The following is a 64,266-nucleotide window of genomic DNA, read 5'->3' as shown; positions in this document are numbered from 1 at the left end:
TGTGGAGGCACAGTCAGCTTCCATCGCCACAGTAACACAGCATTTGACCCGTGATGTATCCAGATGCTGAAATGCACCGTCTACAGAAATAACTTTTCAGCTCTCCCCCACTTTTTCAATGAGCTGTTTTGCTAGATCCATTCATTTGGGAAACAAAATGCAGGTGTTTGCTGTGAAAGCCAAGTGTCAAGAGACCAAAGGTCTGAAGGGTGGAGGAAGAGACACAAAACAGCCAGGAAACAACAGCCTTTCAAGTTTTCTATCTACTACTTGGCATCTTGTTCAGTCAATTTAAGAAAATTCCTTTCTGGTCTTAATTTGTGGGTGCTATGAAAGCTGTGGATAATATCCTAACATTGCGGTCGCACTTCTCTCAGGCAGCTGTTAGTGTAAATCTCAAGCAGTTTTGGAAACAACCCTCCAGGTCAAAATGTCTTCCAGCAGTACAGTGTTTAACAAAACTGCTGCTGGGACAGGATATCGCATCAACCCATCTTAGCCTCATAGGTCCATGTTCCAGTCTGTCTTCTCCTCCTCCAGCCCTCCTCTCATAAATCTACTCTGCCTGGTGGAAGAGAGAGCTTAGTGGTCCATCAATACACCGTACTAACAATCAATGTTCTGCGTTTTCTCAGGTCTTAAATATGTGCCTGTATTGCTGCACAGCTAAAAAACAGACACCCATGGTGCGAGGAGGGGAATAGTGTGGTTTATTCCTGTCACGAGGGGGATATTGTATTGTTTCACAGCTTATGGAATATGCATCAGTCTCACAGGAAGCCCTTTGGAAGGAGTTTCACAATAGGATCTGGTTTCAAGAGCTGAAATTTCACCTGAAAATATGGAATTTGCAGAGATGGAAAGCCTACTGTGATTTCCTCTGTGCATTGTCAAAGCACATCCTGGGGTAATGAAACATTTGTGTATTAAAGTATGTGTTTGAAGCAATGAAAAGAGGTCCGACGTTTCCTGTGTCCACATGTTCTTTCACGGGTGGATGCAAGTGGCCGTGAGAGTGATCAATCCTCATCCCAGAGGTGCCAGGGCTACGGAGCAGTGCCCAAACCTGAGTGAGGGGAGCAGACAGAGGTGTGCTGTGGGCTAATGTCTCGCCCTTGAAGTACAGTGCAGGGCTGCTGTTGGTTATGGTTCACTGCTCGTTGCAGAAAGCAGACATACTTTCCCAGGGACAAAGCTAGATTCCTGCACATGTGGCCGAGAGCCTCAGGCTTCTTCAGACCTCACTGCTGGAGTCTGTTTTCAGAAAAAGTCATTTTTCATCACGAGTATAATTTCTTCCAGCTTTTCTGACTGCGTCACTTTCAGACATTAAAAACATCACAGAACTTCACAAAATAGGCTCCTCTGACTTACAACAAATTCAACTTTCGGTGAGGGCTAAATTTAATATATAAAATAAAGTCGTTTAACAGCAGAGAAAGGCTTCTTTGAGCTCTGAAAATGAGAAACAGCTCGTCAGTAGAAACAGTTTGGCTCTGGCACCTCTCCTTATTCACCTTTAAAAGGAGAGTTTGGAAGCAAACCTGGAGAGTGCCAGATGAAGTCAGTGAATTCTGCAGCTGGCTCAAGAATAATCCACCCTGGGAAGTGTAGGTTGTGCCACTGTCTGAGAACTGAGCGAGCAGATGAAGTTTGGGTGTACTGCACAAAGGGCCAAACACATCCATCTATAATGGCAAGATGGGTGCACAAATAGAATGAATTCCCTACTCAGGGCAAAATAAAAGTGAAAAGGGATTTTCAATATATATATATTATTTATTTATTTATTTTCCCCAGAGAATCTACCTATTTTCTCCTGATGGATTTATTTTTTTAAATAAAGAAGAATAAAAAGCCCTTATGTGGAAAGACAGTCAGAGATTTTGAAACACTGGGATTTTGTTAAATGCAGAGCAAAGAACGTGAACTGGGAGTAGAAGCCCAGTCTTCACACAAGTGAACAAACCAACCAACCTTCCAAAGGTTTCATTAAGTCAAGGAACAGCTAAGGTGGGAAGAAACGTCTGGCTGTTCAACCCCCTGTGCAAGGCATTTCCTGTTAGAGCACATTGCTCTCTGCCTTGTGCAATCAAACACTGAGTATTTACTAGGCTGGAGACCCCACAGTCTCCCCATCCAGTCCAACTGTCTGCCTACCACCAATATTTCCCTACTAAATTGTGTCTGTTAGTGTCACTTCTACATGTTTCTGAGCACCTCCAGGGATGATGATCCCATCACCTCCATGGGCACATTATTCCAGAGCCTGACCACTCTTCTGGAGAACACATTTTTCCTAATATCCAACTTGAGTCTCCCATGGCACAACTTGAGGCCATCACCTCACATCCTGTCAGTGGAAGAATAGACTGTGCCTGCTCTTGGGCTCTAGGGGAATCTCCAGGGGAGGCAGATCCCCACACCAGGAGATCAGGGGAGCACAGACTCTCAGGGGTAGAAGTACTGAAAGTGTCAAGAGTCCAAGTGCCCACAGTTCTGTAGCAGGACACAGGGCATCCCCAGTGCACCCTGGTGCAGTGGTCCCAATTCTCAGTGCTCTGTTGCTTCTCCTCGGGCCATGATCCCTGACTTCAGCAAACTGAAACCAGCCCAGTACCCTCTGCCTTCCCTCACATGCCCTGTGCTCCATCTCCAATCATTCCAAGGACCTCCTGTGGTCACCAAAGAGAATACATATCTTGATTTTTGCTTCTTCTTTTAATTACCCTCCTGTGTTGTAACTTTTTGTGAAGAAGCCACTGAATCACAAAAGGAAGTGATCCTGGAGAAGGTGCAAAGGTGTGAACAACTGCTGCAGAGAACTCTGTGAGCACCATGTCACAAGGCAGGTAATTTGGACAGAGGACAGCTTGCTTTGCTGTAGAAAATGAGTTCAGCTTTTGAGCAGACACATCTTCTATATCCCACAGCCCTCAGAAGGAAACTTCTTTAAGAAAACTACAGAAACGCACCTTTTCTTGGCTTGAAGAAGTCCAGAGCCTTTCTGTGAATTTCAGAGGTGCCTTCACCAGGGCCTCAGTTTTCACACAACTGTTCCATTACCTAAACTAAATGACATTTAAAATGCCTTGGCCACGGAGTCAGCGGCACGTACAAGGACGTTCAAGCATGTTTTTGGTTTATTAGTTCTGTTACAGACACTCGAGCAGATGAATGTAAGAAGAGAAACTGGCTTTATAGTAAGGAGAAAGAGACCTACAGCAGTGACAAATTAATTTCCATCCTGTCATGACTCATGAGACAGTGCTACAGTAACATCAACAAAACGTCAGTTAAAGCGGTAGTAATTATTTCCATTGCTAATACTGACTCTGACTTAACAACATTTACAGGCTTTGTTACACTGTCATAAAATAAACACCAATATAGAAACAAACCAGATTATCCACTTGTGAAAGAATGGACTTTTTTCCTTCCTATGCCCACGACAGAATCATGCCTTGTGGAGGAAATCGGGGAGGAAGGCAGATCTGAAAGCAGCTAATGAAAAACCCCATTGAGGACTTGTGCAAGGTTTTTGGCAGCAGCATCATGTCTAGTGTCAAAAGATTGTGGCCTTGTTCTGCAGGCAGAGGTGGAAGGAGCAGAAACACCAGCAAGGCCTGCCCAGTCCTGATCAGTGCAGTGAATTTCTTCAGATGGACATTTGTGCCTTCATCATGGCAGACTGGCAGGGAGGAATTATAGAATCATTAAGTTTGGAAAAAACCTCTAAGATCATCTAGTCCAGGCATCCACCTACTACCAATGTTGCCCACTAAATCATGTTCCTTAGTATCACATCTGCACATTTCTCATATAACTCCAGGGACAGTGTCTTCATAGCCTCTCTGGACAGACCATTCTAGCACCTGACCACTGACAATTAAACTGGCAGTTAATTAAACCAGTACTGACCCTTGGGGAACACCACTTGTGACCAGTCACCAGATGAATTTATCTCCATTTAACATCACATTCTGGGCCCAGTGCTCCAGCCAGTTCTTTACCCAACAAAGAGTGTACCTGTCCAAGAGTGTACCTGGGACCAAGCTTCAGAGTTCCCTATGAAATATCTTAAAGAAGCTCACCCTTTATTCCTTTGGAATTCTATGTCCTGCTCTCTGGGAGTATAATGGATTTGGAGGCTTTTCCTCCCAAAGCGATCTTATTGCACAATTTAACTTCTTGCTTACTTTTGACTTGGTGGCAACCTCCGAAACTTGTCCTCAGACTTCCTTGAAATGGTATGTGGTTCAATAACTTGCAGTTCCCCAGTGCACTGGTTCACGCACTGCTTATACCTCTATCTCTAGAAATGAAGATACCATCAACCACAAAAATGTCCTGCTGAATGAGGCAGGATGCACCATTTCAGATGTGTGCCTGAAGTGCTGCCTTATTGCGGTGCTCAGAGTGAGTCACTTCAGTGCTGAACTTCAGTTCACACTTGCTGCTGGCGGGGGTTTAAGTTTTGAAACCAAACCACAAGGCATGTTGCATTTTGTACCAAGTAAGGGTATTATTCTTATCAACAAATGGACACCACACCACAGAATCCCATTCTTGTTGCATTTCTTCAAACCAAAACCCCACTGCAGATGTCTGAGTAGTTCAATTTCAGCTAGATTTGAACCACCATGAATCAGACCATAATTAAATCAAAGGGCCATTATCCATGGCCGACTCCTAAGAATTATCAGTACATTGAATCTAACAGAGGCTTAGTGTGCCAAAAATCCCCTGGGAATTAGTTCCAGACTGCATTTTTCTTTTTAAGGCCTTACTTATTTTTCCTGGTGTTTGGGAGAGTTTAACTTGGCAGTGCTCAATGGTCCCTATTATCTGACTTGCAAAAAGTAATAGCTTTTAGATCAGATCACACACTTCACACAGTATTAAAGGAAGATTATCTGAAGACTTGACTAGAATCCAGCTGAGGAGGCAATCAAATGAGGAGACTTTCCTTACGTTTTTCTTCACTGCCAGTTCCATGTGTGAGGATGTACAGGACCAATATTCAGCGTATAGAAATACATATGCAGAAAAAGATTCTCTAAATTACTTTCTCTTGTAATTCAAAGTCTTTAGACATTAATGCATATCTCTGCAAAAGAAGTGGAGCAGATCTTCATAATCCATTTACAAATTGCATTTTTTAATAACATTTCTTTTTGAATATGCTGATAATGAATGTAAGACGCATCTCTAGAATGTCTTAGCATTTGTTTTAGAACTATCCACAGATATCCCCCATTGCCCAAGTGCCAGGGTTTGCTTACTGTGAGTACTACTTTGTATGCAGAATAGAACTTCTAATCCTGGGCAGCACTGCTGGTCTTTGTGCCCTTGTGGCTACACTTCTTGTGGGAAGGCTGGCCCCCAGAAAATCCAACAGGAGGAACAAGCCTTCCATGTTGGCTTCCTGTTCAACAGCTATCTCCATCAGGGTTAAAATCTACTCAGTGCTGCTCCATCATGTGATGGGCACTCACCATGACCTTTGGCTCTGCTGTCTCACAGATACTGCGAACCATTAGAGAGATGCTCTCACACCTTGAAAGGCAGCAGACAGAGGATTCTGGGGTGATTTCTAGTTCCCTGCTTTCTGTCCAGCACTAAAATATAGATAAGCTATGAGTTAACTAATGAATGGATAAGCTGTTATTTTGGCAAAACTTAGTCACTGCTTCCTTGGCTGCACGGGCACTTCTCTGCCAGTGCCAACCGGCTGACACAGATACTTACAGATTAATGACTCCATAACTGAACAAGGGTTTATAGAGTGTTACTGTGCTCATTGGTTGTAATAGAAGGGGAGGATCAGACTGCCAGCAGAAGGATGGCTAGAAAGGCACTACGAATATTGTTGCTTTTGATCTAATGAACTTTCCATTGACCTCAGGTGCCCTTGATTGGCCTTTGCTTTCTCATTCTGAGATGCCTGTGTTATACTTTCTGACTTGTAGGTAGGGAAGTGGTGGAGCCACCCTCACTGGAGGTGTTTGAGAAGTGTGTGGACGTGGCACTGAGGTAAATGAGTTATGGGCATGGTGAGAATTTGTTGGTGGTTGGACTTGCTGATCCCAGTGGTGGTTCTGTCAAGCAAAGGAAGACTCTTCATCTCTTGCTGAATTTTGGCTGAAAACAGATTAAACTGCTCTTTTGACAGTAGTGTTCAACATGAACTTCTGACCTTTCCCTGTGTAGGCAGCATTGGAAATGTGAGGTGTGAAACCAGCCGGTGGGAAGGCCTAGGTAAAAGTGCTTGCATGGCAGGGAGGATATTTTGTCACACAACAAGCAGGTTGCATACCCTGTTGTGGTCAGTAGCCAGATCAAATCTTGCTCAGCCAGACATCTCCTACCACTGACCCACCTATTAGCACTTCCCTCCTTGGTCTGTGGGTTGGACTGGATGATCCTTATGACTCCTTTCCAACTTGGGATATTTTATGATTCTATGAGACTCCGATCTGCTAAATGCTTTCATTTTGTGGTGCACATTTCTACTCCTTCTAACACTCCTGGCCAACTGCATGTCTTTTAGGACTCATTACTTCCCCTTTCCCATCTCCTGTAGCTGGAGAAAGAGCTGATAGACATAAGGTCTTGTCTGGAACAACTGAAGGGCCTCAAATCTTTTATCAGGCTTTATGGGAACTTGGGTTGGGCAAAGCCTGTGTCCTTGAAGCTCATGTGAGGGTGAGGAGAGTCTAGATGTTACCACAGTTGCTCAGATACCAGCCACACAGGAGAGACTGTGTAAGTTTGTGCTTTGACAGGCAGAGAGCAGCAGATGGTGATGGCTTCAGCACAGAGTGCCGTATTGGCAGCACCTCTGCTTCTAAAGACAAAACATGATGAGGAAGGACTGAGTCCCCTTTCTTAGCAAATGAATATGGTACTCCATCTTCTGTAACAGAGCCATGGCCAGATGCAGCACAGCTTGGCAAAGGAATTGTAATGAAATGCACTTGCTGGAAATGCTGGCGTACACATTCTGAAAAACATGCAGTGAGTTGTCCAGAAAAAAAGATGAGATGTGTGGTAATTAACTAAGAATCACTGAATGGAAGGTCCGTCAGATGATTACAGCTACATGTGCTGCAGAAAAAAAAAAGATGTGGGGAACAGGACAGTCAGGGTAAATCAGTGCTTCTCAAATACAGAAGTGTTGTCAAATATGGAATAATCCTCAGCCAAATATGGGAATTTCTTTTCCCCATGCAAAATGCACAGTGACATCTTAAAGAACCAGGAATTTGTCCTGTGTGCACTGCCTGCTGTCTCAGTGGTGCCCTGAGGCTCCCATGCTGTCCCCCAACCCTGAAAGCAGACTGGTGAGATGGGCTCCCATTTGTGGTGGGGGGCCTGGGCTAAGGCAGGGGGCAGTGAAAGGTCCAGGAGCAGAGACTTCTTGTTTTAGAACCTCACCTTTTTATGTCACCCCTAAAAGCCAAATTGTTAGAAAATTATAAAGTATCAAACGTCGTCTTACATATGAGTGTCATCAGAATGTGATACATTGGGGATAAGAGTGAGAGGAAGCAGATGCGTGTCTTGAAGTACAGTGAGACTCCTTCCCAAGTAAAGCTTGATAAAACTCAGAAGGCCCTTTGAAACACTGCACTTTGCTGTGCTGGTTAATTTGTCACTGCAGAATTCAACTCCTCTGAGTTTTTTTTTTCCCCATTCAGAGACTTTTTCCATTGACTAGAACTGGGTTGTAATGTGCCAGGCATTTCTGATGGTCAGCATCATCCCAAGACTGCAGCCTGGAACAAGGATGGCTGTGAATCCCTCCACTGGAGCAGTCTAATCTTGGATGTGGGCTGCTTAGCCAGGTCCCAGACCTACTGCCAGCACTACACAAGTTAGATTCTGCTCCAGTATTTCCAGCCATTGGGATTTTATCACATAATCTAAAGTTCCTCTTAATGCTTCAGCCCCTAGAGCAGTACAATTATGTAAGAATCTCTTCTTTTATTACAAAATAAAGTTCATTTTCCAGTTTTTCCAGTACAACTCAGAAATGTGATCCTTAACAATGTAGTCAATATAAAGTTGCTAGCACCTCCCCCCCAGCCATCATATTTAAGCCAGCTATAACTTTTTAAAGACCTGACTCATGATTTTTGAATGCCTGAGGGACACAGTAGTGTATTTTCAAAAGCGCAACTCTTGTTCAACTTTTGAGCTCAATTTTTTATTTCCTTGCTCTGACAGCATTGCCTAATTCAGGGATTTTTCTTTCCCTGAGTGTTTTGAATGCTGTAGCTCTGTCATTTCTTTCTGACATTCCAGGAGCAAGCCCCTGGGGAGCTCTGTCATGCATCTGCTATTGGAGGTGCTGTAATAAATGTCCTACTGCAGGTTTACAGTTTCAAAATCCTCCTCATCTGCATGTAGAAAAAAAGAAAGAAAGAAAATAAAAGAGAGAAAAACGTGGCTAGATATATCATTTCTGGCACCATTTCCTTGGTGAAACTTTGTTTAAGATACAAATTCCACCAGCAATGGGAAGGATCTTTCTTATTCCGGCATATATGGACTGTGGAGCACCCATGTGCATGCCTTGACTCTGCACAGTTGTCTCATGTGCTCTTCTAAATGCACAGCCAATTCATCCATTGGCTGGTGCAGCAAGTTCTCTCATCATGGTGGGAATGTGTTCTGCTTACTCAGGGGTGGCTCCTGGGATTAAAAACATGCCCTGTTTTCTGACTCTTGAGCAGTGTTGGCAGGTGATGTTGCAATGGTCCGTGCAGTGCTTTTCCCTGCAAAGGGGAGAGCTGAACAGAATGACGACAAGAGAAGTGTGACACCTTGAATTAATACCCTAAGCTCCAGGCTACCAGTGCAGCACATAGCACGGGGTGAACATGGCAAGGCCTCCCTTCTGCTGGCACTGATAGCCACAGTCCCCAGTGCGAGGGTGGGCTGGGAAGCAAAGCAGTGTGGGTGGTTGCCTAATAACTGCCAGTCCTAGCTGGGCATGGAATCACAGAACCATTTGAGTTGGAAGGGACTCCTAGAGGTCATCTAGTCCAACTCCCCTGCAATGAACAGGGACACCAACAGATCCATCAGGTGCTCAGAGCTGGGTCCAACCCAGTCTTGAATGTCTCCAGGGTTGCAGCATCCACCACTTCTCTGGGCAGCCTGTGCCACTGCCTCACCACCCCTGGCATAAAAACCCTTCCCTTTATATCCAATCTAAATTTCCCCTCTTTTCTTTTGAAACTGTTTTCCCTTGTCCTACCACAACAGAATTTGCTTAAGAGTTTGTCCCCTTCTTTCTCCCTTTTGGACAGTGTTTTGGGGTTTACCATGGTCTTTGCTGTGGTTGAGAAGTGACTGCCTTGTCTGGGGGACAGGTTCAGTAGTGGGGATGTGGCCTGGTCCCTACCTATTTACTTCAGTGATGTTTGCTATTGCATACTGGTGAATAGCAATGACATCTTGCCACACCTGGGAGAATAACTTGTCACGAAAGATTCAGATTTTCAGTAGAAACTTCAAATTGCAGAATCTGTCTCCTGGTATGGTTTGGTTATACATCCAAGAGGATGCATCCACTAGAGCTGCCTTTTAGTTGCTACACCACTTCTGTGATGTAAGTCTTATGGAGGTTTAATTTAGAATGCCTCGTTGGGGTAAGACACTTCTTGTTCAGCTGGGAGAGCCAAATGGCATACAGACCATAGCAGCTGCATGGAGGGCTTCTGATGTGCAGATAAGACAAGCAGCTGAAGTCTCAGTGATGCTATTCGAGTGTGAAACACAGACCCAGTTCTACAGCAAGGGCAAACTGGCACAGCTCCACTATTGCCAAGGGAATCATAACAATTTACACCAGCTGGAAGTCTGCAGACATTCTATGGAAATCCGAGCCCATCCTTCCTTTTCTGCTTTGCATCCTCTTGACACCAGTAGGAATCTGTCTCCCAGTGTTGGGAAAAGTGGGATTTCCAGTGGGGAGGGGAAAATCAAGCCCCAGTGTATGTCTGCTGCAGTCAGAGAAGACACCTTGGAGATTACTTTGGCCCAGTGCACTCATGCACTATCACTATTATGGAAGAAAAGGCAACTATTATGAAAACTCTCCAGCCAAAGCTTGCTGTGGGAGCTGACATTTGCAAATGACTGATCTCAGTCTGATTTGGGGATCAGAGCTTGGTAGCTCTTATCAAGTGTAATGGCTAAAACAGAGCAGAGCTTTGGTTGCTGCAGCAGAGATGTTCAAGCATCCTACCATTCCTAGAACATCTATTTTGCAAAATCTTTGTGAGTTTCCACCTATCTCCTTGTGACCACCTGTCTTCAGCAAATCTGCTGCTGGTAGGGCCAAGTGGTGCAGGGTGTGAACATGCTGAAGTGTTCTCCAGAAAGCTTCTTTCTAGATGGGTAGAGGAGGTGGAAGGGAGGAAGGATGCATGTATGTCAAGGGACAGCATATAAGTGATGCACCAGAGCATCTGCTGTGGCTCTCAGGGTAGTTCTGAGGCCACCTTCTGAGTCTCAGCATCTTGTGGTATTATCCAGGGTGGCTTCCATGCTCTAAGGTTTGTGAGCTGAAGTATTCTATGACTGTCCTTTCACAACATAAAGAAAAGTCTTTCCTTTGATGCCCTTTCACTTATAGATTGAATGCTGCATGAAAAACAATTAGAAACAAAACAATTTCATGTTAGATTTTGGTGCAACCTCTTGCTCCCCATCTCTGTTATCTCCAGTCCAGCTGTACTGCTGGTCCACCATTCATTAGTTGTTCATGTATCTTCAACATCAGAAGGACAATGTGCTGACCAAGCTCTTGGGCTGCAAGGCCAGGTCCACAGACCATAAACCCTTGCTTCAGACAGGGTTGCTGGTGATACGTTCACAACAGGAAGGAAAGGGAACCTCAGGTCAAATTCACAAGTTAAAATCACTAATTGAGTTTTCATCAGTGCTTTGAACCGGATCTTATCAGAGAATGATAGAATGGCTTGGACTGGAAATGACCTTAAAGATCATCTGGTTCCAACACCCTGCCATGGGCAGAGTTGCCACCCACCAGATCAGGCTGCTCAGGGCCCCAGTCAGTCTGGCCTTGGGCACCTCCAAGGATGAGATAACCACAACTTCTATGGGCAGCCTGTGCCAGGGCCTCACCATCCTCTGAGTGAAGATTTTTTTCCTTTATCTACTCTGTATCTCCCTTCTTTTAGCCATACCGCCTTGTCCTACCACTACAATCCCTGATATAGCATCCCACCACAGATATCTTATAGGCCCCTTTAGATACTGAAAGACCATAATAAAGCCTCCCTAGACCCTTCTCTTCTCTAGGCTCTAGCTCCAGCTCCCTCAGCCTGTCTTCCTAGTAGAGGTGCTCCAGTCCTTTGACCACCCTCATGGCCTTTTTCTGCGCCCACTCTGGTCCTAGCTCCATATCTTCTTTGTACTGGGGGCTCCAGGCTTGGATGGAGTATTCTAGCTGGGGCCTCACCAGTACATAGTAGAGGGCAACAAGATACTGTTAGCCTTATGGGCTGCAAGTGCACACCGCTGGCTCATGTTGAATTTCTCATCAACGAGCACCTTCAAGTTCTTCTCCACAGAGCTGCTCTCAGTCCATTCTCTGCCCAGCTTATATGCCCTGTGTATTTTAGGAACAAACCAATTCCTATGGAAAAATACTGACCAATATTTATAAATGTGGTTCAGGACAGCATGACATCGCATGGATGCTCGTAAATGTCACCTGCATTGCAGAGCCTGCAGAAATTTCCTCTCAGTGTCTAGTCTTCCCTAGGCTTGCCAGGCATGAGCCAAATCACATACTTAACCCTAATGTGTGTCTTCCCTGGGCCATCCCCTCTGCAAACACCCTCTGTGCCCCACAGTCTGGGCTACAGGGCTGCAAAAGCTTTAGGTAGTTGTGCAAGCATGTTTCTGCTGCTGGTACACAGTGAATCCCTGTGGTTCCTCCAGGAAGCAGGAATACCCATCATCTGTGGGAAACAGTGCATTGCTAAGGACATTTTCCTGGGGCCTGTGTCTCTGGTTCTACTCCAGTCATTCAGGTGGATATCACAATGGCAGTGACTGCTGTTCAATAGGCTGAATGCGTTGGATGCGACTTTCAGCTAAAAAAGTGCCATTTGCCCAATGGGACATATCCAAACATGTTGTCCTGTGATTGTGGTGCTTTCAAACAATAATTATCAGTTCTTAGATGACAGCCAGTGAGACTGTGGTCATAGATAGACATGGCGTTAATACAAACCACTGCAGCCATATATGCCACGTTGGGTAGAGTTCACAGTGAGACTTGGTCTCCACATTTCAAGTCTCTTTCTCATAGAACTGAATGGGATGTCACCAAGGATTACTGCTTCAAATGAGCAGCAGGTGAACTGAGAAATGAAGATCACAGGCAACCTTCTGCTCTCAGTTACACTCCATTGACGTCAGTGAGGTTGCCTGGGGTTAACTTGGAACAGAATTTAGTGCCTTGTATTTAATACACATAGCTGAACCCCCCAAAATACTGTACACTGTACACAAGCTACTGCATAGGAACAGATCTTTCTGACACCTAAATGCTTCCTCAAGTAACACCTGTGTCTCATAGCACTTCCTAGATCCTGTCCTGCCCCAGAAACATGCTGCTGCCTTTCTGAGATGCCATAGGAATGGGTGAGTAGGTATCTGCAGGGCTCTGAGTACAAATCTTGTGGATAATCTTATCTCCGTTATGCCCTGAAGTCTTCCACTCAAAGCACTAGATGCCGTGTGTTTGACACCAAACTGGATTTTCCTCTTGGCATGTCTGCAACATCCTGCTTCCTTTCTTTGACTTCTTTGCAGTCCAAAATAACAAGCAAGAACAAGTCATAACAGTCCAACAGTGAAGACCCTTTTTCAATCTGACACACAAGGCATAATTGTGCTCTTCCTTGGTTTCAGTTTTAGTTGCTTTAAAGAGGAGGAAATTGAGCACTGACCCTTCAGCCTGCACTCCCTTGATGGTGTTCTGAGTTTGCAAGGCTGACACTAGAGGCTGGGGAACATCATCAAACACTTGATGTTGTGATGGTGAATGAGACACTGCAGATAGAGCCCCATTGGGTAAGATGATGACACTGCAGTCTATGATAACAGGTAAGATGGACAGTGGTGGAATAATCTTTTGTTCTTTATAGTCAATTGTTCCTGTAAAATTTCATTATTTCACTCTGTTCACCAGTTACAATGTCTGAGAAAGAATTTCCTCACCCTCTATGCCTTACACATTGGTTCACAGCTAGCTGCATCACAATGTGTCTTCCCCTTTCATTACTGTTTTTACACTATGTCTCTGCAGTAATCACACTGCATTATGCTTCATAATTTCACCCCACTGCAATACAGGAGACCAGATTAGATCAGCTTTGGTCAGTGTGAGCAGATCCTTTGAGCTGAAATATTCCAGAAAAAAATGAGTAGTATGACTACAGCAAGAAATGAATGGGTATCTTAGACTTGCCAATACACCCAAAATATGAAGAGAAGGAAGAGGGAATTCGGGCATCAGAACTCAGTAAGTGTAGAAATACTGGGAGGAGATCAGAGACTTGTTCAGACGGCTGAGAGTAAGGTCCAAGCCAAGTGCTCCTGAAAAACTGCAACTGATGTGAGTGAGGTTTGGTTAGGACTGTGTTTCTTAGAGGACTTTTAAAAACAGTCATTCATTCTGATTATTCAGAGGAAAAAAAAGAAAAATGGTGCAGGAGTGAAAAACTGATCCGTGTGCCCTACTTGTAAGATACAATACTGCAGGTGGCAGAAGTACACCTGGTTTATTTACTTCCCAATTAGGCTTTGTTGCATGCTGCAAAATCTGTATCTAACCAGAGAGGCCTCCAACCATGACCCACCCTGCAGGCCTGATTTACAAGGCAGTGCCTTCAAAGAAACAGCATTTTGTTTACTTCCCCATGAAGAACACACCTTCACCATGCAGAAAAACACTGGTACCAGGCTTCAGCTCCCACCCCTCTCTGTATCCCAGCAGTTGTTTTTGATCTACTCTGACAGCAGTACTACTTGTGATAGCCTCTGCCCTTGTTGATTCAGGTTTTCCATCAAGACCAAGGCTCTGTCTTGCCTTGTGGTGACAGTGTGGTGATGCTGATCACAGAGTAGCACTATAATCATTGCTCTGCCAGAGCATGGAATCATAGAATCATAGGGTCATAGAATCCTTCGGGAATGGTGATTCAGTCTTGACCACTCGTTTGGAGAATAAATTCTTCCTAATATCCAACCTGAACCTCCTCTATTGCAACATAAGTCCATTCCCTCCAGTCCTATCACTGTTACCCAGGAGAAGAGACCAACATCCAACGCGCCACAGCCTCCTTTCAGGAATTTGTAGAGAGTGATAAGGTCTCCCTCAAGCCTCCTTTTCTCCAGAATGAACAACCCCACTTCCCTCAGCTGCTCCTCATAAGACTTGTGCTCCAGATCATTTGCAGCTTTGTTGTCCTTCTCTGGACATGCTCCAGAGACTCAGCTTATTTCTTATAGTGAACAGTAGAGGAAAAACAGAGTCCACAGCATGGAAGCTTGCATCTGTGCACAGATATATCCAGTTATTCATTTTAGGGTCAAACCCATTACCCATTTGTTGCCCCTATTTCAACAAAGTGAACATCTGCTTTCAGGTATTTTCCTTTGCACTGTACTGCTTACTGCTTATATACTAAACTATCAAAGAGCTACTTATTTCTTCATCATGTGCACTGATGGCCCCTGTGTTCACTCATTCAGGTGGCCACAAGTGTAACTCATGACTTTGCATTGAAATGAAGACTGGATAGATCTGGGTCTTGCACTTTGGTCACAGCAGCCCCAGGCAACGCTACAGGCTTGGGGCTGAGTGGTTGGCAGACTGTGTAGAGGAAACAGACCTGGAGGTATTGGTTGATGATCAGCTAAACATGAGCCAGCAGTGTGCCCAGGTGGCCAAGAAGGCCAACAACATCCTGGTTTGTATCAGAAATGTTGTTGCCAGCAGGAGCTAGGAAGCAATTGTCCCTCTGTACTCAGCTCTGGTGAGACTGCATCTCCAGTACTGTCTTCAGTTTTGGTCCCTCACTGCCCTGAAGAGTGTCCAGAGAAGGGCAACAAAGCTGGTGAGGGGTCTGGAGCACAAGTCTTATGAGGAGCGGCTGAGGGAGCTGGGATTGCTCAGTCTGAAGAAGAGGAGGCTCAGGGGAGACCTTATTGCTCTCTATGACTACCTGAAGGGAGGATGTGGTGAGCTGGGGGTTGGCCTCTTCTCTCATGTAACTCATGATTGGACTAGAGGGAATGGCTTCAGGCTGTGCCAGGGGAGATTCAGGCTGAATGTTAAGAAATATTTCTCCTAAAGAGTGGTCAGGCAGTGGAATGGGCTGCCCAGGGAAGTGGTGCAGTCCCTGACCCTGGAGGTGTTCAAAGAACATTTAGATGTGTTGAGGGACATTGTTTAGTGAGAACCATTGGTGATAGGTGGATGGTTGGACTGGATGATCTTGTAGGTCTTTTCCAACCTTGGTGAGTCTGTGATTTAGTAATATGTGTTATTAAAAATAACCCTGAAAAAAGTTGCAAAGAGAAAAATGATTTAGTGCTCCAACACACCTTATCTTTGCACAGTGGACTTCATGCGTGGTCTTCCCTTTGCAGTGCAGAAAGCTTGGCTGATGAAAGCACAGCTTGGATAGCAGCTCCAGCAAGGCAAGGATTGCTTCTTGTTATAATCTGTTGAAAGCCTCATTTTAGTAGAGACCTGGAGGCACAGCTACAAACAGCAACAATAATTAGCTTTAAACTGTGTGAATCTCAGTGAAACTGGTGAGGCATTGGAATGGTCTGCCCAGGGAGGTGGTGGAGTCACTGTCTCTGGAGGTGTCTGAGAAATATGTAGGTATGGCACTGAGGAACATGGTTAGTGGGCATGGTGCTGTTTGGTTTGTGGTTGAACTTGGTGATCGTAGAGGTCTTTTCCAATCAAAATGACTCTATGAATCTCAGCTTTGTTGGGAAAAAAGTGACAACAAAACATCACACGGATAATTGCTAGATGTAAAAAGTTAAGGAGCATTTACTCAGGGAAGCTAAGCCTGAAAACAGCTAGGAATCAAAGGAAATTTTGTGTTCCCATTGTTCTCTTACTTTTGATTTCATTCCATACAGTCCCATGTCAGACTTATTTCCCCTTTGTGGAAAGATGAGTCTTCTTCCCATGATGGACAAAGATGGTCAGCAGCAGTTTGCAGTTATGTGTTGCCATCAGCCATCGCACATGTACAGCTGGAGAACAAAGCAACCCCACCTGGCACAGCGATATTGTCTCTGCTCATGGTTACAATGTAAATTTATTTATTTTTTTCTTTTTTTTCTTTTTTTTCTTTTTTCCCAGTTAGGGCAGCTTAGCTTACTGCAGTCTTTTGTAAAATCTTAGAAAGCAGAGGAACTGAGGGGCTGTCAGCAATGCAATCATCCTGAAAATGCTGCAGGACTATTTATATTTAACTGCCATTGCAGCCATTGTCATATCTAAATGCTCTGATCAGCCAATAAAAGGGAAAGGCCAATTCTTGGACTTCTGTAGGGTGGTGCTTCTTCAAAATTGTGACACAGCCCAGACAGGAATCCAGTGATGTAGAAGTCTTTGGTCAATTTGCTCCTTGAAGAGAATTTTACTCTTGTGGACCAAGTTGTATTTCTGTGGAGTAGATCAATTGGATGTGATTGGACTTAAACAAAGCAAAATAAATATTTGTAAGTTCAGCCATAAGTCAGGATTTCTCTGTTCCCTGGTAAGACTTTTGTTGTTTCGTTGTTGCCTTGTTGTTTTGCTTTGTTGTTGCTAGCTCCAGAATTCCTGGAAGAACTTTAACATATGTTCACTGAGTGTTTTTGCTTTTATCCATGTACAGAGAATGCTTGTCAGGGGGCCTTTACTTCCAGTCAGCCCAAACTCACATTGCCATTATCATGTTGTGCTGAACCTCTGGGAAAGTCACAGTCCTAGCCACATCCAGCCTTGCTCCACTGCCTGCTCAGAGCGACCACCACTTGTATGTGCACATTCTTTGCAGAAATGACTGCTAATAGGCTGCTGAGATGGAAAGGCTCAGCAAATAAAGGAAATTCCAGAGATCTCCATGTACCTTGTATTGTGATATGTTATGACCGCACATTCCCTTTCCTCAAATGAGGCCTTTTAGTACTTTGCAGAGCCAAACTCACATCCGCTCTGCTGATAACATGATGAAAAGTATCTGGAGTCATGTTCCCAGGGCATCACCATCAATCCAGTTCTCCCAAGCTAAGTATTCATTGTTTCCCCTTTTCCTCACACAGATGTTGCCCCCACACGGGGAGGACTGATTGCAAAAGCTGTTCGTATAAATATTTACAAAGGAAAAGCATGAACCAAAAAGGACTTGACATTTTTGAGAAAGATCATATGATGCAGGCTGGTGGGTTAGGAGGCGGCAGACCGAGTGAGGAGCTGCCCTCAAGCCCGATGCTCTTCTGGAGCTCTGAAGAAAGCTCTGACTGTCAGTCTGCTGCTTTAAGAAGAAACCAGTGGGATTCTAAGGCATTTCTGAGGGATTAAAAATGATAGCACCCAATGTGTATATTTCATCTGTGCCCAAATCCCCTGGGCAGCTGCTGCTGATGAAGTGAAGCACTCCCTCCCTCCTGCTGTGAACATGCCTACTCTCTTCTGCCTGTTTCAGCACAAGACTCTGCTTTCTTTGTGCTGCAGCAGGTTCCAAACATCAATGACAGCCTTGGCAGAGCAGTTTCAGCTCCCCAGTGCCAGCCTCCTGCTGCAGCAAAGATATCTGTTAAAAAAAGTAATGCCACCAGCAGGGAACAGGTGGTATGTTGCAGCGAATCACAGAAGGTTGTAATAAGACAGAGGCAGAATGTGCAAGAGGGAGGGGAGGAAGAAATGAAAAAGAGCAGAACAAAGCTGAAGGGAAGCCCTGTGGAAAGAAGTTTTTCCTCCACTGCTTTTACACAGCACAGAGTGAAATGTTTTGCTGCTTTCCCAGCTCTGGGATCGGGTACGGCCTTGCGACGCACTCGCCCATTGTCCTCCCCACTGTTTGCTTAGAAGGAATTCAGGAGGGATTTGCTTTCTCTTGTTTCACAAGCCCCACGTTTTCACACTGCCCGAAGAGGATACGCACCAGCTGGCCATGTCCATCACTGCTGCTGGGACGTGAAATTCCTGATTATACTTAGAGCTGCAGAGCCTGCTCCGTCATTAGCAGGGCAGCTCGACGTGCAGCAGCAGGGACCAGGGCCGTGCTGGCCTGGCCCAGTGGTGTCAGGCACTCTTCGGACCAGAGATGAGAGACCTGCTGGTGGTGCCCCTGGGGCACATCCTCACCCTTGCTGCCCTCAGCCTGGCTGAGACACTTCAGAAAGGTTTGCTGGAAAGGCTCTGCTTGAACCGGGTGTTTCATAAAGGGGAAGGCATCTCTAGCAACAGTGGGGAGGACAGCAAGACTGGCATTAGCAATTGCATGAAAATCTACTGCTTTTGAGTCTGTCTGTTGAGTAGATGCTTGGTTGCTGTTGTGAGGGATGGTGAGAATAGGTAGTATCTAGGAGGAGGGGTAGCAGTGAATCTGGTTGCATTGGGAAGAGGAAGGCTTTGGGTTCAGCCTGGGTGGGATGGACATGTCCTGTCACAGAGCTTGCTGCTGAGCACAGGGCCAGCACTGTTGTACCTGTGGGGATACACGGCTTAAAGACAGCACTCTGAGATCTGCGTAGCATGTATATGTGGCTACAAATGTCCAACATGTCTGCTACGTGAAGTAGAGAGTCGCTGCCTTGACTTCCTCTCTTGCATGCGTGCATACATTCAGCAAATGCATGAACTGAAAAATTATCTGCTCATAAAAGTCCCCTATGTGCCAACATAAATACTGGTGTTCAGGATTTACCATCCAGTAAAGCTATGGACAAGGGGCTTTATTCCACAGCGATTATCAGGAGGCATTCAGGGCTATGCAGCTTCAGGGATTTAAAAAAAAAAACCAACAAGATAAACTTATAAACTTCAAGGAGGAGTCCAGGAGTCAGCAGATAGGCCAGCATTGCTGCTCTCACGCATTAGAAATGGAACTCAGGTTGGCCTCAAAATGGGGAAAGAATACATGATTTTTGTGATTTAAGTCAAAATGTCAACTTTTTATGATGGCTGTAGCATAAATTGTTGAACCCCACTCTGTTTCAAAGTGATGATAGGATGGAACTGGGCGGACAAGAGGATCAGTGAGGAATGAGACTGCCTCTTAGCTTGGTAGCATAGTACAATGAGGAGATGATGGGCATCTACTCTTCAAACATAGTGGGTAGGTGCATTACCCACACCTAAATGGCCTGGTAGCTTCTGGTGGGTGGGTGCAGCATGGGGTTTGTCTTTCCCATGGGCCCCGTGACTGCCATTGGATCATTTTGCTATCTTGGGAAACTACAGCTGACATCCACAAAAATGGCACCAGAGTGGATTTGCAGATGTGCAGCTTAATTGATTTTCAGTGTTACCTAATCCCATAGGGTTAACTAAAAATGTCAGAGAGCCCCATTGCATGCACATGATACCATTTCTTTGTACTGATAAATACGTATTGTAATGTTTTGTTTTGTTTTGTTTTGTTTTCTGCATTAAAATCTGCTAATAAAGGCATCATAAGTTTTGGCTGCTTTCCTGAGAAAGCTTGGAATGATGCTGATACCTTAGCTTTTTGGATGGCCTTTGTAAGGAGGCACCATCTCAGTCATTTTGGGGCTCTCTCACCAAGCATTGACAAAATGGCGGCGCGCTCCATTACTTCCTACATCCTGAAGGTAGGCCACATCTTAGGCCTGTGTTCCCTCAGTGAAAGGAGTACTGCCTTCATCCTCCCCACTGCCCCTGCATTTGATTTTAGAATGGGAAAAAAAAAGAGCAAACAAGAGAATTACGCAGTGCTGTTGTCATTGAGGTCATTCTTTGAGGCTGTAGAGCTTAAGGAGATAGGTGTACAAAATTCCCTCTCTGTTCTAACCATAAGTGAAGTATGGCCAGTTTGGACAGGATTCCCCATGAGGAGGGAGTAGCATTCTATTCCAAGAGTTGTGTGTTTGCTGTCAGGAGATGCCAGGGGGACAACATTGCTAAAAGTAATGGTGTCATACGTAAAATTAAGGAGAGACAGTGAAAGTACTTATCTGTTGCTAATGAATTGACTCACTACATAAAACTGACAGGTTTACTTGGCTGAGAGAACAGTACCCTCATTGTACGTACAGCAAATCTATCTTTATTATACACCATGATGCTATTTTCATTGTGACAATGCAATTACAAAACTGGCTGCTTTGAACTGTTTTTACTGCAAATATTACATTTCTGAGGATTAAAAAAGCATCATCCCAGAGATCGAGGCATGTGGACAACAGCAATAAAAACGTACAGTATAAAATTGGATAATAAAACTCTATTTCAGTGAGTCTTAATTCCATCAAAACCTCATAAACTCTGTCACGAAAAGACGGCGTCTCCTTTGAGGCAGACAGGATAACCATCAGTAGAAGTTATTCTCCTAGGTCAGCTGCTAGTAGCAGGGAAATTTAGGCTTTCTGAAAATTTTCCACTTGGTTTCACTGAAATGTGATTCATCTGAGGATGCCATGTGGATGATTATTTCTATTTAGCACGACCTGGAGTGACCCTATAAATGGAATCCTGATACACTTTGAATTGGTCATCTCAAGAACAAATCTGATGCAGATGTGTTTTAATTAGCATTTAATAATATAATATTTAGCACTACCCTTACTGTATTTTAAAGTTTTACTTTCTATATAAATACATCAATTACCAGCTATGGAATATGAAGTCATATAATTCAGAAATTATACTGAGGCAAGTTTGTGCTAACGACATTATAAGGTGTCAGGGTGTCTTTGTAAAACTGGTGGTGAAAGTCCATTCTTTCTTGCCTTACTTTCATTCCAACTGAACTCTAGTGACATTCTAGTTTTTACCCTTTTGTAAATTAAAAAAGCATTAGTGTAAATGCCTTCTATTATTAGCAGTTTCTTATGCTGGAGTACCTTTTAGTTTCTTAGGAGGAGGTGAGAATTTGTTGGTGTTTTTTGGCATGTAGCTAAATCTCATTGTACTGAGGAGAGTTAGCAGATAAAGCACGGGAAGGATTTTCCTGTGGAAAAAGAGTTTGCCAGGTACTGCAGCAGGAAGTAAGGAACAGGAAGACTGATGCATCTGCTGAACATTTACAAGGTAGTGTTTCAGGAACATGGCATGAAGCTAGTTCATCTCAGCATAGCTCTCAATTAAATGCAGCCCAGCAAATATTGGATGTATGTCCCACGCTGCCATACAGTTGAAGTCATTCATGTGCCTTGGGATGCAAAGGCTGCAATGATTTCACAAGGCATGTCCTTTCAAACACTTCCTAGAGACTTTTGCCAAGGTGAAGGAAAATGTTTCTAAAGATACATTCAAATGATATGTGATCACAAGTCTGCGACAGAAGTGTCGGACACAGGCACTGCACTTTTAACCCGGTGCTACTTGGTTAGAAAAGGTGAGGAAAAGAGAGGGTGGACACCAGTCACATCACAAGTGTGGAAGAGCTGGCGGGCCTTTAAGAGCCTCATTTTGGTAAAAATTAGCCTTGTGTAACGGATTGATCTGTCTTGTGCCCAGTGGAGAGAGCAGAGGGGAGAATGTGTGAAGAACCTCAGTGGCAGCAAAGAGCCACAGGGTGACTTTCAGTGGCGTGACTTTTTTGGCCACCACTCTCCAGTGAGCACTGGAATCTTTTCATGCTTTCTCTCTCTTTGTGCAGCCCCCTTTATCAGCACTCCTTTGGAAACTGTGGATGCACTGGTGGAGGATGTTGCCAAATTCGTGTGTGTGGTGCAGTCATACCCAGAGCCGGAGATCACGTGGACGCGCAACAGCATTCCCATCAGGTAGGGAGCCTCCTTAGCGTACTTGGGGCCTCATTCCACTACAGCCAGGGCTTTCCTTCACAGTAAAGGTGTGACATCTGGAAGCATCAAATGGGTCTGAAATGAGGAACAGGGAGTGTGGCTGTAATTGCATGTGAATCTGTGTTCCTTAAGGAGTGGTAGGAGCACTCTGGGGGCTGCTTGGATATGTGGTTGGCCACAACAGAAATAGAAATCTGCTATCAATACTCAGGGCAGGGAGTGCAACCTCTTGCCGTGCTACGTGCTTTCTTAAGTAAATGCGGGAAGCCATTTTCTTGGTCATTTTCTTGTTTTCAGTCTATCTATGTTGGTAACAGTAGTGTGTGGCCTTGAATCTTTGAATCTTATTCTATTATGTTAGAAGAATCTATCCTTTACGGCTTCACACACTGAGCTTGGAGACAGCTGGTTTCTGCTATGAGTAATGCAAAGAATTTGCTCTATGGCTACAAATATGCAATTCTCACTCTGTGCCCCAGTTCACTCCTTGACAGAGGAGTGTGATGTTGTATATTTGAACAGTACTTCACCAGATCTGCTGAATGTCTGCGCTATGCTTAGAAACTTTGTGAGGAAGGGGTTGCAACAAGCCATTCCTGTTCACTTCTGCACCTGATGGTAGGTGATTTATGTGTCTTGCTCTCTGTTGTATGTTAAAGATGAAGGATCAAAGTGCCTCTGAAAATGCAAGCTTGGGACCATGCCACGGAAGTGACAGCCATTATTAGAACCCCACTGCTGTAGACAGGTTCTTGCAAAGTAAACTCTATCCAGTCATCCAAATCTGAAATCACATCATATCTACTGGATGCCTTCACATTGGTTTTGCTTTCTTGTTTGCTCTTAATGACTGTCTCTGTAATGGAAAGCTACAGAATCTTCTCTATATAGCACAGCTGGAATCTCCATGTTAGGCAGATTTTCTCCTTCAGCATAGTTTCTGCTTCTGGGATTGAAGAACAAGGACACCTGTGATCTGCTGGCTCAGAAGGCTCTGGACAAGGCAACAGCAGGAAGAGGTCTTACTGCTAGGAAATCAGTTTTAGAATGAGAAAAAATACATATCTACATTTAAGCATGCTTGCCTTCAGAAATCACATTTATCACCTGCAGAAGAATCTGATCAAAAACCTTCTAACTCTCTTACTGCCTTTGATGTGGGGCAGAGGTCTGATTTTCTGTGGATGTTATTTCCAGATCAGGCCCTTTCTCCTAAGTCCTTTCCCGTTCATGACACCATCCTTGAGAGTCAAATCTGGCAGAGGAAGTCATTCATGTTGGACCACGGAGATTACATGCTTTTTTTTTTTTTTATCTAAAAGCTATCCCACTGTTTCTGAGACACGATGCCTTCCCCACAGTGTTGATGAAAAATGGAAATTTTGATCCAAAAAGATCTATCTGTGAGGTTGCAGAGCTCAGCTGCTTTGTTAACAATTTTATTCTAACTGAAACTCCATCCTGAAGCAAAAGTAGCAACAACTACACCACTTTCTCAGATCTGTGCCGATGTTCACAATCAGTGCTAGTGGATACAAAAGCTGAGACCAGCGGCAGGGAAATAGGCAAGTTGAAAATATCTCTGTTACTTTCCAAGAACATGGATTAAAGTATTTGCACAATAGAAATGAATCAGATCGTGGGCTTCTTTTCTGAACAAAAGTATATTTATGTGTGTGTCGGACTTCAAAGGGGCCAGCTAATGCAAGCAATAAATATTGGTTATTTTGTTTACAAAATTTTCTTCTGTTGCCAAGGTCAAAGTACCGTGAACAGACAGCTAAGCTAACCTTCAAAACAAAGCAGTATGTAAACATGAAGCTTCAATGGGAAAAGTGCCAGGAAGGAGGCTACTGTCAGCATTATTCTTCTGGAAGATCCTCTATGTATTCTTTTTAGTGTCAAAAACCTGTGCAAGTAGAGTGGTGTGTCCTGGACTGAGCTGAACTTTTAAAACCATGAATGGCACAGTCAGACTGTGCAGTGACTGCAGCATGTATTTCAGCAGCCCACTAAGGCTTCAGGGATTTGTGGCAGATTGGGAGACAGTCCTCCAGTCAGATCCATTTTGCTACCACTTGTTGGAGTGAACTGCATGGTAACATGGAAGCCAAAGAGGGAGAAAACTATGAAATGTTCTGCAAATCATCCTTTAAGACTTTACCATATTTTCCAACTTTGCAAACAAAATCAGAGAGCAACCCTCTGCTTTCTCACTGTTTGCACTCCTCCGTCTCTCTAACACGCACATGCACACAACGTTCTTTCATTTACAAGTGGTCTCTGCTCTATGGACTTCTCTGCAAGATCCTGTACCTTTGTTGCTCTGACTCTGTGGCTTTTCTGGATTTATCTGAGGTCTCTAGGTTAATTCCTGCTGTCATTAAACTGTAGCTAACCTTACATCCTCAAGGATTTGGATGTTTCTTTTTTTCCCCAGTGTTTCTTTTTGCAAACCTTCTTCCCCTCCCCTCCCCCCTCCCCCCAGTAAAAATAACACTTCCTTAGTTCCACATAAATAAGCAAAACCACACCTGGATTCAGTCACAAAAATGTTTGGCTTTTGGTTGTATTTTTTTCTATTAACAAACAATAAAAATATTTCCAGTAAATTATACCTTTTGTTGAAAGGGGGTAGGGGGGGAAAGTCTGAATAAAGTTTCTTTAAAAAGCTTCAGCCAAAGGTATTTCTTGTGTAGGCAACCCTTCCCTTGCACTGGTGATTATACCCAAAACAAGACCCAGCTGCATTAAGGCTACTGGTGCTCTTGCCTGTCATTGGATGGACAGAATGGCAGATGCCAGCATCTGCTGGATGCAGCATTGCAACTATGCCAGTGGCCATCGAGATCTGCATAGTCTGGATGATCTATAGCTGCACTAGATGTAGTCTTTTCCAACCTTATCAATTCTGTGATTAGTAGTTCTTTGGTTTAGTGAGGCCCAAACTGAACCTTAAGGACCATATTGATGTTTTCAGTCCCTTATCTCCAGATGTTGAAAATAAGAAGAAAAGCCAATTGACTTTTACAGTGCAGTCTCCAGTGTATACAATCACAGTCTTCTCACCACCTGTGCTGTGCCCCACAGGCTGTTTGACACCCGGTACAGCATACAGAGGAATGGGCAGCTCCTGACCATCCTGAGTGTGGAGGACAGTGACGACGGGGTGTACTGCTGCACGGCTGACAACGGGGTTGGTGCAGCTGCACAGAGCTGCGGGGCTCTGCAAGTCAAAATGCGTAAGTGGGAAAGCAGAGATCTCAGCTCCACAGTTGCCCTCAGGTTGGAGCCAGCACATGGGGATGTTTTTCTGTTGGCTCAGAGATGCACCGTGGAAGGAAACTTAGATCCCCCAAAATGGTGAGCTGAAGATCCTTTTTCCTGCCAGCGAGTGCAGGCTAAGTTATGTCTTGTCTTTGGGCAAAAGGAGTTCAAATTTGCCCCACATTACCTTTAAAGGAGTTAGAATAATTTAATTAAAAAAACAAACAAACAAACAATTTTTTCTTTAAGAATTCTTTATCATTTTTACTGACACGATCACAAATCTTTCAGTTAGGGCTATTAATTGTGGTTACGTGCCCTTCTTGTTGAGCTAGAGACGAGGCTGAATCAGTTAAAAACCAATTCTCTCCAGATCTGAACTTTCACACTAGGCATCATTTATGCAAAAACAGAATGTCAAAACCTGGAATGCAAACATTCTTCAGTGCTGGAAATGCTCTTATCTGGATCTGGACTTCAGCCCAGGACTCACTTCAGATGGCTGTCAAACTCCACTCCTGAAAACAAAAGGCCCACGCAAGGTAGCAGTTTTTGTGTCCATAAACTGCAACTTTGCTGCACTAAGGAAAGGTTTTACTTTCCATGGTAACTCACGACCTACCAAGGATCCATCTTTCAGCTACGACAATGCAAAGAAAAAGCAGCAGGGGATTTTGTTGGATGACTCTGATCTTGTCCTGTTCTTTTATCTTTTACCTTCAGTTCAAGTTTAAATTTTGCCTTTTCAAATTTTAGGACCCAAAATAACCCGACCACCTGTAAATGTGGAAATCATAGAAGGTTTAAAGGCTGTTCTTCCATGCACTACAATGGGGAATCCAAAACCTTCTGTTTCATGGATCAAAGGAGAAACGGTAGTAAAGGTGAATAGAGAATTAAATTTCACTATTGCCATTAGCTATTGCTTTTTGCTGAAGTTACTGCGATTAAATATTAACATCACTTACAGCATTTCCGAGTTCTTCTTTTTAGGAAGAAAGTATTTAGAAAAACCTTGGCTGATGCTTACATTCACAATAATTTCTGTTTGTTGAAGATTCACATTTCGTTTATTACTAATAAGCATGGCTAAATGCTACAAAATACAGTTGTCAGTCTCTCACAACCCAGGGTGCCACTTGGCTAACACTGAGGGCCCTTTTCAAGCTGTAATTCACTGACCTGCAGAAATAAAGGTGGATGAGTGTGTTGTGACAGTACTGGAAAGGAAGATCTGAGCCCAGATTCTTTAGCTACAGGGCAGCAGAAATGAGTTCTACGCATGTAAGCCCAAACTCTGCAATAGAACATTTGTTGCTGCTTATATGCAGGATGTACACAAAACACTCACCTTGGGCCTTCCTCTGGCAGGAGAATGCACGCATCGCTGTTCTTGATTCGGGGAATCTGAGGATCCACAATGTTCAGAGAGAAGATGCAGGACAGTATCGATGTGTAGCCAAAAACAGCCTGGGCAGTGCCTATTCAAAACCTGCAACTGTGGTCGTGGAAGGTGAGTTGTCCTTGCATCAGGGTCCAGCTCTATCCACTGACCTTACAGGCCTACAGAGCTAACTTGGGTTAACATGGAGTACCAGTTTGATGTTGGCAAAAATATCCTACGGTGGCCAAGAGGCAGGGGAAGGGAAAGGAAGGGAAACTAGGGTGAGAAACAGGATTTCTGACCTCATTAATGCTCAGTGTTTGTTGATGGGGAAGGGGTCATTGTCCACAGCTGCTGTGGCTCTGGTGGGAGCCTGAATAGGAACTGATTCTCCCTTCCGAATGACATGTTCCAAGATGTCAGCTTGTTTCATGTTTGGAAGCCCCAGTACACTGTGGGCTGTGCTTTGACTTGTGGAGACAGACAAGTAGGAAGCTTATGGCTTTGGAAACTGTAAAGAGGCTGGTTGGAAGCAGCTGCAGCACATCATTTTGTAGTGTTACGTGTACATCCTTCCCTTTTCCCTTTGATTTTCCATCTGAATTGGTTGATTCTTCAGCTAGACAGAGCTGTTCTCTTTGAGGACTTGCACATTTTCTGCCCACTAAACCCAACACCGTTTTGATTTTTCAGTTTCTGGTCTTTATGTGTTCTGTGTCCTTCTTTTATTTACAGAAGGTGTTTGCTTTCTGGTATAAATCATAGCCAGTTTCCCAGTGCTGAGAACAGTGGGCTGCAGGGGCACCCAGATGTAGGCAATGAAGCATTCAGTGTTCCTGGACCCTAAAAGAGAGTCTGGGTTAAGCAAGGTTATGCAAAGCCAGAAGAGGGATGGATGACACAGCAGAAGAGCTCACATTTGTTTTGTACTCAGAACTGAACAATCTGTACAGCAAAATGTAGAGAAGGGCATCTGTTTGTCCAATTTTCAGAAGGTTGTTGAGGTTACACTTAGTCTATCAGAGGTTATTGAGGGTACAGTCCTATTTCTAAAAGGACCATTGACTGTCTTCTGGGAGGAGGTCGTATGTATTATATTCCTACAAATTACTGTAGGATTGCTGTTTTCTTAAAAAATACAACCATTTTCTTTCCCCCCCCCCCCTTTTTTTTCTCTTTTTTTTTCTTTTTTTTTTTTTTTTTCCCCTAATAATAATTTTTACTTGTGCAGACTTAAGGATGTTAGAAATTCCTTACATAGTTTTAAAACAGGAAGGCAGCTATTTCTAATCTAGGTTCAGAGCTGTGCAGCTCCTGATGAGGCAAGGCAAATATCTGGCTGAACAGAGTCATCTGAGTCTGGGTTATTCTTTGTCCTTGCTGCTGATGGAGCAGCCCAAGGCTCACCAAGAGCTGGCTGAGGCAGGCACTCAGTGCAGTGCTTGCAGACCTCCCTGGTGCATGCAAACAGCCTCAGACACTGGGGTTTTATTTCTCAGACCTACCAGAGCATTTGGGAACCTAAAAATGGGCCGGAACTGCACCAACATCTGGGCTGTTAAGGCTGATACCTTCTTTTGTCCCTGTCTCCAGAATTACACAGCTGAATGTTAATTCAGGGAATAGCAAATTTATCTACAAATACACTGCTTGCAAAGGAGAGTCTGTGTATGCTCTTTTTAAAAGCAGAAAGATTAGCTCTTAATTAATCAATGGGAGCTCAGTGCTCCTGCACAACCTATCCCTTCATATTCCCTTAATGTGTTGTGTGAACAAAGTGATGCTGTTCTTCAGGCTCGCCTTGGTTTTTCTGGTAGGACACCCATATAATACGCCTTGTTTCAGGCTGCCTCCCAAGCTAGTCTGATGAATGTTTGTTTTACTTTTTTGGCTCCCAAAATCCAAAGGTAATAATCCTGGCTGCAGCTTGCTGTGTACACAGATCCCTTCCCCTCCCAGTATTTTAGATCAGCTCTCATGAATATTTAACATACAGATGAACGCATGTACCTGTATATGCATGCATGTTCGTGCTCCTCCTATAGCCTCGCTCACTCAAGTTATTGTTATTTTTAGTGTTCCTACCCCCTCAGTGCTAACAAGTTAAGATAGGTCCAAGTCAATAGTAATCTAAAGCTAGAAAACTGCACTTTAGACTGCCTTCTCTGAGCATTCATTGGAGCTCTGTGTTCAGAAAATTCATGCAAACATGCTGTTCGCTGATTCTCTGCAATGACACAACACTGTTTTTCCTTAAAACTTGGTGCTGCCACTCGCTGAAGTTACCACCAGGCACAGTGTGGCTTAATAAAATAAAATCACTAGGCATGGCCATGAATATTTAATCCTGAAGCAGATGCCCATTCAGAAGGCAGTGCAAATATTTATGCCTAGCTAAATCGAGATCAGGCGGGTCCTGATTTCTGAATGAGGTTTCTAATTTTCTGTCGCATTTTATAATGGCTTTGACGCTAGTCCTGCAATTAGTTCAAAGCATGGAGGCATCCAGCTTTTGCAGGACTGCAAGCAGACACGCTCCTTTACACAGGCACCTCAAAAAAAGAAAAGAAAATAGAAAACAAACAAACAAAAAAGGCTGCTCTTTTGCTCCAAAGCTTATGTTATGAAGTTGTGAACCCTAATCTGTTAATGAGCCTTAATACCCAGAACTGGGTCTGGATTTTAATTGGAAGTGTTGAAAAAGTCTGTCCATCCAGATTGTGTTTTTTTCCTCCTTTGCTCCAAGTTCAAGGCAGGCCCATGTGCATTTGTATAAGTGATGGTGCATGGTTGAATATTAAGTAAAATTTCTTCTAAAGAGTGTTTGGGCCCTGGAACAGGCTGCCCGTGGAGGTGCTGAAGTCACTGCCTCTGGAGATGTTCAGGAGATGTGTGGATGTAGTACTAAAGGACATGATTAGTGGGCAGGGTGTGGATGGGTTGGGTTGGACTTGATGATCTTAGTGGTCTTTTCCAATCTTAATGATTCCATGATTCTATGAAATATTTTCTCCTTTCGAAAAAGCACAATCTATTAGGGACAGAAATATGGTCACCATGGAGCTGGCTGCTGGCAGCAGGGAGCAGGCAGGGGATAGAGAACAGGTGAAGCCTTCTGTACACTGCCCTGCAAAGACCAAGAAGTGAACAGTGGCCCCTTTGCCGATCCTGCTAAAGTTAGCAAGTGAGGATGGCTTCCAGTTACCCACATGCATCCAGTGGTGGCTATGTCCATTCAGTGGTACTATGTCCATTGAGACAGATGAACAATATTATCCTGCTTGCCAAGAAATGTGGTTTAACTTTCCTGATGATGGCATTTCTGAACAGTTTTGTATTCATTTCCTATCTTAATGATTTTGCTTACTAGCAGTTTGATCACGACATCATCAGTTTTGAATATTCTGCTAACCTTATAAGAATGTTCCTATACACTGTGAAGTAGTGGCTTGCCAAGGTATTAATCAACATCTATACAGATTTTCTGTTGATTGTTATACCAAGGCACAAAGTGAATCTGTGGCTCAAAGACTCCTGGATGAATGCAAGATGCAGGGCTCTGGGAGAAGTTTTTACTTGCTTATGTGATTTGCAGTTCCTGCATATATTCAAAGGGGAAACCTTATTGGCAAGATGTTGGCTAAGGAGCTGCATCTGGTTTTACCTGAAGATCACTGCTTTGGAAATATATAGAAGGGCTATTGTCTTCAGTAACATTGAGAGGTACCCTGAAGTGCAAATATTCCCAGTGGTGTCAGTGAAAGCTGGAGGCCAGGTACAGGCTCTTGGACTGTGCTGAGGACGTGTTTCTTGGCCCCAATCTGCACATTTGAAATCTGTGGGGTTTGCATGCTCCGCAACAATAGTGAGATGTCCAGGGTTTTTCCCTTCATGCAGCATGCAGCCCTTTGTGTAACACAAATTGCAGAACGGGAGGAATCTTCAGTTTTCCTTGGCATTTGCTGTAGCACTGACCCAATGCCATTAATAGGACCAGTCCAAAAAAGCTATACATAAACTGATCAGGTTCAGCTTATGGGTTTACTGCCCTTGGCAGTCCCCATGGCTTGACTTGTGTAACAATAGCAATATAAAAAGTATACCAAATTCCTGCATCAAGTAAGAAACTTGTATTGCAAAACAGCAGGAAAACAATTCATTTTGTGGCGTCTTACAGGCTTCCTCACCTGATCTGGGTTCTGCATTCTGGCAGAGTTTTTTGTTCTGTTTTGGAGGATGCTTCCTGCTCACTCTTGGAGAAGCAAAGTGCCACCTCATGAATAGGTAGAGCAGCCTTCTGTCCCATATGGTCTCCATTCTTCAAAACAAAAAGTTTGAAGAAAAAAAAAAAGTTGAAAATTGACCACAAATTACATAGAGCTTAGAAGCAACAGATGTTCATTGAGGAGGTGTAAGAATATAAACCACATGCTTCTGAAACAGAATAATTTATTTCTACAGCACCAAGTGTAGAAAAGACCATTTTCTGTAATGAATGGTGTAATTGCTATTAACACGTACAAAGGGTTGAGATAAATCATTTACTAACAGAATTCAGGGTCAAAAGCCCTTTGGAGATGTGTCCTTCCACTCCACCAGCAGCATGTGTGAGTTCTGTGCTGTAGGAAGATGGTGTTGGTTGTTCAATTTGCTTTTTAGCATAAAAAAATAGATATATTCTTCTCCTGAAGATGAACAACAGTCATGTTGTGTCTTTTTCTATGTGTTGCACCCAGTCACTGAAACTTCCACAGTTCTCTGTTTGCCCAGTGACACATTTTTAGTTTGCTATCCCAAATAACAAAGAGTGATAAACAAGGTGCAATTTAAATAAAGGTGTAAATTGAAAGGGAAAAAATACACAAATGGATGGCTGTGTATTGAGTTCGATGCACCTCCATCTTGTGATTTACATGAAGCTGAACCTGATCTCCAGCCTGTGGCACCAGGGAGTTGTGGAACTCAGGATTTTTGGAGCATATTATGTGATAAGCCTTGGGTTTGAAGTCATCACTGTACAAAAACAAGTCTGGAAATCAGCAATCATAAATCTGATGGGAAAGAAAGAAACAAAAGAATTAGCTAGGACAAGTGCTGGAAGATCCAGTGCTCTCATCGAGACACTAACTGGATCCTCCAGGGATTTCGTAACATGTTTGGATCAAATCTTCCTTACAGTTTCCTGTTGGCTAAACACAGGCATTGATTGTGAGCTGCTGATCCTTTATCCAGACTGTTTCATTCATCCCTCTGTTGAAATGCTCCTACTTGGCTTCCTCCTCTGCCACAATATGTGGACAGCACAGAAATGAAACAAATCATAACAAGAGTAGAGACAATGCTCCTCGTGCTACTCTGACTGAGATGTTTGTTTTTGCGTGCCAGCACTGGTAGATAGAAGTCTTTTCCTGCCCACAGTTTGCTGCTTATTACTAGCTACTAAAATAATACCCTGCCACAGGCCACAAAAATGTTCCCCTATAAGCCACTTGTGAGAGCCGCCTCAGCCTTAAAAATAGGAGAGTCTTCTTTGGAGAATAGTCCCTTCGAAGAAGAGGATCTACCAGTGTATGAGTAGATTCAGTCTAGATTTTTAACATTTTTTAGATTGTTCTGTACCATTGGAGACAGTGTGGGGACAGCAGGCTAAAGGACAGCAGAAAACAGTGCCTTAGCTGTTTGGTTAACTACTACTGGCTAATGACAGTAAGCATTACCTGTTTCATGAACCTCTTCTGATGGTCAGTATGGTTCTTTTCAACCCAGGCCATTCTGTGATTCTATGATTCTGGAGTCATGGGACAAGAAAGTCACACCATAATTCATGTTCACAAGGAAGAAAGTATGTATTTTAGTGTATCTGTCCATTTAGATGGACCATGTTCCAGAGACAGGTCTGATTTCAAATGAAACCTGCCTCCAAATGCACCATCCAGTAAGTTCTCTACAGTTTTGTGTTGTCACTTCTTTGCATGATGAAGCAGGAAAGGAAGGTACCAAGGGATCATGCTAACAGCCAGTCAGCACTGTAACCCTGACTCTTATGGCCATGCCCACATGTTGGCTACTGCCACGGTATCTGATTTTTTGTCTGTGCCGTCCCCCAAGGTAGAACACTTAGAGTGAGATAGAAATGGATCCCTTGCCAACAAGCAGACTGACAGCACAAGCCTGCTTTTTTGCACTTAAGCACCAGCCTCAGTTTCCTTTTCCTTCACCAACAGCGAACAGCATTTGGCCATGCCAGGGAGTGGTGCAGCTGCATGAGCCTGCAGGCAGTGTCCTGTGGCAGTAAGCGGAGTAGAATGAAGGTTGCTGTGAAAAATTGCATAGGGCTTGGGGGCAGAGAGCACTGCAGGGAAAGAAAACAGAGCTGAGCTTGCCTGTAATTACACCAGTGTAATTGACTGTTCTCAGCAGGGTGGCAAAGGGCAGAACTGAAACCCCAGAATATCTCATTAAATCTCCTCCTGCCTACTGAAGTAACCGTCATCATCCTGAGGTTCTCAGATGGTGCAGATACGTGTATAGCCCTAATTACAGGGCAATGGGGCCAGCCACAGGAGGAAGAAAACAGTCCCAGACCTCCTGGGAAGCAATGCACAGACATTCAGTGTGTCCTGCAGTGGTGTGGCATGGGCACAAGTTGCTTCCCAGTGCCTTGAAGTACCTCCCAGTTCCTCCCTGTGCCTCTGGCTGATGACTTTCTGTGCTGATTAGGTGCAAGGCAGGGCTCCTAGCAGCAGTTCTTTAATGGACTTCCGAGCTTGCTTCTTCTTTCTGAAAATAAATAAATACATAAAAATCCCCTCTCTTCTAACAAGGAGCTTGGAAAGGCACACAAAACGTATATGATTTTTTCATGTAATCGCAAGAATTGTGACTCCCTCTAGACTACATTGGGTAGCTGGGTGTGCTTCCTTTGCAACAACAAAGAGAATCGTGGACAGACAATATCCGTAGCTATGAGGCTAAGGGGGCCATAGCAAGCCTAGATGGCTGTCCCAGATGACTGCCTTTTCAAAATGAGAAACTGATATACAGATGAACATATGGAAAGTGAGGTTTTCCAAGCAATACGGAAATTTTATACAACCTCTTTAAACATGCACTTTGGTAAGGTACCTTTGGGCCCATATCCTTTTCTCTCAAGGCTATTGCCCCTGATTTCCCAGTGACCTCTCCCACCTTTCTTATTCATGAAACCCTGTGGCAGATGAATAATGTACTCTTTTTGTCACTGTAACTGCTCTCCCAAATGTTACACTGCTAGATCTTGTTCTAGTACTAGCAGCAGTTCTGTTGTCACACAGTATTTCTAGGGTAACTACGCAATGAAAGAGCCTGCTTTATGCTGCTGTACAAGACCAGCCCTTGCACAACTCCAAAGCTGAAAAGGACACCTCAAATTAGAAGCTGAGAATAAGGTCATAGAATCATACAATCATAGAATCACAAGGTTGGAAAGGACCTACAAGGTCATCTAGTCTAACCGTCCTCCCATTACCGTAGCTATAGAAAACCACTAAACCAAATCTTGTAGCTCCTCATCCAGATGCCCCTTGAACACTGCCAGGGACAGCGACTCCACCACCTCCCTGGGCAGCCATTCCAGTGCCTGACCACCCTCTGAGAGAAAAAGTTCCTTCTTGTGTCCAATCTAAACCTAAAGGTGGTGAGATTAACCTGCATTATGATGGGCTGGCAGAGTTTTCAGAACTGAAAACCAACCAACCAGAATAAAGAGAGATCATGAATATCATAGATATGGTGAGGAGGAAACACCATTTGCAGTTGCCACTGCAGGCAGCACTTTGAAACAGACAAAAGGAAGTACTGCACATCTATAAGGCTAGCACTGACATGCAAAGAATCTTCTTATTCATTTCCTTGGGAAGTAACTTGAACATGTTATCCTCACTTGTCCTTGAATCTGGCGTTTGCTCTGTATATAGAAACGAACAGTCGTACAGAACAGGTTTTATATAGTTACACAGGATATAAGCTATCTATTTACATTTTACTCCTGATTATTATAGCTTTGCATTTTTGCAGGATCTGCTTTAGGATTCCAGAGCCATCTACAAACCATGTAAAGCTTGAGAAGTTCCTGTGCCGACCTGTGCATTTAGCTTTGAGGGAGACCTTCTGCTGAAGCAAAATGTCCCACTAGCCATAAATCTTGGAGCTCATCCTAGAACAAGATTACCTTGGAAAGCTGTTGCCCAGTTAGAAAAACTTGCTTTGATATTAGACACCAGAGAATATGAAGGCATACACTTCATGATGGAGATGATGTGATTTCCTTCACCTCCCTTCCATGCAGACCTTGGATTGTCCTGGCTGTCATCTGACAGGGTTGTTGTACAGCCTCGGGCCCAAGGTTGTTAGTATATACTGCTGTGCTGTGCATTTCTGGACAGAAGGTCTTAGACCCAAGGAAAGCCCCAGACCTCTCAAATCATGTATCAGGAGGCAGAAGGGCTTTGGAGATTGTGAGATTCATAGGAAATGCTGAGAATTCAAATCTGGTTCTCCTTCCAGATTAGCATGATAACCAGCAGAGGGGCACTGGTACCAGGGGACAGGCTGATGAAGGAACACTTGCCCACGGCTCTCTGCAAAGTCCTTGTCTGGGGCCAATGCTTAGTAGCCCTGTTCCTTGACTAATAGTACAGAGCTTGTGTACATTCTCTACAACATCTGATTTTTTTTTTTTTCCCTTTGGATAATCTATATGTGCATTGTTCTCTGGCAATAAGCATGCTTGGATGAGGGTTAAATAGAAACAGGCAAAATTTTGATAGAGATAAGTTGTCTCCTACCAACTTTGCCTGTGGCAATTTGCTCCTTTGTGATTACTTGGTTGGCTTGCCAAAAGTTAAATTCTCCATTTCTGATGAGAGTTATTCAAAGTAAAATTGACCTCACAGTTATCTCAAGGTTTAATCATTGCCCAATGCACTTAGGGAGTGTCTGTGAGCAGCAAGCAAGGTACATCATGAGCTGCTCCTGCATGGAGGTATGCACTGAGCTGTGCACACAGCCTGCCTCTGGATCTGCTGGTGGTGCTTGCTAAAGAACCTGTTCTCTGATCCCTAGTCCAGCCCCACCATGCCAGCTGCTGCGCCTGTGCTTGGCTTGCTCAGCCTGGGGCTCAGTGTGCTGCTAGCTGTGCACACATGCTCATTATTGGGCCAGATGTGTGGTGGGTTTTGAGGGCTGCTATCCAGAAATTATTGGGATTTTACAGGGATTAATTTTAAATGTCAGAAAATACAAGTGCTTCAGCTTTCTGTGTATTTATGGATGTATTTTCAGACCTCCCCTCATGTCTCACTGCTGGGAAGGAAACCATAGCTCCTCTGCTTAGCTCTTCTCCTTGGCTGCCTGGTTTAGGTTTGTCAGGATGAATGAATGGATGTGAAAGGAGTAAATCTGGATGGGGATTTGCATGGTTGGACTTCTTACTGGCAAAGTCTGCAAACACATTGGCAGAAGTTTATGGTCCTTCAGAGCATATAGGTGGCAAGCATAAATGATTTCATGCAGATTTGCAAGTGAAGTCCCAGCCTGGAGAACTGCTCTGTTGAGGAGCCATATAAATCTGTCATGCTTCAGGTACCAAAGAGCTACCAAAACACTGTGAAACATGAATTAAGAAATGCTTAGAGGCTAGTTACCAACTGCTTGTACATGACTAGTGCAGAGAGCAAAGGCTTTACCAAGGTGTTTGTACTGGGGGGGTTCCTGAGACAATGTGTACTGTACCAGTTCTTCCAGCAGCGCAGAGCACCACTTTCCCAACACACAGTGGTTACCGTCACCCACTGCATTGTGCAAGTTAGCTGGCAGAAACTTCCAGCATGTAATTGCCACACTGATCCAGAAGGCTGCTTTCCATGATAAAAGGAGAACTACCAGGGAAGTGGGGAAGGCATGGAGAAGCAGGTCTTGGTCATGTATTCAGCCAGGCTGAGACAGGGAGGGAGCTAGCACCCACTGCTGCTTTGTGGTTTCTGACAGAGTGAGTTCTCTGCAGTCCTGTCTCAGTTTGGACTATCAGACACCTCCTACAGTATACCAGCACCAGCAGCAAGCTCCTGAAGAGTGAACTTGTGTCCAGATTCACCAACTGGCTGAATTCACATGCACTGGCTGTGTTCTCTTGGAAGCCATGGCTCAACAAACACCAGTGGAGGTGTGGAGAGAGCTCCACCTCAGACCCATGCTTGACAGAGCTTAATGCACCAGAGCCAGCAATGGGACTTGCAAAACTCACCCACTATGGGTGTCCTGATCTGATGGGGCTGAGGCTGATGTTTTCTGTTGGCTGTGGGGCTCTGAGCATAGCTTGGCCCTTCTCTGAATGCCACAGCCCACCAGAGCTGCAGCTGGGTGCCAGCAGCCCGATCCAGCCAGCTTTCATGGAAAAACAGGCCTGAGCAGGACAGCAGGATCAGGCCAAAATCTCCTGGAAATGATAGGCAGCTTAGCCAAAGGCAGAGGGAGGGTGAAGTCACCTGGAAAGAGTTAGCTGCTCAAACCAGGGGGACACTGCTTTAATCTTTTTATAGCACAAAAAATTTTGTGACTGGGTTAAAGCCCTACTGTTTGGACTGGATGATGTTACCTAATTCTCAGAAATGAGAGCAGCTGGCCGTGGTACAGATGCCTCCTAGCAAGCCCCACGGCTTGCAGCACATCATTTAGCAGGACTGTAAAAGAAAGGACATTTATTAGGGGGCTTGGGAGTGAAACTGAGCATGCTGGCTGGACTTTGAACTGGCAAGGTTTCCTTTCCAGCTCCTCTGAGTGAGGCACTCTGTTGCATTTTCTGCTGAAATATAAAGTAAATAAATAGAGCTCTCTTCTCCCACCCTGCTCACCCCTCCAAGGACACTGTGAGGATCCTGATAGCTTGTGATGATACTGCCAAATGAGGGAAGGTCCTGGTAAAGCCCATGTTTGGGAGGATCTGGACAAAGAGGACCTGTAGTGGAGGTGTCAGAAAACACCTGACTGCTGGGGATTTTCACTCTGAGGTAAAATGAGAACAAAACCATGTTGTAAGCCCAGCAAACAGTGTGAATATTACAAACATTTATTGCCATTTCTTGTTCCTTTCTGCCTTTTTCTACCCCTGCCTCCTGGTTGCTTAGCTCAGCACCATCAGGGTCTTTGATTCTTTCTCCCCTTCTTCCATTTCATCACAATGGAAAAAATAAGAAAAAGGCATGGGCTGGGTTTCTCCCTTTAGCTCCAGGTTAGATTTCATCACTAATGCCACTGCCAGCATGGACATCAAGCTTGCTCTGGTGGCCTTCCCCCTTCTTTCACTGCTGGAGTGTGACCCTAGATACTAGCGCACAGCCTGCCCTGATGAGCAGCCAACACCAGAAATACAGGAATACATATCTGTCACTTTGTTTTTTCTCCCCCCCATATTTGGTAGATTAGGCTAGAATAGCCTGACAAATTGCCTTTGCTGTGCTTAAGCCAACAGAGCCATAGCTGCTGCAGCAAGAATTGTGCTCAGAGCACACCGGGGAACCAGAGGAACTGATGTCAGATTTCTGGCCTTCCCAGAGGCATTTGGGGCACTTGATCTTGCTCCCCATGCATTTTTCTCCTGCCTGAAGGTTCCATACAGATTTTGAGAGCAGTGGGTGAAAGGGAATGGCACAAGTGCCTGTGTCTGACAGTGGCAAATGTAATGCTGTTAATTTGTTGCTCTGGCATCCACAAGGCTGGATCAGAGCAGCAAGGTTGCTGTGTGGGCAGGATCCCTGTAGCATGCTGCACAAGTAATGGCGGCATGAGAAAAGCCTGAAGGGCTGTATTCTGGCTTTGGCATTTGAAGTGCTGGTTTCAGCAGGAGCCATGCATACATAGTTGCTACTAGAGGACAGTTTAGTATTTCTCCAAAAGAAGTTTGAAAGTAATAATGAGCTTGGCTTACAGTGTTCAGGGTGGAATTCACAACCACCTGATGCTAATGACCTGGAACAAAACCTTAGGCAAAAGCTTAATTTCACTTCTTACTCTTCAAAGTAGTCTCTGGCCAGGCACTATGGCTCTGCTCCAGTACTGGGGCTGTGTCCCACGCCAGTCCCTGTGAGCAGCATTCATGGGGTGCTGCTCAGGGTACGTGGAGGAACCAGGAGTTCAACACGTGATCTCCTGCCCCATCACTCAAACAGTGCTGAATTAAATCCCTGCCCAGGATTCCACTGAATGGTTGTGCTTGAGTGGCAAAGTTTCTAGGAAATGCGTTCCTCTTGTGGCCTGTACATCTGTGAACAAAACTGTACTTTAGGGGCTCTGTTTACACAGAGTCCAGCCTTTGCACAGTCTCTTATCAAGAGAAACATTCAGTGTGTGTCAGGAGACAACTGTTGGTTGCTTGATTGCTCTGCTTGGGGTGTATACATCTGGAAAATGGGAGAAAATAGTGGTCAGTGACAAGAGGTGCAGTGGGGAAAAAGGATAGCAACAGACTGCAATGCAGTCAGATATTTTGATATGGGGATCTACGTGGATAGCTGAAGTGGAAAACAGAATATAATGCTTGCATAAGAATGCCAAGAGAAACTCCTCTACTTACTAAAATTTCTGATGGAGATTTTAAGTCATTGCTGTGCTGCCCAGAAGTTAGAGGGTGAGCATTACTCACAAAGCACGAGAAACTGGAGTAAGAAATGGCAGAGTTATCCATCCTGCTTCTGTACAGACATTCAGGCATCTCCACTGAAATTTTTGGGGCAGAACTCAGATGTTCCACATGGGAAATGACTCTCTTCTCTGCTTTCCTTTGTGCCGTCCAAATGCTGAAGCTGAAATACAGCTTGTGGAAGCTTGTCAGATCTGTGTTTTTGGATTAAATCACTTTTCAGCAAAAATTCTGTAAGATCTTCTTTTCACCAAAAAAAGTAAAACAATCCTTTCAGAAAGGGGAAGGCCTTGGCTCCAGACTGTCCACTAACCCCATTGCCATGGAAGAAGCAGTGGAGGTGAAAAGTGACTTCAAAACCTTCTTGCCCAGTGCAGACTGTTTCCCAAAACTTTTGCTGGCCTTGCCCCCATAGTTAAGTGATAGAAACTTACCACCCAGGCTCATCGTGGCATGGAAAATAATGGGGTTTGTGGCTCTCTGCAGTGAGTCCTAATTGCTGCAGTCACACTGATGAGCTTATCTGACCCCCAGCCTCTACCACCATGGCGGTCCCCTCAGTGTTTTCAAGTTGTAATATGCCTTCTATTCACTGCAAACCATCCAGGTCGTTTTTTGCATGTTACCTCCTGTGAACAAAGGTTGTGTATAGATTTCCAGAGCTAAAATTTTGGTTTGTAATGTGTGGAATATGACCACACTGCCTACCTCATTTCTTCTCCTTGTTCCTCTCATAAGACTGTTGCTCACCAGGACTCTGCTCACCTTTCTTTGAGAGGCTGTGGCCGGTTTGGAGATGTGCTGGGAGGAGAAACCCCTGTGTCAGACCAGCCTCAGCTGTTAGCACCCATTCAACCCAGTGCCTTTGTCTTCTCCCACAGTTTTTGCCAGAATCCTGAAGGCTCCTGAATCCCAAAACATCACCTTTGGCTCCATGGTGACACTGCGGTGCACAGCAGCAGGTGCTCCAGTCCCCACTGTCACCTGGCTGGAAAATGGGAAAGCTGTAAGTGCTGCTTTTCTGTCCCCAGTTCCTGTTTCTGCTTTTTGTAGTGCCTGCTGTTCAGTCACTCTGAGACAGTCTTGTGCTCAGTTCTATGAAATGCTCTGCCTTGTCTCCAGGCGTCACATGGGTTAATTGGGTAGGATCTGGAATGCCAGAGATGAAGGATGCTTGAGATGCTTGCAAGCTCCTCCTGGGCCAGGGTGTCTAGGAGGATTTAATGATGAGTTTAAGTATTTGTACAGCCAGCTTTCCTGGCCTTTGTCCTAATGTGATGACAGTAAAATGACAAAATGGCTTATTTGACAAAATCAAACAAGCAGAGGCAGTTAAATAGAGCAAACTTGTTTTGAGGCATAATATTCTGCAAGTACCAGGATTTGAAAGCCATCTGGTGTTCATAGGAATGTGATCTATGGATTATCCTGGACATCTAATGCAGGTGCCTCCTTTGCATTTACCCAATTTAGTGCCCGCCTATAAGCCACTGCAGTTCTCCTTAGCTGAAGAGCCCATTGACACCCAGCATAGCCCAGAAGCACAGCATCTCTCCAATAGGTGCAACACTGAATTCCATCCAGTGCCCTTTCTGACATGGATTTCCTCCAGCCTTCTCTTGTTTGTAATGGCCATGCTATATATTCTCCATGGTCTTCCAACAACTTTCATAAAGTTGTGTGGCCTGGAGCACAGTGCTGCAGAGGCAGCTGTGTGCATACCAGTGATTTGCCTCTTCTTTTTCTGACTGACTCTTCTGGTCCCTGGCTAGCCATGGGCATTCCCGTTGGCTTGCTTGTCAGAAATTTCTTACTTGAGGAGGCTAATCCTGTCCTGCTCCATACCTCTTCATCTATTACAATACGCCATTAAGGAGCTCAGGGTATTCTTCAGGCTGTCTCATCTTCTTTATCCCCACTAACACTTTTTGTATCCTCCAGTCTTATATAGTTATTTTCCAGATTAAAGCTATTGTAATATAGCTGTATTATATTCTAAGCTCTATTCTGTGCTCAGACTGGTAAGTGAGTCCCTGCCCTTGTGTCCATCCTCCATATTTCCATACTGGCCACTGCCATAGCCTCTGGATTAACAACGTACGTTATCCAAACCCTTTTTATCAACTCCTGCCAGTGACTATGAGGTCATGCTCCTGACTGTAGTTTTCAGAGCAGCTGAGGAAACAAGAAAGATGAGGTATTCAGTGGTGTCATTTCAGAAGGCTGATAAAGAGCAAGGTGTCTCAGAGCTTCAAGGGCCTATATTTTAGGACAGCCAGTTCTTCACCTTTCTTGCTGTCAGTGGCCTCTTGTGGGAGGAGGACCCTGCTATGCCAAAATCCCTTGGTGCATGACTCTTGTAGGGAGCTGTATGCTGGTTGATTTGTCACCGCTGGTAAAAGCATAGTTCCTGTTTTGTTAACTACATCATCTGACATGGAGCATTCTTCACTTCTTGGACCAAGCTGACCAAGCCGAGAAGAACAATCTCAGATATCCATGGTCAGGTTTCCTGATATGAGAGGCTTCTGCTGTGCAAAATCCCATGGAGGGTCCCAGGCTGGACCTGGGGCTCTGAGGGAATCTGTAGAAGAGCAGCAAATGGGATGAAGGCAGGGGAATTGTTTCAGATTGCAGCAGATACTGCCCAGTGCTGGCTAGGGCCTGGGAGGAAAAACTTGTAAAAATAAATCTGACCAGTGCTACAGTTAAAAAGAAACTCTTTAATCATGAAAAAAATATCCCGAGTTCTCATTCATATGAATTAACTTGACAGCATAATGCCAGAAAGTTTCCCTGCTCCCTGCTTTTGCAATCTGACCAGCCTGCCACGCATTTCTGTTGCAATATTTACAATACTTGTGTTAGTCTTGTGATTTAGTCATTTCTTCCCCTCGAAGTCTCCTTTCCATACATCTGAGTTGAGCTGGAGTGGGACAGAACAAATGCATGACTTTCTGTGTCTTCTTGTTGGAGGGAAAACAACGTGCTTCCTGAAGAAAGATACAACACTGATGTGTTCCTTCTTGCTTTTCAGTTATTACCAGAAATAACTTCGGAAGCAGACACAGGTCCCATTGAAACGTGTTTCCACTAGCTTCCACAGTGATCAGATTAGTCTGTCTCACCTCTGTTAGACGTGTAGATAGAGCACTTTGCTCAGATAGATCCAGACACACGGTTTTGCTGTCCTTAGGGCCAGGACATACCAGTGGAGCCCACAGATGGCCACTTTTCCCTTTGATGCTTCCTGCTGGTATGAAAAACAGAGTAGGCAGTGCTGCTTTATGCTGTTGGCATTGCAAAGCATGGTCCTGATGTGCTGTGTCTGATTTTAACGAGTGCCAAAGTTTCAGGAAAGGCTTGAAGATAAAATCAATTCTGTCTGGCCCAAATCAGCAGGCTCCAAGTTCGTTCACCTCAGAATTTCTCCCCTGGGGAAGGACCTGACCAATGTCACCACATCTGCTGCCACTTCAACATTTCCAGGCAGCAGGGAAGAAAATGTATGGGGTATCTACTATAGCATTGGATACAGAGTGTTTGCTTGCCTCACCACTGGTTTGTTGTGGCAGAGGCTGCATTAATCCAGAACCAATGAATTCATAGCTATTTTCCTTAAATCCAGGCTTGGATGCACAAAGCCATTTTGTGCTCCATTGTGTACATGAAGTCTTCCAGTAAAGTCCTTGTTGTAATTAGCCACGAAAAACTGAGATCTCTAGAACTGAAAACTGCAGAAGTACTGCTGAAGTGTGGACTAGGAGAAGTCTTGTACATTTGCTTTTGTCTGTGAAAGCTATGAAAACAGCAAAATAATGCCAGCAGCTCCAGCTCTTTGCCATTTTCATCTGCTTGCTGCATCCTTCTCTGCCAAGCTTGTTGCAAAGTGGTGAATCTATTTTTTTTTTTTCTTTGTTTCTTGGTTTGCTTACTTGCCTTTGTTGGAAATGTGACTGCAGTGGGCTTTTCTTTCCCATAGGTTTCTGCAGGGTCTGTAGCAGAAAGCGTGAAGGATAGAGTGGTTGACTCCAGGCTGCAGGTGTACGTCACACGACCCGGCCTATTCACTTGCCTCGCCACCAACAAACACAGCAAAACCTTTGGTGCTGCCAAAGCTGCTGCAACCATCAGTGTCTCAGGTATGCTAGGAAGGAAGGGGTCGTTAACATCTCACCCTTTCCTGCAGGCCTGGCTCTCCTACTGGGAAATGAGGTGGAGGAGGAGGGAAGGCCTTGGAGAGCTCATAGTTTGAAGGGGGCTAAATTTGAGTACCAGTGCCTTCCCCGCTGGGCTATTTCCTCATATATTCTTACACCCGGGAGACTGGCACAGCTGTTGCTTCCTGCATGCTTGGTGCTGTCTTGTACGTTGTGTCCCAGAAGCACTTGGTAAGTCCATCCATGCAGAGGAAGCCGTGGCTGCAGCCCAACTTTGGTGTCACCTAACAGCAAGGTGAAAATAGCTTTCCTCAGATCACAAGCTTCTCAGGGTCTGCATCTCTCCTACCACCCCATCTCTTGGTGGGAGAAAGAAAGGACAAGCAGGGGGAGCAGCTGCAGCCACCTGCCCTGTGAACGCAAGATACGGTCTGGTGGTTATGTAGGGTCCAAAGATTAAGGCAGATTTCCTACTATGTAAATCTTAGATACCACAAATGTGACAATGACAAATCAGTGATGTCTTTTCCATCTGTTCTTTCTTCTGACTCATCGCCATTGCTGGACTTGGTGCCTCCCTGGCAGAGTGGAGGTAAGGATGGGTTTTATGGCTGCCTGGGAATCCTGTGGGTCAGGGAGGGTAACAATGATGAACCAAAGGGATTTGGTGAATTTTCCCTAAATGAAAGGAGTAGGTTTCAGGACGCTATGCATGTGAGGGAGACTCTCTGGAGGGCACACTAGGATTCTTTATACCAGAGTGAACAGAGCCTGGTGCCTCTGCATTGAGCCACTAGTGGAGCACACATCACAATTATGTGCCCACAACTTGACTGGCATTATAAATTTACAGACAAAAGCCTAGCTGCATGTTAAGCTCCTGTCCACACAGAGCCAATAAATGTATTTTTGTTCAGTGATCACTAGAGTAAGGCAAAAAACATTTAGATAGTTGTTGGAAGCAAAGCAGTAAATGAGTAAAGCCACTTGTATATGCTCTTTTGCCAATTACTTTCTGGAGTGCTGAGCAATTAGTCTGAATGTTATTTTTAGGACCCCAGCGTATTCCTATGTGTGTTGTGGGTAAATCAGCCTGAAAGGTAAATGCAAGGGCTAGCTGAGACCTGACGGCTCTCAGAGTGAAGAGCAGAGCCTGAGGAAATGTAAGAAAATGTCTCAGTTAAGCTGCTGGCACACCCGGTTCAGGGCTTTTGCAAAACATTTGGAGACTCCAGCAATGATGGCAGACTTATGCCTTGCACCTTCACCTGTGTAGATGTGACAGGCACAAGAACTGTGATCCAGTGCTCAGCCTTTATAAGTGTTCTCGACATTTGGTGCACAAAGTCCCCTTTCTGTGATAAGGCACTGCAAGAAACACTGCTACTTCTGCAGACTGTCTCTACAGGTGGTGAAAAAGCAAGAAAAAATAATACTGACTTTGGTGTGCTGATAAAAATGGGACCTTTCCAGGCTACAGCCCACCAAAGCCAGCAGGACAGCTGTTCTGTTCATGCCTGTACCCTCTCTTGCCTCTCATGCATAGAAAAGATGTACCTTGCATGGGAGGTACGTGGGCTGTCATCAGGACAGTGTGTGTGGTGTGCCCTCTGCCATAGTGGGGGCTGTTGTGAGGGAGCTGCCTAGCAGCACAATAAATAAATAAATAAATAAAAAATAACATTGACCCCCAAACCAGGATGGCTAAACTGGGGCCAGAGGGCATCACCTGCTGATTGCAAGGTCTGCAAAGCAGAATCTGGGGCATCCTGTGTACTTTGTTGCCCATGTAGGTCCCATTTTCCTAAGAAAAACAGCAGGGACACCCCAGAGCATTGACAATGGGAGATTATTTGGACAGAGAAGTAAAAGGCAGGGTTACAAATAGCTCCGCTGGCTGCTCCAAATGGTTGGCATGTTGAGAATTGACCTCCCTGACCCCAGTTACACTGGTAGGGTGAGCAATGGGGACAGCTGCACCCCCAGCTCCCCCCACCCAGTTTCAGAGCAGGGAGGGTCATTTTCCCAGGTGTGCCCTAGGGGCAGTGCCCTCTGACCTGGGTGCATTCACAGACCCCTACGGGCACTCTCCTCTCCATTCTGGAGCAGGGCTGTGGGTTTACCATGTGTGTTTGCTCTTGTCCTTTGACAGCAAACTCTATAAGGGTGATGCAGGTTACTGCAGCACTTACAGAGGCGAGGTGTGCAGTGCCATCCTGTCACGAAATGCTCTTGTTTTCTTCAACTCCTCCTATGCTGACCCCGAGGAGACCCAAGAGCTGCTTGTTCACACTGCGTGGATGGAGCTGAAAACGGTGAGTTTGTTCTGCCAGCCGGCCGCCAAGTCCCTGCTGTGTAACTACATCTTCCAGGAGTGCAAGCCCTCGGGAGTGGGGCCTGCCCCAAAACCCATATGCAGGTAAAGAAACACAACTTGCTCCTCTTTCACTTTTGTTCTGTGGGCATGTGGCTGGTTAGAGTCTGCCCAGTCATGCAGTAGCACTGTGCTCTCTGGATTGCTGTGTTTTTTCCTTTCTTCTCCCTTCTGCATGCACAGAGAGGGCCTGTTGCAGTGTTCAGTGGTGGGGTTCAGAGTGAATTCCAGGCCCCAGAGATTGCTAAATCAGGCTTTTGGTGGCAGCTGTTGAAAAGATACATCCCTTTGAGTGGTGTTGTTGATATAAGTAATTAACATATTGCCATCAGTTAGATCTTGCTAGGTCAGCGTGTAGTCATTACTATTATCAGAAATGTGCACATTCAGAATTCTGACTAAATATGGGCGTGCAGCAGATGTGGTCAGGGCAGGACACTGATCATTCAGCACTTCCCATCACCACAGCAATGGAACTGAAAAAGAGCAAGGAGACGCTGTCAGTGTAGCTGCACCTGCTGAACCAAACATCCCCCCTGGCACACGTATCCTCTGATGGCCAGAGGAATGTGCAGCCAAACAGACCTGGCAAGGACCCGCGGAGTCCGAAGCATCTCACGCAGCAGCTAATCCCGTGCTGACAGGTGCTTGTGTGGCACGTCCCAGGCACACAGGCTGTACAGCCCACTGGGCAGCCCTCCCCATTGCGGTCCATCCTCTCCAGCAGCCACTGAGAAGAGCTTCCTCCTTCCTCTCTGCAGCAAGTTTTTAAGAAGCCTTCCTCAGCCTAGAATAAACCAGCTTTCTCCAAGTTCTCTCCATAGGTCTTGCTTTTCAACCTTCTGTATCTCTTGCAGCTTATTTTCCTGTGAGCACTAACTATATATGTAGCCTAGTTGTGGATACACTCCTGCTCTGCATGATGGCCTGGTGTGCTGCAGAGAACAGTCCCTGTAGACATTTTGGGCTGACACTTTCCTTTTTGTTAGCAATGCTGTCTAGTGTGACAAAGGCCTGTTGTCTGGTTGCCCTTTTCTCTGCATTTGGGCAGCTGACGTTCCTGCCTAAAAGCAGCACTCAGCTCTTGTCCCTCACGGACCGTGTCCTAAAACAGATTATTCAGAGCAGTGTTTATCAGGAGAGTGGCCCCCAGTTCTGGGGCCTTGACTGAAATGCACGTCTTGTCTGCAGACACAGCAGGAACAGGGGCAGCGCTCCGACAGCTGGATGTGGGCCAGATGTAGTCTAGTGGCAACTATTTTTTCCAGCTATGCAGGGGATTTTTGGGACAGTAAATTTTTGGCGCACTCTTTGCACTCAGGGCCTTTCTGATCTCTTCTCCTTCCACAACTCTGAAACAAAGGCACAGAGGAAAACACCAGCGTGGAGCCTGACAGCGCACTGTGTTCTCCATTTACTGCATGTTCTTGGTGTTCCTCACACAGAGCACTTGCAGTGTGTATCCTAAGAAATGAGTGTGTTTGCAAATATCCACAAATGATCCTGCAGACAGGTGCTGAAGTTGCTTTCTGTTGTCGGACTCCTCCCCATCTGCCTTGATGTGCTGCCCTTTGTCATTGTGCCCTTCAAGTCCGCCATCTCTCTGCCTATTTTCAAGATGTGTGATAGTATTTATATCTGAGCCACACAAGCGTGGCACATTTGTCAGTGAAGGACTTTGCACAGTGCTCCACAGGGCATGTCAGTGAGGGCTGGGTAAGGCGCTGGCTTCATTTCACCCTGCTCAAGAGTGGCCCAACAGGGATTAGAACTGGTGTGAATGAAGACTTGCCCTCCTGGGGCACTGCTGGGTGGTGCAAGTCACAGAAGGGCCTTCAACTAGCAGGCAAAGCCTATGCAGATGTGTCTGTATACTAACAGATCTGTCTGGCATCATCTTTCTTCAAATCCGCTAGACAATTTGCAGATACATCTATTTATTCTTCTCCTTTAAGACTTTTTCTCAGTGATTTTATTGTGAATTTAAATATGGCTTTCTTTATGACAAGAGCCCTGGGACAGTGTTCCTCTGGTTCCTGTTACCAGAGCCCATTGGCTGGACAAGTTTCCCCAAAGCCCTTGCCCCATGCTTTGATAGCTCAGACATCATCTGTCCTTCTGAATGTTGAGACCTCAGAGGTCTCCTGAAAGCGTTTTGCACAGACTTGATTGCTTTCCAGTTATCTTATCTGCTTTCTACTGACAGCTTTATACCTCTCTGCTCAAACTGTCTAGACAACACCAGCTTTCAGCTGAACTGCATCAAGAGTAAAAATTTGATTGTCCCAGAGGTTGTAGAAATCACCTCGTTTTTGAGAGACAGATTTTCCTTGGTGTATTTTCATGTGTGTTTGTATTTTGTATCATTTCTTCTCTCCTGTGTAATTTTTGTTGTGCGTTTTGGTTTGGAAGCTGGTTAGCTAGAACATACTGAGCGAGCCTTTTATAAATATAAACACTGGCAAAACAAGATGAAGTGAAACAGAAGAAAACAACATGGGAAAAACTTTACTTTCCATGTATACAGCTGCAAATTGATTAGGATAAGAGGTTTCCAACTTGAAAGGAAAAGCGATGTTTCATCTCATAATTCTTGATTACTTCTGGCTCTTACCACGGGCTTTTCAGTGATACTAGAAAGAAGCCCCTCTATTTCCATTTCAATCAGTGCTAATGTGAAGTGGTGGGGCACAATCTTATGCTGGGAAATCCTTTACTTTTGTCAGGTTCACGTGTCTTCTTTTCTTCAACAGCCCTCTGTGGGCTGCTGGCCCACCTGTCCTTGGCTGCTCCTGGTCTTTGTCTCTCTGTCACGTTACATAAAACTTCTAATAATACTCTGAAGTAATCTTTGCATATGATCTCATCAAGCTCTTGCTGCTGGGAATTAAGTGCTATAACAATGGCATGATCTCAGCTGCAGGAGGCTGACTGCTCCTCCCTCTGGCTGCCTTGTGCTCCCCTAGAAGCAGCCATGGGGCTGAGGACTACCTCCCTCTAAAGAGGCAGTGGAAAGACTTGCAGAGGTCTTTGTCTTTCAAGCCTTTGGCTTTTTGCAGCTGCAGTTCACATACAACGCTTCTTCAAGGATGCTCTGTCTTCAGGAGTGAAGGTAGTTAATGCAATCCAGGTCCCTCTGTGTCAGACAGTGCCTCAGATGCCAGGTTTTCTCATTTCCCTAACTAATCTGAATGTTTTATTTTTTATTATTATTTTTTTAAACTTCAGAAGGTCATTCCTGTTCCAATTGTTGTTTAACATAAGAAACGACACCTATATATTGCACCATCTACCTGCGCTCTGGCTCTGATGGAAGCGAGGAAGGAATTAACTAGATATGGATAAAAACAAGAGCAAGGCAGCTGAGTTTTTAATCGCTTCAGCCTGCAGATCTGAAGAGCTTCCACTTCCACTGCAAAAGATCTGCCACCCTGGAAGAATTTCCACAGGCCTCCATCCTTCTGGTGCTGCAGAAGATTTGCAGTGATAGTGTTTGTCATTGAAGCTCACGACCTTCCACTCTTGCCAGAGCTGTTGGTAGTAATGAAATTGCATCAACCAGCCAGGTGGTGAATTTGGCTGGAGCCTTCAGCGTGGGTGCCAGCAGTGTATTCCTGCATAACTGTGTCATTCTCTGTTGGTCAGGAAGGACATGCATCCTCAAAGGACAGCAGCTGAGTTCAGCAAAAATCATCCCTGTACATTACCTCAAAGCTGGTTGTGCAAGCTCTCAAGGCTCTCAAGAATGAGTGAATAAATAAACGAATCACTGACAAATTAACTAATACAACAAACAATCAAACTTTCCAGTATGGCACAGTTTTATTTATTTATTTATTTATTTATTTTTCTTCTTCTAGAGCAGATATTATTGCCTTGGCCTTCTTCACAAAACAGCTTCAGATCTAAGGAACATTTAAACATACACAGTATGGCTTGCCAGTGAATATTTCACATTGTTAGGGAGGCAATACATTAGGAAAGAGGGCAGTTTGGTCTCTTATTTCACCTGGCATCACAAAGATTTTGCTGCAGATAGCAGGCAGATAAATAAGGGGAGAGAAAGACAGAGAAAAGAAGGTAATTGGGGGCTGGTTCTGTGAGACTGAAAAAATGTAGGCAAACATTTAGCTTAGAAAAGATTAAGATTTGCAGCTCACCTCTTGTTTTGAACAGATGGCATGTTTGTATAAAATTTATGAACAACAGGTGAGATTTTCAGGATGTATCGAAAATGCTAAGATAACTCCCAGACACGCTGTTTGTTATTAGAAGATGGCAGTAAATGTCTGGGAAATGATGGAAAGGAACTCCTCACAGTCTGTGATGTGTGTTGTGTCTTGAGCATAACCCTGCTTCGTTAAAAATGTAGCTTTGTGGGTTTCCTAAAGGAAGCTATTACATTTTATGCAGAGTTTCCTTTATGGTTTATGAGCCAGACAGACTGGCTTAAAGAAGCACAGCCCCACTAATGGTTTTCTGTCAGCCTGAATAACCCCTGCACACCACCGCTAGGTGCAGCAGCTGTTATCAAGCCATTGACCGCTGTATTTCACTGTTTTTTGCAAAATAATGTAGAGAGAATTGCCTTGCTGTAAAGGATCTCTACTGCTTTAAGGAATGGCTCTCAATGGAGGAAAACTCTCAGCGGGGGATTTACAAGCCGGGGCTGATGCTGCTCACTCTTCTGGAGTGCAACAGGCTGCCCAGCCTGCACCAGGACCCCAGTGCCTGCACCCATATCCCTTTCTTTGGTAAGGGGCTGTGCTGCCCATCATCTGCAGAGCTGCTTTCTTGGTGAGGAAGGTATGGTGACACCCATGACTTGCAGCCAAAATGAAGGCCTGACAGCCTCTCAGTAGCTGTTCTGAGGTCAGATGTGGTGTGTGAAGTGGGAATCATCCTGACTGTGCCTCTGCAGCTAGCACCTGGCTGTGTCACAACCCATCCTTACACCTTGTCTTGTCTTTTCACAGATTTTAAGAAGGAGAATATAACCAGTAAGTAGACTTCTCCAGGATCTTCAAGAGGGTTGGCACGGCATTTTTGTTGAAGATGCAGCTTACACAGCATTTTATAGTGTTTTGTACTTGTCTTTGCTGGCTCGATTCAGGCTGTTGCCAGAGGATGACTGAACTCTCACATCTAAGGCATAGGGAAACATATTTCCAGCTGCACAGGTTTTAGGGAGAGCGTGGGCTGGTAGTTGTTGAAGTGATTAGAGAATGATGGTGCTTTTAGATCTCCTCCAGTTGTTACCCTGCCTTTCTGCCCATTCTTTCTTTTTTGCTGCATCTGGTACTTTGGAGACTGCTGTCAGGGCAGTCCCCACCCTTACATGCTGTCGCTGATGTGGTTACCAACATAGAATCACAGAACCACAGACTGGTTGGGTTGGAGGGGATCTCAAAGCCCACCCAGCCCTGAGCTCCTGCTGTAGGCAGCACTGCCACCCAGCAGGTCAGGTTAGAACAGGGCCCATCCAACCTGGCCTGGAATACCTACAGGGATGGGTCACCCACAGCTTCTCCAGGCAGCATATGCCAGTGCCACTTCCAGCTGCCTCCAACTGTCCTTGAAGCCATTTCTCCAATGTCCTTCCAAAACTACCCACAAATCCCAGCCATCTCTAGCTGAGACTTCTGCCAGACGCATGCTTTCAGTGGGGAACAGAGTTTGAGGAGGGTGCCAGGAGCACATGGCAGTTTCAGGCTCTCCTTCAGCATGTCCACCTATGGGGCACTCGTATCTTTCAGCCCCTTGAGGGCACAGTGATGCTTCCCTTTGCCCTCCAAGCCTCTCCACTTTGCTCCTCAAGGGTGTCACGTTGATGTCACATTCAGTGCAAAAAGGCTTCTTTTCATGTCAGTTACTAGTTCAGATGGATTTTGGGCATTACTCTCCCTGCCTTTTAATGGTTGACATTGAAAACATTGGGTTCAGGCCCACAGCTGTGTTTTAAGGCAGCTCATCAAAATTTTACACTTCTGCAGTGCTACAGACACTGCAGATATGTTATATACCAGCCAAAGAAGCTCAAATTACAGCATTTTACCTTGGATTTGTGATGAGCCAAGTGTTGTCATGGGGTCTGAAGTCATTTCTAAACTGAGGGTTTCAACCTCATGTTTGAAGTCTGCCTACAGTAAACCTGGTGATGCTCTGCTGCCCATGAGTACAGCCTGGTACCTATAGGTGTACAGAAAACTGAGGTTCCATAACAGCAATTATGTGTGGAATAGGTGATGCAAGAGGAAAAGAGCAGGCAGAACTGCAGTTTTCACTGGTCTTTACTGAAATGCTCAGGTGCTCTAAACAAACATCTCATTAGAACTACAGCCCTGCAAAAAATTAATCAATCATCAGTGTTTCTCCTATAGGAGAAACAGGACAATCTGCTTGAGTGAATTAAAATGTGTAGCCTGTATCTCAAACCTGGATCAAACCTCATGCAAACCTTTACTGAAGAGGAAAAACTTAAATCTTTGTTTTAGAATGAGACAGGTTTCCTCCTGTGTTAGTTGTGTTTGTTTGTTTTTTGAGCTGCAACTTCAATATAGTTTAAAATAAACAGTGATAACACTGTTTGCTGACTTACTAATTGATTTAATAAGGTTAATAACGCAGCATCTAACAAGAGGACCCTAATGCATGCCATCAACCAGAATGCTAATCCATGGTCAGCAGTTTCCATACAATTAGCTAGCAAATGCTACATGTGTAAGGCTGCATCTCCTCTGTTGTCCCTCTTACTTCCTGGATTATGCCAGCATGCATTAAATTCTCCTCTGAGGATAAGTGATGACCACATTTATGTTTTGGGAACTTATTATGAGAGTGAAAATCTTCTCTAGATTTCCTGCTGACGTTTTCTGCACCCATAGTAAGCTTTCCATATGTGAAGTCAATGGCACATTCTTCATTATGAATAACAGTGCTCTGTGCTGATACCATTGCTTCAGATCTGTGGCTCCCTTTAGTTTGTGGTTTCCATGCATGCTGGGAGCCACAGTCCCAAGCATCCAGTCTGAGAAGCCAGAGGCCAGCAGGAGAGCACTCCATGCAGTACCTTGCTGCTCCCACCCCAGCTGCCACCAACACTGTGCAGGCTGTGAGCCATGCAGACAGTTTGTTTTTGGGGCAAAGTGACAGCCACAGCCACATGGCTCTGTTTCTCAGTCTGGAAAGCTTTAGTCCCTTCTTTGGGGTGTTACGAGATGTAATCCAATGTACAGAGCTAAAATCCATTTCACTGTGAACAGAAAGCTAAGCATTTCTGTGACCATCACTGGTCCTTTCGATCTGCTGCTAATTGTTTTGGCTCTTGTGTGTCTCATGACCTGTTACTCCTCACTGCAGGGCATGGGCTATGGTGCTTATCCCCACTTTGTTCCTTTTCTTTTTTCTTTCTTTTTTTTTCCTGCCCAGGGAACTGCTACAGTGGCAATGGACAGTTTTACCAGGGCTGGGCCAACGTTACTGCCTCCGGCATCCCCTGCCAGAAGTGGAGTGACCAGGTATGAATCATGAGATAACCAAATGGGGTCTTCTTCTCCAGCGAGTTTACCTGAGATAGGCAGCCCTATCCCACAGAAGGGCTGGACAGATGGCAGCTCGCCTTCATTCTTGATTGCCTCATATTTCAACCTGCAAGTTCCCCCTTCCCATTGCCAGATGCTTTCTTGGTGATTCTTGCAAGCTACTGCAAGCCTGTTTTACCTCTACCTTTCTCTGTTTGTTTGTTTGTTTGTTTTATTTTTTTTACTTTTTTTTATTAATACCAGCAGGAAAAATTGTACTCAAACACTAACCCAAATGGTTTCCTACTCCAAGGCTCCCCACTTACACAGAAGGACTCCTCAGGTTTTCCCCGAGCTATCTGATGCTGAGAATTACTGCCGCAACCCAGGAGGTGAAAATGAGCGTCCCTGGTGCTACACGAAAGACCCAGCTGTCACTTGGGAATACTGCAGCGTGTCTCCGTGTGGAGATGGTAGGCGACTACAATTTATGACTTCCATCATTGTGCTTATTTTGAGACCATGTAAAAAGTTGTCGTGCTGCCCATCACACCATGGGTTTCATGGCCCCGCTGATTAGTTCTGTCTTCTAGACTCATCCAGCTGTTCTTTGCACAGATGCACTCAGCATCTTCAATTTGAAGGTGTGCTCGAAGGAAAAAGCAGAGCTTATGGCAAATTTTCCAAAGTTATTTTGCTTCTGGTGCAAAAAACAAATCTGAAAAAGATGGAAACATGTTCACTCTTTCTTTTTTTTGTTCAAAGAACAATTTTCGTAACATATTTCATCAAGATACAAGGTTTTGATATTTCACCTAGTTTTAGGATCTCAGGGCTTGAAAACCAGACAATTCTGCTTGCACAGAGGATAGAGATGCTGAAGAGTCAGTGGAACTCAAGTCGGTATCAATTTAGCTGGCCTTATAATTACAGTGTAAATTTAATTCTGTTCTCAGTCATTCTCTAGAATAGCTCAGAAAACAATCAGCAAAGGTATAACTGATTCCTTTTTCCCCTAAAAAAAAACAAACATCAACAAAAACCACGAACAATCAAAACCAACAAAGTGAAATTTTACAGCAGTTTACTGTATTTGATCCATAAAGTCACTGAGATGCAAAACTGTTGGAGAGAAAAGGATGTTCCAGAAAAACACCATATACTTGCCTTGGGTGGACACTCCTACCTGCAGAATCCTTCTCGGACATGTGATACACTGTGGTCCACATTGTGGATTTTAGTTCCTTCGCAGTACAGCCATCATTATTTGAACACTTTGAGACCACTGGATATGATCTTCCACCTGTAATTCTTGCAAATTATCTGACTGCTTATCAAAACTAGGTTCTGAGCTCTACAGGAACTTTGTTTTTGCTAGGTTCTGCACTTTCTCAATTGTTAAGCAGAAATGGGTTTTTCTTCCTGTATAAAGAAGTTCTCTAGTGTGGTCCTCTCATGCAGTCTTACAGTTGTATCTGCAATGTTAGTAATTACCAGGAGAACAAGCTAGTCAGTTGTACACAGGTACATCTTGAGAGAAAGACCCATCCCTATAGAATAGATATCATCTTCTGATTTTGTTTGCATTACAGCATCGTTATCTCTAGGAACAAGAAAACCAAGTGGAGAGACACCAAATCTTCCTCCTCCATCTTATTCCCCCACATACTCCATGAATGTTATCATCTCGATCATCTCCAGCTTTGCTCTAATTGTGATCCTTGGCATTGTCACCCTTGTTTGCTGCCGTCACCGAAAGCAGTGGAAAAACAAGAAAAGGTAAAGTCCGGGACTCAGTTCAAGGCAATAAATACTGCTTTGAAAAAGAACTTGCCTGTTTCCGGGTCCTGCAAACATCTGCAGGAGGGAGAATCCCATGGCCATTCTGGTGCAAGTTCTGAGGAGTCCCTCTGTGAAAAGTAGCCTAATGGCTTTTTGGGGAAATGATGTGAGGTTCTTTCAACAGCCCTGCCATACCTCTCTTTCCCATCATGGAAGAATCCACCCCCAAGGTACAGATGTAGATCAGGAGCCATGCACACTGACCAACAACTGCTCTGTTGTTTCAGAGAGTCAGAAACACCGACACTCACCACTCTGCCCTCAGAACTCCTCCTGGACCGGCTGCACCCTAACCCCATGTACCAGCGGATGCCTCTTCTCCTTAATCCCAAACTACTCAGCTTGGAGTATCCCAGGAACAATATCGAATATGTGAGAGATATTGGGGAAGGAGCATTTGGGAGAGTTTTCCAAGCAAGGTAAGATGTCTATGTGTGAGTCTTCTCCATATGGGGGTACCTGGAAAAAATAAGCAGTTGACCATCTGCTTGTCTGGACACCAGAAATCCTTTATTCATTTACCCTAACCAAAATTAGTAGAAGATTCGAACAGTTAATCTCAAGCTTGCGTAATTGTTCCTTGTGGCTACTTCTTCCCGCTGATATTTGTTAATATACTGCCACAAATGAGCCTCCTGTTCTCTCTAGTAGATGCTGTGTCATACTCACACACCAAAGCCTGGTGTAAAAGCTTAGCTAAATTTATAATCCTTACATTTTTTTCCATCAGTACTGGCTGTGGCATGTGACCTATTGTGAAATGCTTGCATATCCCAGTGTTTGCAAATTGACAGTGTGTATTGGTGTGCTCCTTTACAAAGTCATTATTGGCCCAGTACTTACCACAGAGGGCAATGTGTCATGATGCAGTTAGATCCTGACCCAGTTTCCATTTGATTCAGTGGCAAAACTTAACTAAACAAAAAATCCCCTAAAACCCCAGCCTACTTGATCCAACATCCTTTTTGTGTGCGTGTGTATCTTACTTAGTCTTTATTCTTGGAATTCATGGCCATTGTTGCCTGTTTCAAATTTAAGGCATAAGATGAGGTCCCAGTTCTGTTAAACCTCATGGGAGCTGAGGTCATGTATTTCTTCATATGTGAAACACGTTTCATTGAAAACCCAGAATTGAACCCAGTCCTGCTCACATTGGGGTGGATGGAAGGCATCTTGTTGTGCTTGACAGATTCTGTAATGCCTGCAGGACAGCCTTTGGCTGATCTGCTCTTAGAAAATCCCCTTCCAAATTCCTGAAAAAAGATAGACAGACTGCCCAGTTCCAGTTTTGCTCAGGGTGAATATCCTTTGTCCTCTGGGGCTAATGACTCCAGGACGTAGCTGACTCCATCACTGCACTGTCTAGAGTAGTGTATGACCAAAGCCACCAGGGACTATTGGATCCATGACCTGCCTGGTGGAACTGCTCCCAGTAACTTCCAAGCTGAAGGACTCTTTGTTCAGAAAGCAGCCATAGGTGCAGATACTTTCAGCATTTATAGTTAACATATCCACTAGGAAATGAGTTATGGGCAAGTTAAATTATTGTTAGAGTGTAGAAAACAGTTTCAGTTGATCTTTTTTTTCCACGTGAAGAGATATCAAAGAAACGCAGGCATACTTTAGTATAGAGCAAGCTAAAAATAACAAAAGTTTAAAGGACAGACAGTGGGAAAACTGCAGATGCTCAGTCTGTGATTGATTGTTAGCCTGGATGGTTAAGCTGAATGCATCTGAACTAGAGCCGAGAACAAAGCAGTGAGGACTGTGTCACAGCTGTGACCTAGGTGCAGAGCAGTCCCTGTTCTGGCCGTGACACAGTGTTGAGAATACCCCATCATTTGCAGCCTTCTCCTGTATGTAGCAGCAGGGCATGCAGTCCCACTGCCAGGCACTGCCTGCACTGGAGCTTCGGTGCAGCCTTGGTGCTGTGCTGCTCAGACCCTCCTGAGCGGTGGCTCTCACCCACGTTGAGCAGAACCTCTCGAAGGGCAGCTGAACATCTCTGAAGCTCTGAGTGAAGCAAGTACTGAAGTGGTGCAGGGAGCTTCCATGTACATTTAATCCACTTCGGTGCTGGAATTCCTTTTATATAAACCTTTTTGCTATTGTCAGTGAAAAATGGCAAAAGAAAAAAGCAAGCAACACAGTCTTCTTAACCAGCTTTTGCAATGTGCAGCATGCTATACCCTTAGAAATACTTTCTCTCTGTGGCTCAGGAGTTAAAGAAATACTGCTTCTCCAACAGAAGCCCTTCTGAAGCATTATATTCTTGGGGTAAATTTCAGCCCGTGGTGTTTCTATGTGCAGCTCTCGGACCAGCAGAGGCTGATGTGCTGACACCCAGCAGCATCAGTTGTGCATCCCTTCAGGTCACGAGGTCCATCATGACTCAAACCTTTACCTTACTGTCGCAGATGAATAAAATGTACTTGTCCACATGTGTTAAGTGGACATCTCGAGCTAAGTTTAGCAGCCTTCTTACTTCTGGTCTCATATTTCTCCTGCTCCTGTAAACACAGCTCTGCATGCAGTGCCAGTGATGCCTTTGCCAGTTGGCTTGCTCTGAGGCCTGATTCAGTGTTTACTTACTCCTGGGTCAAGCAACATGTTAGGACAGGAAGTGTCTGGCTATCATTTACCCGCTCCTCCTGAAAGGCTGCAGTGTCCATTGAAGGCTGGTACACACTGAAAGGGTTGAGGAAGAAACCAGTTTCCTTAGCAGATGTCTTTAAAACCAAATGTGGGACTCAGCGCAGGTCCATCCTGACTAGGCCTCAGACAGGGCTGTCCCAAGGGCCATGATTAGGGCTGTGGGCAGGTAATCAGAGGCCAGGGTGGCAAGATTCCTCTTTCACAGATAACTTCATGTTCTTTCATGTTCAAAGCGTGTTAATCTGCTGTCTCGAACGTAGATGAGAAACAGCATAGGTGTTAAGTTTAGGAAACCCAAAGAAACAATACCCTACTAATTCAAAACTCTCTTCTGCTCCCACACAAACTTCTTTCCAATAGAGTGTAGAGGTGGGTCTTCCACACCCCTCAGTGGATGTTAATGACACCATTTTGTGGCCTCACAGAAGCTACCCAGCTGTGGTGCTGGAGAAGATCAGAGACAGGTCACAACCTCAGCAGCTCCACATTTATTTTTTTTCACAGTTCCTGCTCTGGAAAGAAGTTCTGTCTGGAAACCTAAATTCAGGCATCTTCTAAAGGTAGAATGGGCACAAAATCTCTTCTTTCACAGCTGGTACCTAAAGTGCTGCCAGTACTGCTGAGATCTAATGATAGTGGAGAAAGTGAGGAGAGCTGCTGTCTGTCCTGTGCACAAACAGTGAGGTATTTCACCTAAAGTGTTTAGGGAATCACTAGAGAGGAAATCCAAGCTAATTCCTTGATGTTTCCTATATCACGAAGAAAACAAGCTGTTTTGTAGAAAGCATACGCTAGCCTAGAACTTGAATTCTCCTATTTAATTTCAGAAGCAGGAGCTTCTCTGCACATGTACTGCCATCCCTTCCTGCTCACAACATTTTTTTGGCACTGAGGGGCAGCTGCCTGCCAGGACTGCACACAGAGCATTTCCCCCTATATGGTGCATCTTCTGTAAGAACTGGGCTGAAGAAGGCCCAGCAAAAGCTCTGTGCAGCTTAACCTCACTTAAATCACATTTAGATGAGTGTACACTACAGGATTTCAGCAGAGAGCAGGTGGATGGGTGAACTTCAGGCTTTTGCCCAGGGTGAGCTTCTTTCTGCAAAGCATGCAATATCAGGCTGTGCTGGTCTCTTAGCCAGTGATGAGAGGAAATCTACTATGAGGCTGCTTGGAAGAGATAAATGCCCTCCTGTTTCTCCTTTTAACTGCTTTACTGATTTCTTCAGAGTGTTGCTGATGGCTTTCTCAGGTGCTGTGATTAGGCAGCAGTGGGTGCATTAAAAGACATCTCCTCTCCTGCTATACTGGAACCTTGACTGCCAGCACAGGGTAATGAAGTAGGACATTTTGCTATAGCAGAGGCAGTAGTAGACAAATGTGGAACCAGCTCCTCCGTTCTGGCATGCCGGATCTCCTTGTCCAAGCCCTTCAGCTGTGGTCCAGCTGCCAGTGAGATTCCTCTCTAGATGGGCATCCTGCCATATTCTGACATTTGACATTTACAGCATCTGAGTGCATCTGTTGCAACTACCATATGTCTGGAGTAGACGACAAGGAAACTGGAAGTTTGCTTTGGAAATCTGAACCTCCACTTGTGACTACTGAGCAGTAAAGTAACCTGGCATTTGAGCAATGGGAGGGCAGTCAGGCAGGAGCACAAGTTGTAAATGGGTGCCACTGTTCAGGGGCTTTAGCTGCCTTTAAGGAGCATGCCTTAACTGCAGGACTCTGGGAAGAGGAGGCATGGGCAACAAAATGCATATCTGAAGCTTGACCCACATCTGAAGCATGGAAAGTTGCCATGCTTTGGGAGCACTACCCCTGGATCTTTGGCAAGCGTGCTTAATTAAACTTGCTGAGGGTAGAGTGACTTGTGGATGGTGAAACAGAATGAGCCTGTGATTGCTTGAAGTCAAGAAACTTCATTTCCTACAGATTAGTGGCTCAAAGCTGAAGATTCAGCCTTTAACACAGTGTATTGGTGCTTGAGCTTGTTGTTGACAGGGCTTATTTGTGCATTCTTCCTTCTTACTTGGCAACTGTTCTTACAGCACTTGCAGGAGCATTACTAATTGCCAGATCTGAGCTCCACTCCATTAAATGCAACCAAAATTAGCGAATGGGCTTCAAGCTTGTTAAATTAGAGGTGTACCTCTCTGTCTATCCCCTGAACTGAGACAAAGGGTTATTTTCTCATAAAATTCTGGGGAACACGCCTACTCTAATGGATACTTGTTCTCCAGTACTAGCTGGGTGTACCAGTGCCACAAATGTGCAGGGTGGGAAACAAAATCAAGTGGCAGGAGGCTTTTTCAACATTTTCAAATAAAATATGTTTATTTTTGAGTCAGTGCTTCATCATTTTATACCAGAAATAGCCCCTGTGTTTCACATATGTGCAGCTCTGATCGATGCTTCCTTCTCTTCCAGGGCCCCAGGACTGCTGCCATACGAATCTTTCACAATGGTGGCAGTGAAAATGCTGAAAGAGGAAGCATCTGCGGACATGCAGGCCGACTTCCAGAGGGAGGCAGCCCTCATGGCTGAATTTGACAATCCAAACATTGTCAAGCTCTTAGGTATCTGAACACGGTGCCCATGTATGGGGCACTTCTGCAAATCTACTGGAGTTTTGCTAGGGGCACAGGGTTGAACCCATATGCATGACCAGTGCTGAGTGACGATGGACTGTCCTACAAGAGAAAATAGCTTGTTCAGAAGGGGTGAGCTTTGCTATGAGTCACTGCATGGTCTGCTAGATTCTTCACCAGAACAAGTCTTGAAATGGCCTTAAGCAGCTGCCTTAGCAGGACAGCACCTTGTAACAAAGCCTCTTCATCCTGTGCTAGAGCTTGCTGCTCACCATCTTGCTGCTTAGATCTGCTTCCAGCTTCATAACACTGGGGCAGATGTCTTACAGGGAAGACACGGTCTTCCTGGAGCTGTGATTTATTCTGTGGGTCCTTAAGAAAAAAAAAACAAGCACATCTTCTTAGTTTTATGGATCCCACTTAACTATTGACATGTCTGAACATTCACCAGCGTTAGAAAAACAATGTGAAGCAAACAGACAAAAAATCTAACCACAATGCCAATCTCTTCCTTCCCCTCCCTTCACAGCTAAAACAAAACTATTTTTTCTTGGGCTTTTTAGAAAGACTTGGTTCCACAACTTGGCTAATAGGTCATTCCTCTTCAAAGAAAGCTGTCAACTGCAGTTTATTTCAGTAAATCTTTAGTTTCTGTCCCACCCAGGGTTGCTATGGGCAGACCTGATCCCTGTGAACATGCAGCAGAGATCCTAATTTATTTCAGTAGGAAATTCCACAAAATCTGGAAATGCATAAACCCCAAGTTTGGGAAAACTGGGTTGACATAAGCAATTTCTCAACAGAAGAGAATGGCAGCAAATGCCCCAGTCTCAAGTAAACACTTTGTTTATTGTCAACACATTGTAGGTCAGGAAAAGGCAAAGGTACAGGAACAAACTTGTCTCACATTCAGGGGCTGTGGGGAGAGTAGACACGTTTTAGAGCACAACTTAGACTATAAAGCCCTCACATACTCTCCTCATGCTTTTCAGACCCTGATTTTATCACACTTGAAGCAGCTATCTGTTCTTTTCTCAAAGACCCACATGTTAGATCATCAACATGAACTTCAGATTTCACAATAAGCTGGATCACCAACTGCTAAATGAATGCCCCTAAGGAAGCAAAACACGTACACTTCAAATGCTGGCTTTTGTTACTTGACAAATTAAATAGCAGGCACATAAATTTTTTTTGCCTATCTCTCTAACTGGCTTTATGATACTGTGCTCTCTGTAAATCTGGTTAAGAAATTAGGTTTGGGAATTTAAATGATAAACTGATAATCTTTGCACACGCTCACAATACTAATACAGCACAGACTCTTCTATTTCAGAATTTTCATGTAAAATATGTATGTTAGGTACATCTAATTGATGTGTCTGATCTGAAACACGAGTAGATCATTGGAAAACATTGGACAAAGCAAGGTGAATGCTTCTCTACAAACCAGCATGGTGCAGCCGAGTCACGCTAAAACCTGTTGCACTGTGGGAAGAGAGTCCACAGCTCGTGGTGCACCCTGATAAAGCTGGTGTAGAACCAAGCACGTGCCCACCAGTAGTGCTGGGTTAGTGACTTGTCAGTGTCTCTCACAAAGCTTGGATTTAGATTGCTGTTGGAGGATCTTCAAAGACACAGAGAAACATGATGAAATTTGATGGTATTTGCATGCTTCACATTTTCCTCTGTCCCTACACGCATTATTGGGAATCTCTGCTATGTGTTCAGTATTTTTGGATATTTTTCGGTCTTGCTGCAGCAGAAACTTCCTTCTCTAAAATGGCCTGAATGGTGCATCTATCTTTTTCCAGGTGTGTGTGCTGTTGGGAAACCCATGTGCCTGCTGTTTGAGTACATGGCCTATGGTGATCTCAATGAGTACCTGCGCGACCGCTCGCCCCGCAACCTCTGCAGCCTGGTGCAGGGTGGCCTGGAGGCACGGGCCTGCCTCTCCAGTCCGCTGGCACTATGCTGCACCAGCCAGCTCTGCATTGCCAAGCAGGTGGCTGCAGGAATGGCCTACCTCTCTGAGCGCAAGTTTGTTCATCGGGACTTGGCCACCAGGAACTGCCTGGTGGGGGAGAACATGGTGGTCAAAATCGCTGACTTCGGCCTCTCAAGGAACATGTATTCAGCTGATTACTACAAAGCCAATGAGAATGATGCCATCCCCATCCGCTGGATGCCCCCCGAATCTATTTTTTACAACCGGTACACCACAGAATCCGATGTGTGGGCCTATGGAGTGGTGCTGTGGGAGATCTTCTCCTACGGCATGCAGCCCTACTATGGGATGGCTCATGAGGAGGTCATTTACTACGTGAGGGATGGGAACATCCTGTCCTGCCCGGACAATTGTCCTCTGGAGCTCTACAACCTGATGCGTCTTTGCTGGAGCAAGCTGCCAGCTGACCGGCCAAGCTTTGCCAGTATCCACCGCATCCTGGAGCGCATGTATGAGAGGGCTGTGGCCTCCCCACAGGTCTGAGGGGTGCGGTGAGGAGGCTCTCATGTCTACCTGCCTGCAGACTCCTGAGCTCAAAGCTCTGATTTAGGGGGAGGAGAAACACCTTGTTCTTCTACCAAGCAAGGGATGTGGACTGCACCCACACCCCTCCTTGAGGTGGACTATACCTCCCAAATTATGGGGATAGCTCCCAGCCACCAAGATGGTGCTCCTTGGGTTGGTTGGCGAGCTGGCTGTGTTAGCTCAGGACCTGCTTTAGACATTTCCAGGAGCACAGAGTTCCCCAGGCATTGCAGACAAACTTCTTCCTGGGGTAACTTCCCTTCCCAGCAGTTTTATCCATGTTTTTCTGCATTTATGCACCTGGCTTTTAACTTTCTGTTCCCTTCCTTATATGTTTTCAACTACTACCTGTAAGGAAAAAAAAAAAAAAAAAAAAAAAAAAAAAAAAAAAAAAAGAGAAAAAAAGATTGTAGAAATGAATCCTGTTTTGGATTTTGCTTACCATTTTATTTTTGCATGCTCACTTCTTTTTGTAGAGGAAAGATACTGCTGAGGGCATAGTCCACTGACTTTTTAACTCCCTTTTTCTGTTTGTTGCTCATGAACACAACACAAAGTCAATTCAGGAGCCTGCAGGACCACCGGTTGTAGCCAGTATGTCATGTTAAACAAAACCCTATCCTAAGATTTATCTTCAGAAGAGAGAAATCCACACTGAGGGTCATTTGATTTTTGCTCAGATCTCACCAAAAGTCCTATATATAGTAGCCAGTCTTCTCACCCTGTTCTGCAACAAAGCCACTGGTTGTTAATGGACGAATTCATCCTAAAGGCTCAGTCCTGCACACATCTGGTCTCTTGGGTGTGTTTATTTCCCTATGCCTGCAGTACAGTGCCTGCCATGTGGAGATCAGGGAGAAGCATAGATTTGTAGACTCGTAGAGTGACCAAGGTTAGAGAAGACCTCCAATGTCATCCAGTCCAACTGCTGACCTGCCTCCAATATTTCCCAATTAAACCATGGTTCTCAGCACAATATCTAAATGTGTCTTGAACAAATCTAGGGACAGGGACAGTGACTCAATCACTTCCCTGGGCAGCCTATACCAGTACCAGACTCTCCTACAATATACAGAGGGATAATCACTTCCTCACTCCTGTTCTCATCACTATTTCTGATACAAGCCAGGATGCCACTGGCCTTCATAGCCATCTGGGCACACTGCTGGCTCATGTTCATGCAAGTGTTGACCAACAATCCA

At 44.7% G+C, this 64,266-nt stretch overlaps 1 protein-coding gene across 1 annotated transcript; it reads left to right on the top strand.

The window, feature by feature from the left end:
* Positions 1–18,395: 18,395 nt before the first annotated feature.
* MUSK (muscle associated receptor tyrosine kinase) lies at positions 18,396–63,022 on the top strand. The gene is made up of 17 exons (XM_072360052.1): positions 18,396–18,474; positions 21,915–22,041; positions 25,153–25,304; positions 26,086–26,213; positions 26,701–26,842; positions 40,268–40,392; positions 43,369–43,528; positions 44,132–44,138; positions 45,699–45,965; positions 50,499–50,674; positions 50,897–50,920; positions 53,349–53,437; positions 53,754–53,913; positions 55,033–55,219; positions 55,510–55,701; positions 60,371–60,519; positions 62,346–63,022. Exons 1-17 carry the CDS (start codon positions 18,396–18,398, stop codon positions 63,020–63,022), a joined length of 2,841 nt encoding a protein of 946 aa, XP_072216153.1.
* Positions 63,023–64,266: the final 1,244 nt, after the last annotated feature.

This window comes from Excalfactoria chinensis, chromosome Z, assembly GCF_039878825.1.
Source record: "Excalfactoria chinensis isolate bCotChi1 chromosome Z, bCotChi1.hap2, whole genome shotgun sequence".
NCBI classification, from domain to species: domain Eukaryota; kingdom Metazoa; phylum Chordata; class Aves; order Galliformes; family Phasianidae; genus Excalfactoria; species Excalfactoria chinensis.
This window is presented reverse-complemented; position numbering and strand designations above follow the sequence as displayed.

What these genes read in the sequence shown, in the direction of transcription:
- MUSK (XM_072360052.1), top strand. Translation starts at nt 18,396, where the DNA reads ATGAGAGACCTGCTGGTGGTGCCCCTGGGGCACATCCTCACCCTTGCT. An exon ending in GGCTCTGCAAGTCAAAATGC is followed by an intron (nt 25,305 to 26,085) that starts GTAAGTGGGAAA and finishes TTCAAATTTTAG; the next exon opens with GACCCAAAATAACCCGACCA. An exon ending in GCCCCAAAACCCATATGCAG is followed by an intron (nt 45,966 to 50,498) that starts GTAAAGAAACAC and finishes AAAATAATGTAG; the next exon opens with AGAGAATTGCCTTGCTGTAA.